Source organism: Lepidothrix coronata, unplaced genomic scaffold (genome assembly GCF_001604755.1).
Source record: "Lepidothrix coronata isolate B3197 unplaced genomic scaffold, Lepidothrix_coronata-1.0 Scaffold84, whole genome shotgun sequence".
NCBI lineage: Eukaryota > Metazoa > Chordata > Aves > Passeriformes > Pipridae > Lepidothrix > Lepidothrix coronata.
In genome coordinates this window covers 1,554,333-1,625,203 of record NW_016690264.1, presented here as the reverse complement: position 1 = coordinate 1,625,203, position 70,871 = coordinate 1,554,333, and the positions used below count along the sequence as shown (strand labels likewise).

The following is a 70,871-nucleotide window of genomic DNA, read 5'->3' as shown; positions in this document are numbered from 1 at the left end:
CCTCTGGGAGCCAGAACAGCAGCTCTGGGGCGAAAAACGGCAGGATACATTCTCTGATGCTTGCTCTGTGTCTTCTCTAGGTCTGGTGATGATTGGTGTGATCATCGGAGCAAGGAAAGTTGGGATCAATCCAGACAATGTTGCCACACCCATAGCAGCAAGCCTTGGAGACTTGATAACCCTTTCCCTGCTGGCAGGAATCAGCAGTACACTCTTCAAATACATAGGTACAGTGTTTAGCAGGGAATTGCAGCTCAGCAAGGAAGGGACAAATCCTTGTGAAATTACTGCAGGGCGCTTCCCTGTTTCTGGCATGGTTCAGAATGGAGGCTGTTGTGCCACTGGGGTAGAAAGGTGACCAAAGAGGCTTTTTCCAGAGTTTCTATTAGTAACAAACTGGAAGGCGGATCTCTAAGAAACACAACTGGGATCTGTCAAAGAAATGACCAACAGATACTGTGCAGCTTTGGAACAGAAGGTTGGCATATGTGACACTGACTCTGTTCCTGGATCTGTCACTAGCCAAGCATAACTATTTTCTGTGTGTGGGTAATAGCAGGTCCTTCCTCGCAAAGCAATTTCAGGGGTTTAGCATTTGTAAAATATTCTTGTACCTTCTTACATGGGGAGTCAAGGACGAACAAGACATCAAATTGGAGGAAGGCAGACTGCAGTGTTTCGTGTTTGCAGGACTCTAAGTAGGACTTATGGCTATGGTGTTAAGCTGTGCTGCTGATTGGCAAAGGCTTGGGCATCTGTTGATTCTGAAAAGCCCAAAACATCTTGCTACTTGGTGATATATGCCTGACTGTTGCTTTTAAAGTGTTAGGCTATTTACCATGAGCCTAACCTAGAACAGAAATGGGAAAATAAAAAGATCAGCAAACTCAAAACCATTTGACACTCAAACTGTTGCTTCAGACTGAGCAGAAGCAGCAAGGCAGCTGTTCTCAGTTTGCATAACTGGTTCCATATGTAAGCGCAAGCGAGGGAGGGAAGGAGCACACACTGAAGGGAGAGGCCTATGAATTGCTTCTGTCCAATCCTCCTTGAGCTTCAGAGTGCATTTTTTTTAACAGGATTTTTCCATGATGCCATCGCACCTTCCTCTGTAAAGCTAGGTTGTCTTTCAGTCAATACACCTCAGATAATATCTCCTAGGGAGCACAGGGCAGAAGAACATAATAACCTTCATGGCTGTGAGCAAAGGGAATTTGTGGAGTTTTCAGAGTAGTTTAAATACCCTCTTGAGATTGAAAATACTCATCATACGAACACCAAGTCATTGGGAGCATGAAGTGATGCAGGTAGGAGGAAGGCATTGCTGATGGTGGCTGAATAAATTAATTTCCTTCCCCACTGTATAGGAAGGTATGGTCATGCTGTGAAAACTTCTGGGTCCTACCAAAATGTATCCTTCAAAAATACTGATGAGACTGTATTTTTGGAGTACTATGTGGCACCTGATGCAGCACTATTCCCTTTTGCAAAATACCCTTTTGCCAGTGAAGATTTTAATTTTTTTTTTTAAATTGACTCTGATCCTTCTCAGTCCTGCATAATGGAGGTACAAACTGTGCCAGAGGGTTTCAGCTTGTTTATGGGCTGTGTGTGAGGGAATGTGGCAGAACTGGAATGTGGAGACTGAAGGCCATTCATCCCACCGGGAGTCTCTCTGTGGGCTTTGATAAGGTTTGATAGACTCCAGTGCTCTGTGTCTGCATTATTTAAGAAGGAATTAATTGCTCAAAACATCAAGGGGTGTGGGTAGGAGACCCAGAATAGCAGCTAAGTTTGTCATACAGCCCATCTGCCCTGAATGACTCCAGGGGGTTAAGTGCACTGACACAACAGTGTTTACAGCTGTTTACACCCCAGAAGTGGTTGCATTTCAGCGCCAGCTAAAGCCACTCATAAAGAGTGCACCTCCTTGTGTAAGAGCCCTTGATTCATGGAAGATGTCATCACATCAGTGCTATCTCATCCAGGTAGCCCAAGGCCCTGGCAAAGACATTTTAAAAAATGCAGGCTTTGAATTTGCTTTATCTCCCAGATTACCTGCAAAGTCGGCATTACATCCCGCTGCCTTTGGCCCCAGCACAGAGACCAGATGGAGAGCTCTGTTGATGAAGCAGTTTTGTATCGAAAGGGTTGGCATCAGCCCCATTGCTTGAAGGTGTTTCTCGTGCTTCTAAGTCATATTTATTTTCTTTTCGTGCTGCACATTTGCTTGTTTTTTGATTCCTTTGCTTCTAAAAATCACTTCAATTTTATGCCTCTGCTGAATGGAAAAAGGACCTAATGGAAACACATGTAAGCTAGCACAAAAGAAACCCCAGATCTTAAGTGGCTTGTACGTGCAAGAGAACATTTGTTCCTATAGAGCAGACCAGCTGTTCAGCAATTCTGCTGGCTTGCCACCTAAAGTACCTCTTACGTCTTGTTTTAGGTGAAGGTGTGAGGTGTCTGCCCTAAGTGTGATACAGAAGTTTCCCCCTTGCCCTGCTGTTTGATCTGTACCCTGGAGCCAGAAATTTTGTAACTTTTTATCTTTCTTAGTTGGAGATGGAATTGGAGACTTGTTCATCTTCAAATATAACTTGCTTTGAATCCTGCTGATTTTCAAACAGCATCCTCTAGTAGTGAATTTCAGGGATTTAGAATGGATTTCTGTGGTGGAATGAGGTGGTTTTGTGGGGAACATCATGGTTCATGTGATTTTTCTGCTAACATAACTCGGTTGGAGCAAGAGTCCCACTGCCTTTCTTCCCATCTTTGTGCAATTTGATTTTGGCTACCTGTGAAGCTATGGGCGTTTAATTCAAGATTTCTTTTCCCTGCCAGATGTGAAATACCTTTCTCCTCTGATCTGTGCTGTCTTCATTGTCATGATCCCTCTTTGGGTTGCTATTGCCAAGCAAAGCCCTTCTCTTGCTGAAGTCCTGAAATCTGGATGGCAGCCGGTTATTGTTGCAATGAGCATCAGCAGGTAAACCAAGGAGCAGCTCCCAAGCCCACACATGTATTCACACTGCAGAGAGACCCTGTGCTCACTTAGAAGGCCATCAAAAGTGAAACTGGAAGAGAGAGCAGAAGGATATTTGTCCAGAGCTTCTGAGCCACTGGTGGCCCTCCCACAGGCTATAAGATAGCATATAAGGAGCCTCCAAATCACTGGAAAAAGCAAATAATTTTAAGTCTCACACATCCAGGCACCATGTGGGTGAAAGCCAGAAAACAGAAAACAGAGGTGATGACCATCACAAATTGTCAGGCTTCAACTTCATTTTTATCCAGCTGTAAAAAGAAAAGACTGGTTAACGCAGAGCCAGGTAGTTCATTCCTCCTGTGCTGCATGTTTCAGATCCAACTGAGATCCAGGAGAGAATTTTTAAAAACTTCTGAAGCCGGTGTAGAAGTGTGAAAAACCTTTGGGGTAGGGTGATAAAGCTTCCCTAACTACTACCAGTTTTGCTTATGGGTGGGACAGGATGTCTCTGTGAACTCATTATGCCATTAACAAAAACTGTAAGGTTACCTGTTGGTGGAGACTGAGCTGTAAAAGGGGTACATGGGCAAATAAGTCCAGCCCTGGCAATGGGGAAGATGCAGTAACCCATCTCAGTGTGCTACTTTCACAGCACAGGAATTGATCCACACTCACTGCCTGTCCTTTTTTTAACAGCATTGGTGGGCTCATCCTGGACAAAACTGTAACTGACCCAAACTTTGAAGGCATGGCAGTTTTCACACCTGTGATTAATGGTAGGTTGGGCATGGAGGGATTCTCTGCTTTTATTTATACCTCCTCCTCCTCCCCAAGGGTTGTGGTATCCACTGTTGCCCCTACACAGAGGTCAGAGTTCAAAGTCCCTCCTCCTATCATGAGTGGAAGCAAAGCTACTGGTCCCCGTTACATCCCTGCTTACTCATGTCTTGAAGCATCTCTGGAGCAAAACAGCAGGTAGGGCTGGAAAATACTGGCAGAGCTGTGGGAAAGGTTAACAGCATCTGGTAGTTGTCTCTGAGAGCTACATTGACACTGTTCATAACATCAAACCTATTAGGATGTCACAATAAATCCATTTTCCCTTGTCAGTCTCCCTCCACTTAGTAATTTGAGCTGTGAAATCATCCCCTATACAGGTTGTTGAAAAAGATCAATATGTTAAGATTAGATATGTGTATGTATATAAAAGATTATATATATGGATTGCATATATATATATGCAATTTTTATATATATATATCTCAGGGATTTTTATATATATATATCTCAACACCTTTTGTGTGTATATTTATATTTATTGGAATCCTCACAATACTTTTATACACACACATATCATTACAAACTGCTGGGGATCCTGGTATCACTGAGGATCCACTGGTTTATTTTTCTGCTGTTATAATGTTCCTGTAGGACAGGCCCATTCCAAGGGAAACCCAGGTTCCTAGGGTAGGCTTGGCCTCATGCCACTCTCAAAGCATGTGTCCTCTTGCAGTGTCAGAGGGTGTCACCCAGCTGTCACCTTACTGGATCTGCGTAAAGACAGCCACCTCACTGACAAACCCTTTCCAGCAAGGTTACTCAAAAAATCTGATTGGGAGAGTATGTCAACAGCAGTTTAGTTGAACAGTGATTGACCCAGACATCGTCCTGTGGGAGCAGGTGACCTGTTTGGCAGAGCTGGTGGCAGAGTTGCTCAGTGCTCTCTGTCTTTGCACAAGTAGCTCTTCACTTCACCTGTGCAGGGGAGTGCAAAGCGTGGCAGTGCAGGGTTCAGAAAGTTTCCATCTTCAGCTACAGTGACATAGTCTTAGTATTTGCCTTTTGATTCCCATCTGGAAAATCTCATATTTAATGATGGAGAACTTTCTTCTTCAAGGAAGGGAAAACATGAGAAGCCTGCAGCATCTGGCTCCCTTTTATCTTTTCTGTGGCATTTCTACCCTGAAAATACTCAGAGTGGTGGAAGTTTACTCTGTAGATCATTATTCCTCTATTTTCTACTTGAAAATGTATCTGCTTTTTCATGTTTTCTGGAATTAATCAGTCTGTAAGGAATTAATTTCCTTTTAATTAGCTAGCATATTTGGGCTCTAATTCGTTCTCCTGATTTCTTCTCATTTGACAAAGTCAGATGCCTTAATAGAGACATATAATCACTCTCTGTGATGTTTGTTGTCTTTTAAACAATAATGGTTCTCCGGATGAGTAAATCCAAGAAGTGGCCATGAGCAGCATCTGCCACTGCCTGCACTGCTTTCCCCAGGTGTTTTTAACAGGTTGTGTCAAACCAGGTGCAACTACATCATCTCCAGAGGCCGTGTGGCATTTACACCCAGTGCTGGGGAGCAAGGGAAAAGGTTTTCAATACAGCAGTCAAAAGGAGACGATAACTGGAAGCTTCCTGATTTTTAGAAGCTGTTCCTGCAAAGCGAATAGCCCAGCATCACCTTGACGTGTGGGATCAGACTTCCTCTTTTTCTCACTGCTGCTCTCTGTGAGCTTGTGAGTGCAGATCGACTCATCTTGGGCTAGGTTTTAGGCTGATGTTTCCTGCTGTGCTGAAGGTGTTTTACAGGTTTTCTGTGTTTTGCCCTCATAGGTGTTGGAGGGAATCTGGTCGCCATCCAGGCCAGCCGAATTTCTACATTCCTGCACTTCTGGAGCATGCCTGGAGTTTTGCCGTACAAGATGAGGCAGAATTGGCCCAACCCATGCACCACATTCTTCTCATCAGGTAGACCCTGAACCCTAGGTGTCCATGTCTCAAGGCCTGTCACCACAGATAGCTCCTTTACCAAGCCTGGTTGGAAAAGGTCTAGGTGGGTTTCAAAGGCAGAACTTCCCCCTTACAGGGAAAACTCAGATCAGAGAAGAAACATCTTTGTAGTGGGCAGTGTGAAAAACAGGCTTGTTCACTGCTCACTGGCATGGAAAGAAAGTAGCCTTCAGGGAGCACTAAAGAAAATAATTGAAAAAGAATCTTAGATTCGATCTAATAGAAAGTCATTTTAACCATGGCCAGCCTAGAGCCATAACCCGTGGATAGAAGGGTGAATAGACCATAATCTTGCTGAAAATCAGCAATTTCTCCATCTTCAGCATTGGATATACTTAAGCATCAGCAAAATTCGATTTGGGTCTGTTGTCTTTATAGATTGCAGATTTCTCTTGATTTTCCCTGCTGGGTTAGGAATCAGTGCTAGATCAAACTATAATCTGGGAAAATGTGTTGCAGCAAGAGCAGAAGTTGTGGGAGGCAGAGAGCAGCTGAGAGGAGTGTCTGCGAGAATTGGAGCGGATCAGCATGGAGCTCACAGTCCCTGACACATAGTTTCAGTGCTAGACAAAGCTGCTGGGCTGATCCTGCAGATGCTCCTGATTGCTGTGTGATCTAGAAAAGGCATTAGCAATGTTGCTGGTGGGAGGGAACAGCCCCAAGTCTATGCAATAAATATGGGTCCTGTCTTCCTCCTACCCTCTGCAGCTGCTGTTACCCCCCTTTCTGTCTCTGTCCTCTGCAGAGGTGAATTCCAAGTCAGCCCGGGTCCTGTTCCTTCTGGTTATCCCAGGGCACCTCGTGTTCCTCTACACCATCCATCTGCTGCAAGGAGGCCACACGTCTCTGTCCTTCACCTTCGTGATGTTCTATCTGACTGCTGCTTTGCTGCAGGTAAACCCCAAACTCTCAACAAAAAGGAAACTCTCAGATAGCAAGAAAAAAAGCCTTCTCCAGGCTAAACAGGAGTCACGGTAAAACATCCAACAGCAGCCACCCTTTTCTGTCATTTCAGGTGTCCTTCTACCAAGCATCATGTACCTTCTGTGGGTCCAGTAATACTTCACCCAAGTTGTGAGGGTCTAGTTTCCCATATGAGCATGACTGCAGTTTAGGGTGAGTGAGGGATCAGATGCGAGATGAGGAACAAGTTCTTGTCCTCCACTGAGCTGCAGTAAGTGTGCAGGGACACATTTAGCAAGGAAGTACCTTGTTTTAAAATGTTCACTCCTTGAACTCCCTAAGCTCCAAGTATTTCTAGGCTGCCACTTGTCATTCCAGGAAGAGGCAAGTGAGAAGCAGTGAACTCCAGCCAGCAGGTTTCCTCGCTCATTTTGGAAACCAGTGTCACATACTATGGGAATCCATCGGGGCGGGGCCATGTAGGTCAAAAGTGAAGGGAAAACCCAGGCCTGAGCAGTTCATCTTTGAAAATAAAAGTTCTGGATAGGCAACGGGCAGTTCATTCAATTTGTTGTGCCTGTTCTCTTTTGCTGTTTATCCTGCCCTGTAAATTTTGTCATCTCACCCAGAAATGCATGTGGCTGTTGTCTGAACTCACAGAGGCTCTAACTTCACTTGCCCTTTTAAATCAGTGATTCATTAATTTGCAGGGTGAGGTGGCTGACTCTCACTTTGCCTTACAAGCAGCTAAGTGTCTTCGGGTGAATTCCTTCTGTGTGCAAACAATCAGTTTCTCTCGACCTTTGCACAACCCTAAGCCCAGCAGCACAGCCACAGTTGTAAAGGAAAATATTTATTCTTCTCTTTATGCATCGAGGTAACTCCTCAACTAAAGCCAAGCATGAAAATACACAGAATAAATGACAGCGTAAAGAGCAGCATCCCAGCAACACCACTGACCCTGAAAGATTCCCACGGAGGCCAGTGGAGGAGAATGCATTCAGCCTGTTTCTTTTTCCCCCTCTGTTATACTTTATAAAGAAAGACAGAAAGAAAGATGAGAGGGGAAGTTTAGGTCAGCTGGAGGAAGCCCAAAGAGAAAGATCAGAAGCCTAGAAAACATGACCTCAGAGGAATAATTGAATGGACAGGGGTTAACTAGTCCAAAGAAGAGAGGCTTGAGAAAAATATGGTTAATATCCTTTAAACTACCAAATTTTTGGAGGGAGGGGCAGAATAACATTTACTATGTGGTCACTAGGGAGGAAACATGAAATCACAGATTTCAAATGGAAAAAGGCAGATTTATGTTAGACCTTGGGAAAAACAGAAACAGAAAAAAAAAAGCCATGGGACTGATTGCTTAGAGTGTGGCATCTCCAGCTCTGAGGGTTGTTTAGCATAGGTTAAGCAAATTTTCCATCAGGTGCATTTGATCCTGAATTGAGGCAAAGGAATGATCTGTGTAAAACTCTTGAGTTTCCAGCCAGCTTTAGTTTCTGTGATTCTGTTATTTAATTTGCTTCCCCCACCTCTCCTCCTCCCTTTCCCTCAACCAATTTTCACCTTTAGAAATGCCACCTCCGGCTTTGGTTCCTGATGTGCTGTGGTCTCCCATGGAGGGACCACAGATGTGGAGAGCAAACTCCCTCTCTCCCTTCTTAATTCAATTAACAAGACAGCCTTTAATCTTTAACCGAAGCATTTTTCTTCCATCTGTTTATCAGAACTGAGAATGAAATAGGTATTAAAAGAAATCACAACAAAGATTTTTAAACTATTGAGGTGAAAAAAAAAGAGAAATTATTTTATTCTTTTAGCATGTCAGTGCTGCTTGGGATAACTTTGATGTAAAAACTGCCTCAAACTCCAGTTGTCCACTGAGACTTTTAGGAAAAACAAAGTACATGTGATCTGAATTTCTAATGGAAAAAAGAAGTTATCCTTTGGGGTTGTCTGCATATTCAGAGCAGCCCTGTATCTGGTGGAATGAACGGGAGCAGTACAATTCAAGGCATGGGAAGTAGGAACTGTACCTTTGGGAGAAGCTTTTGGTGTAGCCAGACTCGTATTTTAAGCAGGAGATGCTGGTGAGCAGTTCAGGTGGGGTTCTCCACACTTGTGGCTGGCAGCACAGGGCAGTGGCATCAAAGGTGGTGCCAGGCAATGCAATGCCAAAGAGTAGGAACCAGATACATCCATCCCAGTGCAGCTCCATCCTGCAGGGAAACAGCGTTTTTCTGGGGATGGTGAGAGCTCTCAGTGATTCCTGTTAGCTCTGGTGCCTTGGCCATGACCATGTCACTTTGGCTGTGAGCTGAAGGAAATTGGATGTTGCCTTCTTGCTGCCTCACAGCAGGGCCTTTCTTGCCTCTACCCAGGTGGGAATCCTGCTCTACGTGGCTGACCTAATTGTGCGTCTGATGTGGAGGAAGGCTCTGGATCCGGATAATTTCTCCATCCCCTACCTCACTGCCCTGGGGGATCTCCTGGGCACTGGATTCCTGGCCATCTGTTTCCGCCTGGTTTGGCTCATCCACGGCGCAGACATGAACCTGGGGAACTGAGAGACCACGCGCAGATCCGCATCCCTCGTGCGATACGGTGCTTTCCTCTGGGACAACAGGGTACTTGGCGATGACTGCTGGGTCACCCAGCTGGATTGGGCCTCCCCTGCCACCCTGACACCTCCTCTCCCCATCGTGCCTTACAGCTGGGCTCGCCCGCCCCGAGGAATCAGCACCCACAGACTTGCACCCTGGCAAGTGAGCGAGCCGGTTTTAAGAAGCGCCCGCTGCTCACACCTGTACCCGGCAAACAAGGGGCTAAGGAGTGTTTGGGCCATTGGTAATGAATGAGCATTTTGGTCGGTGGTTTCAGTCCACCTACACGGCCCTGAGGCTGCTCCAAAGCCTGCCGAGGTCACTGCACCTGATCCTCCAAGTGGATGTTGCAGCCTCTCCATTGGTAACTCTGACTTTCCCTCAAGGGAAATTCTTTATTCACCCCCCCTTTCCTCCTGCTGAATCCCTGGAGGAGGAGAGCATCTAGGTCTTTAAACTTGTCTCCTCTCCATCGCTCAGACAGACGCTCAGGATCTGAGGCAGTGAGCTGCTGGCTCCCGCCCAGCAGGAGGTTATGTAGGGATACCACCTACGTGCCCTGGCAGCATCACTGGTGTCTGACCGACAAGCTGGTTTGATTGCATTTTGGGGGTAGGAAGGTTTGTTTTTACGGTTTATGAAATACCCAGTAGTTAAAATGTTTATAGAAACACACATATAAATAAAGTGGGTAAAAAAAAAAAAGAAATGCTGTGGATTTGGGAATTGTTTTTTTCTTTCTATGACTCTGCCTATTTCTAGTTCTAACTTGTCAGGTAGAACTTCTTGCTTCCTTCTCATCCATTCAGGTTGGACAATGCAATTTTAATAGAGCTTCTGGAAAATCAGTGTTTCCTAACCAAGAGCAGCCTTTTGCTGGCCACGTTTCAGGTTAGAATTAAAGCACATTCCCTCTCCCACAACTGCCATCCACTCATTAACAATTGCTCTGGGATGAGTCTTGAATCTGTGTAAGGCTTGTGTTGGGTTGGGTGATGACTGGGCGTGAGGATGTGGCCAGTGACTCCTTCAGTCCTCACTCCAGGGTGGCTCTGGTGCTGTCAGGGACACGTCAGGGAGGGGTTGTGGGGCTGAAAACATCCAATTCTCACTGCAATTGAAGAAGCAATAGGGTCATCTGGATAATAAGATGCTGAAGAGTCAGGAGTCAAGGACATGGATCAAACCTTTGAAAAATGTCACTAGGCCTCAACTTGAAGAATAATCTGCCACCTTCTTGTTGGAGAAGGGAAATGGGAGATCAAGTCCCCCAGCCTGCTGGCAGACAGGGGCCTTGTTCAAGGACCTGCTAGCTCTAAAACACTTAAATCTGAGCTGTGTTGGGTGACTGCTGGTGTTGGGCGTTTCTTTGCTCCCAGTTCCGCTCTGGTTTCCCAGAGCTGCTGCAAAGCTGAGGCCCCTGCACGGCATCAACACATGGCTGAAGGTCCCTGAGAGCAGAAGCTGCTCAGCTCTGGGCTGCCAGGTGTGGGGAAAAGCACTCCTTAAAAAAATACTAAGCTGTTGCCTCCCCCTTCCTCAAGCTTCCTCTTCCATTTTTTTTGTTTTGAAGGATAAATTGCCCCCTGCTGGCTTCACGATGGGGAGCTCTCAGCATTCGAGGCACACACTCCCCCAGCTCGGGCCTCGCTGCTTTATCTCCCGCTGCAGCCTGAGTGCTGTCGGCTCTGCTCGGCTGCACCATCAGCCCCGAGCACCCACGTGTGATAATTGCAGCCCAGCGGCTGAGGGGGCTTGCGGGGAAAGCAAAGCGACCGTCTGATTGCCAGCCCCAGTTTGACGGTGCTGTGTTAGGGGATGTGTACGTATATATTTTAATAACTTGAGCTTAGTGCTTTGTTTTATAAACCTTTACTAGCTCCTCCAATTTGGCACTGGCTTGAGCAGTCCTGGAAAATAACTCCTCCTGCCTCACCACCATCACTCCTTCTCCTTGCTGCGTGTCCCCCACTGCCTTGGAGAGGTCTTCTCTGGAGCTTGGTGCTTTTGCTGCTCATATGGACCAGGTAAGGCTGGTTCTAAAGACAAGCTGATGAAGACACCCCAGACCTCTACAGGATCCTGAACATGTGAAACTTTTTCTGCTTTCCTCATAATAGCACAGATTTGCCCTTGCTTCCTCCAATCCTGCAAAAGCCCTGACTGGAGCCTGTGGCTCGAGCAGACTACAAGGGACCCCAGTCACACTCCAACATCAATTCCCACTGCCCAACACACAACTGCTTCTCTATGTGCTTGCAGCAAAAGCCCTGGTACTGGTACATCCCTTTATCAGGGATTTCTGGGAAGAACTCAGCTTAATCTGGTTGTCACTGTTGACAGAGGACAGGGATGGGTACACATAATGGATGCCATCCGTGTCCTACTTGTGGGACTTGGCTGGGCCAGGGTGACCTATGCTGCAGCTTGCCCATGCTGGGCTTGGGGGGTTCCCACCTTGCAGGAGGCACTGGGGCTTGGAGCTGATGTGGGGAGATTAGAGGGCACAGTAAGATGTGCTGTTCTCCAGGGTACCCCTTGGTGGGCAGCCAAGCTTCAGCCTCGTGCTTGTGCACACAGTGCAGGGAGTGCACTTAAGACTCAAAATTGCTTCCAGCCTCAAGCAAAATGATATAACCAAAGGAAATGGTTTCAATAAAAGGGGATTTTTTTTTTCCTTTTTTTAAGGGCAGCAAGAGGCTAGTTATCTGGCTGTTCAGACTGTTTACTCTTTCTCTTTCCTCCTTTTTTTTCCCTGTGCAAATGAGAAAGGGCCTTTGCTAACGAAGGTTATATGTAACCCTGGATCAGCATTCCTGTAACTCCATCTGAATCTGCTCATCTAAGAAAGTACCCCCAGCCCCTCCAGTGACTGGTCAGCACTGCTCCCCCTCTCTGACACCGGCTGCCCTGGCTATCCCAGCGGGGCCAGAAGTCCCTGAGTTATCCAGGCATCCTCCTCCTTCCCTCCCCTTAAAAGCAGAAATTTGGTGCTTAAATGCCTGCAGGATCCTCAGCTTTTAAGAGCTTTCAGTACATCACAGAAGGCCCTACCTGGTTTTATGCTCCCTGTGGTGTGTTGGAGTGATTTTGTTGGGGAGGAGATTTGGGGAGGGGGTTGCTTTCCCTCCTTTTCCTCCACAAAATTCACAGTTTCAGAGCAAACCTATGTGGGTAGCAGAGCCCAGACAGGGTGTGGACATTTCATAGTGATTTCTGTCTTTAATCTAACCCAGCAGGGAAGTCATTGCCAGCGGTGGGCCTGGCTTCTCTGCTGCTGTGTCTGTGTCATTACTGTGCTCGGCTTCTCACTGGGATGCAGCCACCCCATCAGAGTCACCAGCACCTCTGTTTGAGCCAACAGTGACTTTTATTTGTATTTAATCCTTGTAACTTGCAAGTAAGCAACATCCTTAAAAAAGGAGGCGGTGAGAGAAGAGAGCTTCTTTCTTGCTGCTCTTTAGTCCTTGTCTGCTGACCTGCCTATCTGGGCTCATTGCTGGTCCTGGACTGAGAGACCCATGAAATGCTGTGAGACGCTAGTGGAAGGCTTATCTTGTTGTAACCTTTAGGGGGAATAGAGGAAAATGTGGAGTGTTGGCAGAAGAATGAGATCAGCTGTTTTTGAGCCCTGTGCAGCCATCAGTCAACTGATCCAGTCTGTAGCAGGGGGGAGTGAAAAAATACAATTTTTTTTTTGTTTAAACTCCCTTGATTTTATTTCCCACTGTATTAGCAGTGCCATTACATTCACTCCTGCCATCAGTCATTAGTTGTCTCCCAGTAAACTCGGGTTGATGTAAGTGTTGTGGGTCAGGGGCTGAGGAATGGCACTGGAGTTTGGGAGGGAGTGGGTGTCTGCCATGCACTACCACAGTGCCAGTGTGTTGGGGCCTCAGGGAGATCCAAGCTGAATTGGGAAGGAAGGTCAGTAAAGGGTTCCCCCATTCCTGGGTGCAGAGCAGTTTCACTTTGCAGGCAAAGAAGGGACTGTCACCATTTGTAGAGACAGATGAGAACAGGGGTTTGTTTTCAGGGACAGTCAAAGCATTTATATTTCTCCCCTCCCCAGCTTCCAGTCACTGCCTCCATCCTAATACAGTAATTTTCCAGAAACTCTGAGATGCAGCATCCTTACCAGGGACAAGTGAAGTGCCAGCCAGCAAACACAAGCAAGTCTGAAAAGCCTCCTTCAAGCGAGACGCCGCTTCCAAGACATACTTGAAAACACAATTTTTTTTTCCCTTTCAATGGAAGTCTATTTAAACCTTCAGCTGGTAAACAACCCAATCTGTGGTGCACAGCAAGCTCTGGAAGGAAACCTCCTGATTACTGAAGCTCTATTTTGTTACACTGGAAGGGGAAACTCAACAGCTTCACATGGGCCACAAGGGATAGGCCAGCGGCTCCATAGCATGGAATACCCACAGCACAGGCAAAGTGCCCTCCATGCTCCTAATTCTGGTGCAAGTAGAGCTGTCAGAGGAAAGGGCAGACTTTCCATCAACTGCTAAGCAATGTTGGATTGTGGCAAAGTTCAACACTGCAGGAAGGGAAAGTACTCTCTTTTTTATGCTAGGGGGCATCACTGTATTTATATAATAAATATGATGCTGTACACATATGTATATGTAGACCAAATGCCAAATGCCTATTAAGTATTATAACCATATACAAATATAATAATATATAATATGTAAATATAATAATAAATGCTCTTTAATTATTCTTGTAATACATATTTATACATATATTCATATTAAATACAATGCATGTATTATCACCTATAAATATTTCAAGTATTTGCAATAATTCTATTACACATTATAGTATAATCATTATTTACCTTGCCTAGGTGTGCACACATAAACATGCCAAAGTGAGGCTGTTCTTGTTTCTTTTGTGTCCCTGGTGCTCTGAGAGCTCCCCAGTAGCTTCCAAGCCAAACTCCAGGACCAACCTGAGTAATTCGGAGTTGTTTGTCCCCAAGCTTTCCAGTGTTTCTGAGGCCAGGATGGAAACTCCCATGGTACCAGCTGCCTTTCTGAGGGTGGAGGGATATTACTACCAGGGTCCTCACTTCAGCAAGGTCAGGACTGGCACTTACCCCCAGGCATGCCCATGCTGTACTTGCCCCATCTTGGCTCTGTGACACAGGCACTCTGTGACTCAGAAGTCTCAATGCTACTTCATATGGCAATGACCATGCTTTGCTGCTTAAATTATTTATTTCTAATAGGCAGCTGATGAGGGGGATTAGGAAGGGAGGGTTTAAATAGAGTTTGCAAGGTTATTCCTTCCCCGAGGCTGAGCCCTGTGTGGTCATGGTGTTTAACTTGGATTTTTCTGTTAATCTTTGTGCTTCCTTTGCAAAGCTGGGGTGACCCTGGCAGTGCTGTCATGGCAGCTTTCCCTTCGCCAGCACAGTCCTCCTGCCCAAACCCATCACTGCCAATGTAAGAACTCCAGCTTGGGCAGAAAACAGCACTGCCCAGTCAGCGTGATGCAGTGCCTAAACCCCACAGCAGATGAGCTGCCTCATTATGGGATAGGTGTCTAGTGGCAGCCACACCCATTCTATGATCTCTGCTCCTTTCAGTGCTTTAGCAGCCACTAGCATCCTTGCCTGGCTTTCTGAGGGACAAATCCCTCCTTGTCCACAGCCCAGATGCTCCTAGCCAGGCCCCAGATGTGGCAGGTTGGTGGAGAGTAACCCCTGGGCTCCAGCCCCACAGGGAAGGTTTATTTCCCTGCAGAAATACTAAGCTGTTTTTTTTTCTTGGCAGTGTAAGGCTTGTATTTAAGGGCACTGAAAGAAGTCCATGTACAGATAGAAATGCCCCTGCTGCCCTTGGGGTTAACCCTTTGCTCCTTCTCCAGGTGGCAGCAGTTGAGCTCATTCCTGGTGGGATGGTTGGGTCTGTCTTCACCTCGCTGCTCTTGAGGCTGCCTGAGAAGAGTCTTCACCTCCACTCATCATCAAACCTTGGCAAAAGCACAGCACAGTACAAGGTGTGTAGTCCCACAGGCCAGTTGAACCAAAGCTCCATTGCCACTAAGACAGACACATCCCACAGGACTGCATGTTGGTCATGTTTGAGATCCCAGCAGTGCTTTTGTGCCCTTCATCACCAGACCACTCTCTTCCTTCCAGGAACACTCCTCTGCTCCATGTTCCTGGAGGGCAGACCCCATGTATTCCCTTGTATTCCATGCCCTTGTGGCACATCAGGCACTGCCACATTCCCACTTCCAAGTAGAGGAGTAAACGAAATCCAATTACACTTCAGAGGTGACCGAGGGTTCCTTGGTATTTTCTCCTCTAAAAAGAAAAAGGAACGCAATGAAACAGTTAAAAACGCCACAAGCAATCAGGATCCCTCAGATAAATCATTCCCAGCACACTTACACCGCCTGTAGTTGGGATCATCGGTCACACGGGGTCCTCCTAGCTCCGTCCTGCTCCCGTCCTCCAGCGCTTTCAGTGGGACTGGGGAGGGGTCGGGCCGTGCCTGCCGGGAGGGCCGCAGCATCCCGTCCCCGCAGCATCCCGACCCCGGTCCCGGAGCGTCCAGTCCCGGCTGTTCGGCTTTGGCACGGCCGGAGCGTTTCCAGGCCCGGAAAGCTCCAACCCGGGCTGAAAGTGTTCACAAACACAAAGTGGCTCTTTTTTTTTTTTTTTTTTTCTGTTTGCACGGGCAGGTTTTGCTCTGGAAAGCGAGACGCAGGCAGGGAAGAAGCCAAGGGTATGACCTAAAAGGGTTGGACTGTGGACGTTGTTTGTTGGGTTTTTACAGAAAAAGCCCAGAAGTGGCTATTTCCAAAGGTCCTACATGACCCAGAAGACGCCTTGTTAAGGGGTATTGCCTTCAGCAGCCTGTGGCTGGGGCTGGAGGGCTGAAGTCGCTCCATACACGTGTGGCTGGGCTGTTGTTTGGGTCAATGGGTCAGGACTGATGGGATTGCCAGGAACGGGATGCCAGGAACAGGCTGCCGATCAAACAGTCGTTCATGGCTGGGACCATCTCCCCATCGCCACCATTGCAGGAAAGACTAGAAACTGGCTAAAGAACAAAGCCCAGAGCTTGCCCTTCCCTCACTTTCACACCAAAGAGAGCCCAAAGGGGCTCCCAGACAGCCAGATGTTGCCTAAACACTCACAGAGAGCAGGGAGCAAGCCTATCTATCCTTGCCACTCATTGTGCCATCAGCTCTTTAGAGGTACCTGCAGGGAACAGTATTTAGGAAAAGGAAAAAAAAAAAAAAAGAAATCCATCCAAAAATCTGTCCCTTTGTGACTCTGCATCTGACCCCACATTATGATTCATGACCAAAAGGAATGAAAAGATCTTGTGGAGACTTGAACAATTACTCTTCCAAGCAGAGGCAGTGCTAAGCAGGGAACACGAGACTCCTGAGAAAGCAGGAGGAATGCTCTCCAAGCCTGAATGCTGCCGATGAAATTTGTTGCATCATATAATCTGTTTTTGTGCTTTGTGTTTCAGCTAGGCAGGGAGATACTAAGACAGCATGAGAAAGGCCATTTCTGCGAGATCTCTAGTCCAGATTGGGAGAATCAGTCAGACTGCCAGGATCACCAGCAGTTTCATTTGCTTTTCTTTTTCATTGCTTTGCTAAACCCAATCTCCAAATGCAGCAAGCAAGGAGGGAGTGTCAGCATGTAGGTGCCAATCAGAGGCAGAGAGGAAAAAGGTTAAGATATAACAGCTGAAAGTTGTTAGATGGAAACATTGTTTTTGAAAGAGCCTGAGAGCACTATAATTTTATAAAACCTCCCATTGTATTGCACTAATAAGTCAAGTGTTTGCAGTTGAGCCAGCAGACACACTCTACAGCATCTCTAACCAGTGTATTTATTTACAAAGGCAGTCACCAAGCCAAAGCCAAACAGAAAAGAGGGAAGACTGAAATACGGTTTTAAAGAAATACAGCTCCTTGGACTGGTTTTAATTTAAAATCCTAGGGCTAGGTTTGTCATTTTCTTTTGTGTTTCACCCCATCCTCCCCTTTTTTAATTCAAGGAATGATTGTCCAAAGGCAGCCAGGCAAAGGGTTGTTTCCCTCTAGGTGTCTCTCTCCACGTTTTTATCCTCAATTTTTTTTCAAATACAGACACACAGACACGCACACGTACACACAGACAGACACAAACGTACAGAGACACTTTTCCGCTTTTGGAGTCAGGAGAAAGCACTGTGGACCTGCTGCAAACATGTCCTCTCACTCTCTTTGGTGTATTTTGTATTCAAACTGAGAGCATACGGAGAGGAACAAAAAAGCCCTCCAGGTATTGTCAGGGAGAAATGTGTGGTCAGAGTGACACATCTCTGCCTTCTCCAGCAATGGGGGATGGTGGGAGAAGTGGGACAAGGATGGAGGAGAACAAGGGAAAAAGAAAAGGTGGAAGCAATTTTCAACAAAAGGAAAAAGTTACATTAAATTATTGCTTTATTTCTGGTTCTATGCAAGTCTCTGACACACTCCACCCTGACCCCCAAGACACCATGTCTGCCCCTGAACAGCCCAGAAAGGAGGAGAAAGACCTGAAGGGATCCTGCCCAAAAAAGGAGCCTTCCCAAGACTTGGATCTACAGAGGAGTCCCTTAGTTAAAAGAAAGTCCCCAACCAAGGCAAGCCCTCCTACCCAGCAGTTTCCAATCCCACCACCATTCCCTGTAGATATTGAAGGGTGGGAGGGATAGGAAAGGAAAAACTCCAGCCTCAGTGTTTTGAGAGGTGTCCTCCCTCCAGACCATGCATGAATAAGGCATCAGGATGTGGAGCAGACCCTAGTGAGAGGGCACAAGGAAGAAGTCAACCAAGAGATGAGCACAAGGTGGGAGGAGAGGAATTGCGGCAAGATGAGAGTTATCCAGCTCTCCCTCACCTCTCCCCACCAGCCCCTGTCTCATCGGATGCGGAGGTATGAGGGGATGGAGTAATTGAAGAGCAAGTAGTCCATTTTGTATAAATTAAAAAGTCTCCTTTGGTAGAAGGGGTTAATGTCCTGGAAGAACTGGGCCGTCATGTCATCCGTGGTCCTGGTGGTCTTGGATGAAGCTGGGAATTTGACGGTCGTGTCGGCCCCAATCAGCTGGAGGATGTAGTTGGCATCTTCAGCCAAGGTCTCATACTTGCCCACCACGTCGTAGTGGATGATGCAGGGGTGGCAGAGCGAGTGCACCCGCTCCCAGTGCTCGTTGAAGGGCCCCTCCTTCTGCGTCCGTGGATCCAGCAGGTAGTAGACGAACTCCTCAAAGCGCACGTCGTCCCCGCGCTCCAGGGCCTTGTCACTGGGCTTCTGCCGGTGCCGCCGGATGATCTTGGTCCCGTAGTGCTTGTGGAAGGCCTGGTTGTAGCTGAGGGTGAACTTGTTGCGGTAGGCTGAGACCAGGCGCTCAAAGGGCTCCCGCACGAAGATGAACTTGAGGTAGCTGCGCAGGCGGTAGTTGATCTCGGAAACGCTGTACTCGGAGAGGGTGCGCAGGTTGGATGGGACATGGGCCTCGTGGGCGGGGATTTCCAGTGGGTCCTTGTACTTGCCTTGCCCTGTCAGGACCATCATCACCCGTTTCCAGTTAGTGCAGGCCACTTTGGGCACGTAGCAGTAGAGCAGCCCATGCGTGTCATCCACCACCAAATGCCGCAAGTCATCCCGCTGCAGGAGGCGCCGCTTGCGGGTGTAACGGTTGCAGACGTTGCTCAACGTCTCCCGTCTCTGATGGTGAATCGCCTGCAGTGTCGACTGCTCAAACTGGGGAGAAAAAAAACAACAGAGATGGTCACCAGTTCGCCCAAGATAACTGTAGGCTACACACAAGACTTGGCCCACAATTGTCTCCATTCCTTCCCCTTTCCTGGGTTTGGTAGTCACTCATGCAGGATTTTTGGGGACAGCATTGACTTTGAACACAATTTGATTTGGTGCTTTTAATCCTTGGACAGGCTGGGGGCAAAAGGGAGGACAAAATAGGATGAAGAGCTGGGTAAAGATACAAGTCAAAGGGGGTGAGGGAAGAACAGGTAGTGCAGAGAGGGTCAATAAGGGAGTATCTTTTAAAAGCATCCCTGCACGCACTGACCTAATGTGTTCTCCCTTACACCAGCCTGGGGGACATGCACGGCCCCAGGGGCAGACACTGCAGCCTGTTTGCTGGCACAGGGCCCCTCCTGCTGCTATGGGGCATTTCTGCATTGCACTGACACCTACACCCATGGGCTTGCTGTGAACGCCCCACCCAAGAGTGGCACACATGTTCAGGTATGCATGACGGAAAAGGCATGGACGTGCTGCCAAGGAAAGGCAGAGAGAATTGGTCTTTAACGCTGACAGTCCAAGCCTGGGGAGTAGGTGGGGAGCTGGAGGTGAGGTGGGGTGGTAAGAGGAGGAGCAAGGGGTTGCTGCAGAGGGTGGTGGGACCCTCTCTGACGGCTTTGGGTTCCTTCTACTGAGGGACTTTTTCTACACAGGCCATTCCAATGCCTCAGCTCTGGTCACAGTTTCCTTTATCACAGGGATGAGGAATTAAGACATGGTCATTTAACCCTTTTGACTCTTGCATCAAGGCCTGGTAGCTGCTGCACTGGCTTCTGAGGAGCCCAGAACCCCCTAACCACTGCCCAACTGAAACCCTCCCTTCAGATTTGGGGATGTGACCTTTCCTGTCATGGTTTTCATCAGAAATCCCAAAATGTCATTAAAATATCTAGGGAAGGAAAATCATTACCAGGAAGTGAGAAGAGGAAGGTCCTCTCTTCCTCCTACCCACTCACTCCCTGTTTTGCTCACAGGGCTTGGGAGGTTTTGTGTTCATCATTGCTGGGAACAGCCTTGTCTGGGTGATGACCACTAACAGCTCCACCACACGCCGGCCGACCCGGGATGGCTCTGACCCCGCAGGGCTCTTGCTCTGATGCTGTGTAATTACTGCCATGTCGCAAAACAACGGGGGGTTCCTCTTTGGGGTTGTGAAGACAGTCCTGTCAGTGTCCCAGGGTGCCACTGCAAACAGCTCTGCCACCCACAGAGACGTGGCAACCTCCAAATGAGGGCAAGGGCAGGCTGTGTCCTTGGTCCCTACATCCTTGCTGCTGACAGCTGTCACTGCATAGGCACACCCTTTGCTAAGATTCAGGTGCACTCTCACTGCTCCCTGAGGGACTGTAAGTTGGTTTGGGAGAGCCTGGGAGAGGCAGGGTTTGTAAAGCTCCTTAAAGAAGTTGGGATACTGAGACAAACTGCCCAGCCTGTGGATGATCCAGCGGACTTGTCTCCTTCAGAGAGGCACTAACACCTGGGCTAAAAGCTCCTCCTGCAAGGGATGAACCACACTCAGACCCTTTCGGATCTCATTTCCACAAAAGAACATTGTCTGGGTCACCTTAGCGACTACTTTCTCCAGGAACATGCATGTGCAGTAACCTGAGACAGGGGTAGGAGAAAGCATCCCATCCCTGCTCCTTCCAATAGGGGGATGATAAGGGAAAATGCTCAGATGGAGGAAACGCAGGTGAACAGATGCTAACTGCCACCAAAATATGACTCTGACATTGTTAGCTACTTGGCTATGAAGAAAATACAGCACCTAGGGAGGTGATAACCATAGCTGAAGAGGCATTCTCATGGTACAACGTCTTGTGACACAGCCAAACCTTTCAATAGAAATTTGTTTTGTTTGGAGCCTCCCTGTAGCCTTTTAAAATTGGAAACTCTTTTTGCAAGGGCTTAAAAAAAAAAAAAAGAGGCATTTTAACAATGTGATTTTTTTTTCAGGTGTTTTTCCCTGCACTTGCATAATTCAAAGCTATTGGACCAGAGAGACAGACAGACAGACACTGTCTGCAGGCATGGTAACAAATAAATGTGACTACTTTTCAACAGCCGCCCACTGGAATAACTGCACGTCTTGCAGTTATTTCAGAGCAAAATTGTTCCCTTCATTTCCTTCTCTTTAAAAGCCAGGGAAATTAAGCATGACTTTTAAGGAAATAACACCATGACATTCCAGCAGCATTAAGGTTTGCCGGCAGTGTGGTCGAGGAAGTCCATATTTGCCATTTTTCAGAGAGCAAACGTACTTCGGCTGCTTATAGGCATAAAAGCATCAACCTAGACAGTAACACAAAGCATCACATCTGGAGAGGAGATCCAGCTCCACCTGCATGGGGCAGTGCTGATGGGCAGTGGGGAGGCAGCAGGGATGGCAGCCCACTGCAGGGACCACCAGCATCGCCCTATGCCCTGCAGGAGATGACAGCCCCACGGACATGGGGAGATGAAGGGCACATTTGGTGGCTGGGGCATGTGGCAAGGCCCAGCCTGTTGCACCAGTTGGAGGGCGGTTTCCTGTAGGACTTTCTGCAGGGAAGCTGTGGGCGAGGATCCCTCTGCAAAGACAAGTGTGGCTGCAGGAGGGGAAAACTGCCCACCCAGAGGGGAAACACAGCAGAAGGAAACAAACACCTTTTGCAGTTTCAACCACAAACCCCACTGTGAAGGGTAAGCAGGACACCTTCCCTGATTCCGGCTGGATTGCAAGTGCTCCCTGTTTCAAGCAGCGATCATGGCTTGTCCTGTTGCAGACCCTTGCACAGAGAGAGACCCACTAATCCCTGGAGGGGATGATCTCTGCCCAGGCTGCCAATTTTTCAGGAGATGTAGACAGCACAACTGAGGGTGACAAACAGGCCTGAGACGTCCCAGGATTGTAAATCCCTCATGACTGAGTACATAAAAATATATATATAAAAATATTTAGATATCCATATACGTATGTGTGTGTGTATATATGAAGCACCCAACACAGAAACATCTATCACTTATTAGCTCAGAAACAGCAGTAACAATGCTCTTTCCCTGCTATGACAGCCCAGAATTGGCTTTGAATTCCTCAGACGGTGAAATCTCCCAGGTTTGCCCACCTATGGCTCAGCCCACTGGTAATGAAATCATTTGCCCGGGTACCGGCAAGGGCCATAAGTGGTTTGTATCAACAGTTACTCCCCAAAGCATTGTGGTCTTGTCTTTTGGACACAGCCAGAGGTTCAGGTGTGAGGACCTTGGGGGTAGTTGACAATGGCACAGTGTCCTGCACACCAGAGGGGTGAAAGAAAGGGTCAGTGCCTGGCACTCCACTCCATCTTCACCTCATCATCTCCATCTCCCCTTCCTCTTACCTGGTAACTCTCATACAGGGCCTGGAGTGGGCTGCGACCGGCCTTCCCCTGCCAAGTGGATCTCATAGCTCCGTCTTCTGAGGCTGGAAAAGGAGTGAGAAAAATCAGAAGGGTTGGAAGAGCCTGCTTCCCTCACCTTGTCTGGAGATGCTCAAGCTGGAATAAGGCAACATCTCCTGAGAAGAGACAAATAAATCCACCTGGTTCTGAAAGTGATGTTCAAGCAATTCTTGTCCCTCTCTCTTACATTTTAACAAAATCTGCAGCTAGGATTAAAAAGATCCAGACTTAATCTTTAACAAATAAAAGACCATAAATAAAGATTACATCTTGTTACAATTTCAAGAGCAACTGGGAACAGTTTGATCCATATGCATTTGGGAAATGCCACTGTGTGCAGGTTGCATTGTTGAGGGAATGACCTAGGAGGAGACAGGACCTCGGTCAGCATTGCCACAGCCCTGTGAGGGACGAGATGGCATCTGTGCTTGGCAGAGGAAAGGGTAGATCCAACACCAGCTGAGCCTCCCCAGGCTCAGAGTTTGCACTTCCGGGCTCAGAGACGTGGACAGAAATAGAGAAATTGGTCAGGTGCTTTGTCTGACTAGTAAATCAATTTAAGTTCATTTTTGCTATTTATTTTTTTTCTTCCCTTCTAAACCAGCACCATCTCTTCTGGTGTTTGAAGCTGAAGACAGCCACCCAAGCAGTCGTTGCCCCTTCCCTGCTCTGCAGATTGGTTGGTTTCATTTCAGAGGTTGATTTGCAGCAGCACCAAACCTAAGGCTGGATCTGGCCAGGTATGAATGTGGCACTGGACACTCAGTTGGTGACAGCTGCTCAAGCTCTCGTGCTCATAAATTACGCAGGGATGCAACCACCTTCCAGGCTATGAAGCATCTGCTTCAGCTGCCATTCCTTGGCCCTAGAGACCAAGCACAGCACAGCATGAACAGAACCATGTGGCCTGGATATCCCAAACCTAATACAGGGAGCCAGCCATGGCAGGAGCACAGGTTCTCGCTTGCAGTAATACCTTCAAGCAGCTGTCCCATAACTCACTCTGCTTCATGTCTCTGACCCTCCCTGTTGGCAGAGGATGTCACAAGAGTTTTAACATGAGGGTTGTGCAGGCCTAGACTTGGCTTCCACATAAGAAATCACACTCATGAGTTTTAAAAAGAAAAAGATGTTATTTCTGAAGGGGATGATAGGAACCATTGTTCAGGAGATTGTGGCCTGGGAGGCTCTTCCAGTCCTCCAAATTTCTGGGAAAAGCATGTGACACAAGCCATTTCTAGCAACATGAAGGTTTCTAATAGAGGGTTTTTGCCTGACAGTTTGAGGCTCTGGATCTTTTTGTTCACTGACCATCCCCAAACAAAACCAAATTTGTTATACAAGCCCCAGATGGCATCTGTATAACCAAAATAACCAGTAGGAAAAATCCAGATCCCATCTCCATTTTCATGTGCTTGTATTTTGCTTAAATGAAAACTGCTCCAAAGTACGAAGTAACCAGAATCTAAGCTAAAGATTATTCATTCCTGGAGCTGCAATTAGGAGGAAGTGACTGCCTGATCTCACAAGATTTCATCAGCAGTGCCTGAATGCTTGTGCGTCCGTGGGAAATGACACTTCCTGCAGGACTGGACTGATCAAGATGTGACTCAACAAGAAGTTACAGTTTCTTCCTCAATCTCCTGTATCAGTTACCCCACAGGAGGGTGAAATGGCATCTATGCTAATGAGAGATAAGCAGAAAATCCAACGTACAGTGCTGGGCTGAGATGCTTGTCCCAGAGGGGCCTCTTTTCACATTTCCAGGCTCAGCCCTCTGCAAATGACAGGGAATGAGATCAGCCCTGAAAACTCAACTTGTTGCAGCTCAAATCTGCAAGCAGAGACCATTAAACTTGAGTCTCTTTCCTATCTGGGCCTGATAAACTCCTGTTCAATGTAGGAGAGTGACCCCACTGTGGGCTGTCTGCAGCGCCCTGCACCACAGCAGACACTGGTCCTGTATTTAGTAAAAACAATGCAGAGGTGTTTGTTTTCAAGATTAACACGTGCATCAACCAGAACCTTTCTCCCTAGGACAGAAGCAAACCCTGGGTGGTTCAGGCTGACTTAAAGCTGCTAGAATGCAAATAGCTTGTGCTGGTGCTGTGCAAGGGGGGGCGGAGACGTCCCAGGGAAAGGCTTCACTGTCTGGTGCAGCATCAGGTCATGGCCCTGGAGGAACACTGGCTCGGCAGGAGGCTGTTTGGGCTGAACAAAAGGCAAATCCGAAGTAGAGTGGGGAGGGAGCAGAGGTTGGGCAGGTCACATCCATGCTCTGACCTTTCAGTCCTCTTTTCTTCAGAGGAACCAGCCTGGCCAGCGGCTGCTGCACCTTGTAGGACTCTTGCCAATAGCCCCAGCAGAAATGTTCCAAAATCTATTTCCTCCAGCCTTTCCCCAGCACAAGAACTGTTAGAGAACAAGGCGTCTTCTCTGGTTAGCAGCAACCCCCCTGGGATCCCTGCTATGCTCTTGCTGCACAGGGTTCCAGAACAAAAGGGAAAGAGGGGGAAAAAAAAAGGAAAAATCCCCTGTCAGGCTGCTCCCGTGCAGCTGGAGGAGACCTGGAGTGCTGAGCTGGCGGGGGGAAGACGCCGGCACTCCACACTCACTGCATCCTGACATGCACTCCAAAGCGATGACACCATCCCTGCCAGGGCACTCCCAAACCCTTCAGAGTGCCTGGCCCAGTGGCAGGATTTTACAAGGCTCCACTGCAGAAAGTCTCCCCCCTCAGAAACTGTCTGCTCTCACTACACACAGTGTCCCAAGGAGAAAAGCAAACAGGATCCTGGCTGGGCCACAATGATGACTTTTGAAGCCAGTGTTAAGCCCCATGGCATAAGGGGAGATGCAGCTGCAGCCCAGCACAGCTCCATGAGGCACCGGTGCATGGGAGGGCAGCAGCTGGTATGCATGTGTGTCCCATGGGACCAGAGTCCGTTCTCTGCAGGGCTGGATCAGAGTGGCTGCAGCGTGTGAGTGAACAGAGAAAAGCCCAGGCTGCCTGTGCCCAAAGCATGCCAAAAACATGTGGGATGACCCGGCAGAGCTACACTGGCCATCACAGTGGTAAGCAGGCCAGGGCTGCTGTGATCTCTTGAGCCAGTAGCAGGCTGTAGATGGTGATTTAGCAGAGTCTAGCCCCACTAAGATCAAGCTTTGTCATCTAACACAGATCTGCCCCATGACCCCAAGATGTGGTCATCTCTTATTCACCATCTTTCAGCCCTGACCCTGTAACATCACTGCTCATGCACTCCTCTGCCAGTCCTCCCCCATCATCAGACCCTGGGTCCTCATCATGCAGCTTTATGAACACAGCTCAGGCCCAAGCTGAACACAAACCCCCACTTCCTCAGCTGCCTCATCCCAACCACCTTATCACTCAAAAAAAATCCCACAGCTTGTTCCCATTCTGGGCTTTCTCCCTATTTTGGGACTCTAGTTTGGGAAGGCCAAGGAATACTGAAATAAATGACAGTGTTGAGGAGGGAGTATCATCCGAGTAAATCAATGGTTTGTGCTGCATTTTGGCACCATGGTCCTGAGTACAGCAGGATATTCCATCATGGAGGAGCTGCCAAGATCTTCACATCCTGGCTTTTCTCCTGACTTTACAGCTTGTTACTGAGGTTCCCAGATTCCACCACATGCAGTGGTAATGCTTGGAAATTTAGCATTGCCACAATTGCATCTGAAAGCAGCGACGTTGCTTAGCCAAGGCATATCAACTTTCTCAAGGGGAAAAAATATCAACCCTTGGCAGCTGCTGGATCACTATTTGGGTAAGAAGTATCAAAACAGTGTATATCTGTGATGCAAATCCAAAATGTTTTTCACTGAGACGGGCAGAAGGAAGTATCACATTTGTCCTTTGCATCTCCAAAGTGTGAGACAAGGGAATAGCAGTGATGCAGAGCAAGAGAGCAAAACTCCCATGCTAAGAGACCCTGACCAGAAATCACTGAACGAGATGAGCCTGAAAGGGAGCTCAGGCACATTTTTGAGTCTCCTGTGCAACACATGCTTTCAGACTTTCCCTTGGAGCTCAAAAAGGCATCACGCACCCTCCTTCCTTTCCCCCTGCAGCCCAGACTTTAGTGCCGTGCCATCACAACTGAAGTTATTATCTTGCAGCGTGACATCAATGCAGCAGCAGGATCTGAGGTTTCAATGACTTGCCAGCTCTCACTGGAAAAGGGAACAGATTTTAAAGCTGTGACTATTTAGGTGTACTAGCTGATTACAAAGACAGCCAGACATGTGTGAGGTGAGGGAAAGACTGGATCATGCCCATTCCAGACCTCTGGAAGCACCAGTGAAAGAATTTGCTGTTTTGGCTGCAGAGACCCTTAAGAAAGGAGGGAGGTTCTTTCTCTGCAACCACAACAGCAAATCCAGTGCCTGAGTTGAAAAGTTTGGCCAGGAGACAGGATTCAGGCAGCAACGAGCCTGCTAGGCTGACATCAGCATTACTCAGGCTTTAGAAAACAGTCTGAAGGAAAGAAAACAAATAGAAGATGTGGGTGCAACTGAAAAATAAATAAACGTGGCACTTACCAAGCACAGCTCATACCCAGGCAACCTCGCCTGTGAATAAAATAAGCCATTTCTGTAGATCAAGCCTATGTGTCAGATCTTCACCCAGATAAACACAGTACATGAGATAAGACACACCACAGGAAACAAGTACTTCAGTGGAAGATGAAGTTTAAAAGGAGAACTGTAAAGGACATGAGCAACTAGAAAGCAGGTGGCACTTAAATGAGAAATACTGCACAGAGGGCAGATTTCTAGTAAAATATCTCCCAGATCGGCTTTGGGATTAATACTTTGGGAAGGACTTGACATAAAAATAGAAAGATACTGATGACAGACAAAGCATAGAGAAAGGTTGCCATGGCAGGGAGAGACTGAAACACCAACAGGGAAAGTTCGTCCTGGACCAGGGGAGTGGAAATTTAACAGGATTTAATTTCACAATGTTGGAATTCAGCTGTGTCTTCTACTTTGCTGCTGGAAGTGGCAGGAGGTCCCAGATGCATTAGTTCTGGGCTATCAGCTGCCAGTGTGACAGTCATAAAAAAAAGGCAAATGAAGTCCTGAAACATATCAGGTGAGGTATTTGCCATAGCAGCAAAAAAAGCATGAATACTATTATCCATAGCATTGGTGACCCTCACCTGCTGTGCACTGCCAGCTCTGCTCTCCTGGGACAAAGGCAGATCCAAAGCTGCTGAAAAGGTGCCAGGTGATCCCAGGACTTGCTGCCCCATGGGAGGCTGCAAGGGCTGGATGTGTATATGAGCTGAGCTGGGACATGATTATACCCTGGGAACAGGCCAGCAGAGAGTAATGGGAGGTGTTTCACACGCAGGACATCTTCATGCCCACTTACGCAAGTGCCAGATAGGAAAAGGTTTGGAAAACTCAGATCAGAGGTCCCAGTGGCCGAGACAAAACAAGGAGGCATCCCAACTCATTTTGGGCTGGAGGATGAAGATTTCAGGCATTTTCCAGGCTGGACCCCAGGGCCATGAGGAGCCAAAAACTCCACTTGTGGTCTCCAATACAAAACACTGGAGAGGGTTAAAACCTGGAGGAGATTCAGTGGTGTCCAGCCAAGGGAAGTGAAGAGACAGCACATGTGCTTACACATGAGCAGGCACCCCAGAGGCCCTGAGGAGCTAATCCTGACCCCACCGCTGCCTCCTGCTGCTGTCTCACAGCCCCAGCTTCACTTCCTGTTGTGTCTGTGCAAAATCTAAAAAACCAGAAAAAATAATTGTGGTGCCTGAAATGATCAGTGTTAATTACAGCCTGCGACTGCCAACGGGTGAGTGGGATAGGTGCCTCTTTGTTCTGTAGGAAGACTCAGTTCTCAGGGCAGACCCTCTTGGAAGGGGATGTTCTCTCTCAGACCAAAAAAACGCTCCAAACTCAGAGGAGGTGCTGTTATTGATGAATTCTGAACGGAACATAGGAAAAGATATTGGTGATAGGAACTGTCTGCCTAGAACACATGGCATGTGTGCAGCTGAACTGCATTCATGGGAGAAGGAAGAGTTCACAGTGGGAAACAAATTACTATATTACCCCTTTCTATCAGAAAGGGAAACAACACCCAGAGGTCTATGAAGTAAAGGATTTAGCACTTGCTTTAAGTCAGTCACTAGAAGAGCCAGAAATTAGGACCTGAATCTCTTTGTGGGCATGGCAATGAGCTTCTCCAGACCTTGCTGACTCCTCTCCAGCACCTGTCTCAGGCGATGAGTGAGTGCTTCAGCCACAGCAGTGATGGCTCACTCATCCCTGACTGCAGAAACTCAGCTTTGCTTCATGAAGAGTCTCCTCACTATTAAAATAATGCACCCAAGAGACACAGAGAAGGATCCTGCCATCTAATTTATGAGAGGATATTGTGACTGTTAGTCGAAGCCAACCCAAGTTGCAGCCACTGGCTGCTGAATCTGTCCAATTTTCGATTTTAACATCCAAGCAGAACAAAAAAAAAAAAAAAAGAGAAGGAAAAAGAAAACAGAGCTTGGCAGCAGCAGTGATAGATCCAGACAGTTCCTTCAGTCTGAGCTCAGTTTTCCCTCCTGCTTTGATAGCAAAGCCTGGGACATGCAGCTGGACACAACAACTGGATGAGGATGGTCCAGGGCACGGCAGCCAAGAAATCCCACATGGAACCACAGTCCTGGGCAGTGGCCAATGGTCCACGTGAAAAGTCCTGCTTGGAAAGAATCGGAGCTATTGGGTCAAACAGCGCCATCTCAAGAAAGCAGTTTAATTCTAGGAAGGTCTGGCTTTTATGCTTGGGCTCCTAATGGTGGAGAACATATTTCCTTAATTTCTACCTAAGCACAAGGTCTGATTGTTGTTGTTTGTTGGTTTTGTTGTTGTTGGTTTTTTTATTAAAGATAGCTACTTTTTAAAACAAGGGTGATGGGGGAATCCAAACACCAAGATTCCACAGAGAGCTCCAGATACACTGGCTTAATGCTGGGGAAAGCAGTGACCTCTCTTTGTGTAAAAGACAACCAAATAAGTGACTATTTGGTTTCTCACATGCTGCACTTGGCTGTGAAGAACTGTGGTAATTTTGTCATTCACAGAGCTAAGGGAGAACCTCCGAGAATTAAAACCAAAGCTCATTCCTATTTTAATTCTCACTCAGAGGTTTCAATTTGGAAATGAAAATTTTTGGCTCCAAAATCAAATCAAATTTTTGGCTTCAAAGAGGCAATCAAGTCTCCTTAGATTCTCGTGACTGCTGATTCTTACTGCATTTAGAAAGTCAAGGATATAGACAAAAGAGGCTGAATTAAAATGCTTAAGAAAGGAAAAGAAATCTAACAGAGCCACATGATTGATTTGCTTAAATGCATCCTTCAGCTTTGTGAATTCAGACACAAACACCTCCACCAGAGAGCTGCAAGTGTAAGGAGGTGTAAGTGCAAAGGCTCATCCAGGTGTTTGCACCCAGAATGTTCAGAGGTAGTGGGCAGCATCCATGCCCCATTCTGGCAGGCAAATTGGCAGCAGAGCACAAACACAAGTAAGAATTTTGGGGAGAGAGAACATGTTATGGGGAACAGCAATATTCAGAGAAGCACAAGCAATGGCAAGAAGGAACCAGCCCTGTAGAGAACAACCAGAAGAGATGTTTTCTGGTCTTTTCCTCCTGCCTCTCCCAAGCAAAGTACTGCTGCCCAAGAAGAGGAAAGCTCAGATATCAACCTGTGACAGCTTCCACCTTGCACAGCTTCCACATGGCAGTGAACAGATCCCATTGGAGCAATCGCTGTGCTTGACCTCTTTTGTTCATCCTGGGGTTGTGTCAGCAAGTGGTGAGCAGGAGGAGTGATGGAGGGGAGCTGGCATCAAATCACAAACTACGTAACTCTAACATTTACAATACAAACATTCATTTCTTTTTCCAGACCAACATTCTCTGCAACTCAGGAAATGCCCCTGTGGCCCTTCCCACCTTTGCTCCTCTTGTCATGGTGTTTTTCTCTCCAGTTATGGCTTGTTCAGTGTGTTCTGCCTCATGACAATGTCCTCTTGCAGAAGCTCAGCACAAGCACAAACACACCTGTTCCCATCAGCAAGTGAGCAGTGAGTGGCTCTCCTGTGCAGGTTATGTGGACACAGGTAACAGGTTGCCACCTAACACAGCCCTGTGCGGTGTGGTCACAGGCAGACCCACTGCTGGCTGCCTCCAGTATTTTCCTGGCTGATGAACAAGCCAGCAATGTATAATCCAGGCTATTCCTGACAGCCCGCCCTCGGCTCTGCAGGCCAAGCCTCAGTGAGGGCTGGCTGCTCTGCATGACTCTCTGCTGAGGCAGAGGCGGCACAGAGTCTGTTGGAGATGTCTGTCTCAGCTCACTTGTTAAGGAAACGGAATAATTCTCCATTCTCCCTCAAACCTCTCCCCTGCCAGCTCCTCCTGTTGCCTTACAGCAGACTGACAACCTGGAGCATCCTGGGGAGCAGCAGGGACCTTCGCCTCACTTGCTCCAGAATGTTTTCAGACATTAGAGCAGAGCAAGGGGCAGGACACCGCTGAGCTGACTAGCTATGAATAGCTGAAAGAACTGCACAGGAGCCCATGCATTCACACCAGGACCCAGTTAAGGCCCTGATCCTGTACAACTCTCCCTGGAGGAACGGGCAGTGGGAGCTCCAGGACCTACAAGGTCTGTAGCTGGTTATACCCCTGCAAGTGTCCTGGAGCAGGTCCTTCCCAGACAACCTGGCCAGGGTAATGTAGCTTATCAGAAGGGCAGGACTGTCACATTTGGGATTCTGCTTCCTTGAGCAGATCAGCAGGTAGACACATCCCTGTGCCCTGCAAAACTATCCATCACATGATTTAGTGGCATTCCTCCATGTCACCAGCTGAGCCACAACCCTCAGGCACTGGCATGGCACCAGGAAGCTCAGCTGTCCCTCTGAAATCACTAGATAAGTGTCTTTCACCAGCACTGCCTCCAAACTCTCAGGATAAGAAACTGCCTCAGGTAGGTCGTGTTTGGGTCATACAACTCTATTTTCAAGCATAGCCACCACCTCGATGTTGTTGGCCTGATTATAACCCATGGCAAAGTCCCATCTCCAGCCAGATGTCACCTCTCACAAGGACAGCCCCTAGAAGCACAAACAACCAAAATATGTCTGTTCTCACAGGGTTGGGGAGCAAAACATACATATAAGCCTGAAGCTCATCTGCTTGTCCATCAGAGGGCTTAACGAAGGGTATTCAATTTCTCTTACCACTACAAGACTGCTGCTACGAGTTTGTATAAGGCACTTCCCAAATGGCACCCACATGACAGAATGGGCTGGAAAACACAGATCTGATCACTTTGGGGCTGAGCAACAGATCACTGGATGTTTTGGTTCAGGTAGTCCAGCACACTCTTGTTTAAAGGCCCTGCTGAATCAGCCAAATGGAGGATTGTGCCCAGAGAGACCCTGGTACTATCAGCCCAGCCTGAGGGGACTGCTCCCCGTGGAAAGGCAGAAGGCCCCCTTTGGTGATTCACATGGTCCTGATTTAACGATGTTTCATTCAGCAGAAATTAAACCGAGTGACTTGAACTTGGCTGGATCAGACAGAATCGAGTCCCAGCAGCATGAGGATGCTTGAAAGCTTAGCTCAGGCTTTTTTCCCAGCGCTGCACATTTTCTCCCATCCACCCCTAGACCTTTTGAAACAGCCAAATCAAGTAATTAACCCCCCGTTCCCTGCCTCCCCTCACCTCCCAGCACTTAGAAACTGTGGAGAACTAAACAGAGATGTGCTGGGAGGAGGTTACCCACAAAGCTAAGGGAAAAACCACAAGCAAAGCAGCTCGGGGCAAACCTGAGTGGGGCAAGACAGGACGTGCACATGAGGAGGTTTACACAGAGAACCAGCCCACGTACAACAGGCACAATGAGCTGCAGCAGGGAAAGACAAATCATCTCTCCCATCAGCTTGGATGGGTGAACCTGCACATGTTTGCATATGGAAGAAGGTGGTTTCGCAGCACCACAGGCACTTGGGGTCACTTAGAAGTGATGTTTAACCACCATAATAAAGTACTATCTCAGGGCAAGGTGAGGGAGGGTTGTAGAAGAGTGATGAAGGCTGCACAATGGTCCATCATCTTCCTCTTCTCCAGTACCTGGCTAAAACATATCTCATTGCTGGGGAGCCAATGGAGGGGTCCTACCAGCCTCTATCATGCAGACCTTCCTTCCCTGAAAATCTCTCCCTTTTCCCCAAATGACTCTTGTTTTTCTGGGAAGCTACTTAAGGCCAACTCCAAGCAGCCACAGATGGCTCCAGAAGGGTGACAGGGCACCCCACCCCCTGAACCTATTTTCACCCCACGTCTCTGCTGACAAAGCACCCCCAATAACTCCTTCCCAGCCATGTTCCTCAGAAGAGGTTCCATGGGCAGTGAGGTGACACAGCTCACTTCCGAGGAGGCACAGCTGTACAAACCTCTTAGCCAAGAAGCAAAGGGGGATTTTCCAAACTCTTTCCATCAAATGCATATGCTAAATAGCTACCATCCCCTGGGACAAACCCTTCTGCAGCATTTTCTGCCCCAAGCCACACAGTTCCTACACACACAGAGATGTGGAGGTATTTGGGATCCCCAGAGCTCACCATTACAAGATGTGCATGGGCAAGATGTCCAAGATTACTTCTTCTGGGAAGCAGGTGAAAGGAGGTGTCATGGCCTAAAAATAATACCTGTGTTTTCAGCAATCACCCCCTTGCAGCTTCTTCAGAGTCTCAGGGCTGTGTGGCACAACTGGGTGGTAATGGCAGCCAGGCTCCCTGGCACTGATGACATTCTTCCTCTAGCCAAGAAACACACTCCAAAAGGGGACAATGAGTCACTGTTTTACATGGGATAACTCGACGGACTGCACTGCCTTTAACAGGAAAAGTCATTCACTCCTCCAGGGATGTGCCCTGCTGGCTGGAAGGCAGCAGTCCATGGGCAAGAGAGGCACAAGGGGAGCGCTGCCTCCAGGAAATGTCAATGCAGGGTGTGGATGAAGGTCCTAAGCTATTCTCTATGGAAAGTCATGGATGGGAAGAGCCACGCAGAGGGGTGAGTACATGTCCTGCTCTAGTTCCAGCCAGACAGGGAACAGTCAGGCCTGCCAGAAGCAGCAGTGGCTGTGGTGAATATCTGGGGGTGGAAACACATGGCCCCAGGGAACTGAAGCAGGACCAAAAATCCAAGCACTCCTGCCTCCACCTGTGCATAAGATCCCTGACATCTGTGCACAGTAATCCACTGCCTGCATCCCTGTACCTGGGGCTCATGGGGCTGGAGTGCTTCTGGCATGCTGCATAGGGGAATGGAGAAGCAGCAGAGCTGTATCACTGCTCTGTCTGATATTGGGGCACTTATCCCACTCACACAGTGCAAATTACTCGCAGCACAGAGGCCTCACACAGAAATCTGAGGGTAGACAGGTGTATGAAGAGCCCAGGAGCCCCGGGCATATTAAATGCTCTCACACGGTTTCCAGCCCAAAAAAGGCAGATGGATGTTCCCTGCTTCCTTGATGTGGGGTTGCAGCGTCCCTTGTTCACGACTGTCACCTACCCATAACCATTTCTATGCTCAATGGCTCACACCAGATGCAATAAAACTGCAGATGGCAGACATGAGGCACTGGCCTCCAGCATAAAGTGCCACTGGCACCAAGTGCCACCAGACTTCAGGTTTCTCCATCTGGATCCAGCTCAACATAACCACATTGACTTTCATTGGAAAATGCCTCAGCCCAGCCTCTCAAGTGCTGTGGCAACCTTTCTAGGGCAGGCAATGCCCGTGTGCCAAGAACAGCGACAGACGCCTCCTGACCAGCTGGTGTGACAGGCAGTAGCCTCACAGCTGACCTGACCTCCTTCCCAGACACGGTCTGGCACTGTCCTCCTTGTCACCAACTTTTCAGTATCTCCTCTTCTAGCTTGAACATGTCCTGACCAAGATCCTTGCCAAGAATCACATCCGAAGTGAGCCTTGTGACAGGTTACACATGAGGCTGGCATTGCCCCTACTACAGAAACGTGACAATCAGACCTATTTCACATCACCACTCCCTCCTCCCCTGAAAGGATCCAGAAAACATTTCTTCAAGGGGCAACTTCTCCATTCTCACCCCTCAGGGTCTGCCGTGCCTTTGGCAAGTTCATGGCTGGAAACAGGACGCTGGGTGAGATCAATCCCTGCTGCACCACAGCCTGCGTGTCCTATTCAGCACCACATGGGATGTGGGATGGGAGGGAGGCAGCAGTCCAATGTTCAGAGTTCTTTGGATATTTCTCCAAACCACTGAAAAAGAGGGATCTCTGCTGAAAGTGCTCAGAAGAAACATAGCACGCATTGCTGACAATATAATCTCCACTGTGCACTTCTATTAATGCTCTTACAGGTTTAGCAGGAACTGGAAGGCATGGAGCTGACTTTTCACCATCCGAGGCATGCAAACACTCCCAGATGAGCAAAACCAGTGTGACCCTGCATCCCCCACCAGTGCCCTTCAGAGGGGCACTTCCCAGCAGGCTGCTGGAGCACTTGCCTGGCAAAAGAGACAATGGAGTCATTCGTGTGTGTTTTGCTCCACGTGCCTGGCCAACAAACCCATCCCACAGAGCTTCATATTTGCAGTGCACACTCAGCATTCTGCAGTTTACAGGGGCTGAGAGACAATTCAGAGCTGATGATTTGCAGCCAACTCTGCTTCCATCTGCTGTACACCACGGCTCAGACAGCAGTCACAGAGGTGGCTGCGAAGTTTGAGGGGGTGTCCTCAGATGTATGTTTTTTTAAGCTGCTACAAAAAGAACATTAAACTCCTGACATGAGATGGGGTCTGAACATCCTGCACAAGTTTAGATTTCTACTGCATGTCACACACACTGGGCAGAAAAATAATTATCTTTCTAACTTTATTTTTTTGCCTTTTTTTTTTCCCCTTAACATGAGGCTGCTCAGCCTTTAACTGCCTGGAAGAGATTTCTGAAACCTGAAATGCCTGGTCTGTCCATGCTTCAGCCAGATGACTACTGTTTAGGGAGTGCTGGCTGTACGCAAGCCAATGCAGGGACTAGCAGCCGCTGGTTCAAGAAGTGACTGTGATTCAGAGATCTGGCTTCTGGACATGATTTAAAATCACTTGAGCATTACTCTTGATGTTCAAGATCCTGGGAGGTTTACTTAGGAAGAAGTTATTGCCATTTCCATTAGGAAGATATTAAAATTACATAAGGAAACTCCTTGTTTTCTATAAAGCCTCAGTAAAGCTCTTTCCTCTCTTGACTCCCACTTTCTCACACAGCTTACTTTGCCTTTACATTTCTAAAGATAATTTTTCTTCATTTTTCGTCAATGATACCTCTTGTACCATCACAGTGTCACCAGCCATACCCAGGCACGGGGACTGGCACAGCTGGCCCTTGGCTGTGTGGCTCCCTCCTCCACAGAGGTGGGGATGGCTCAGGCTCTGTTTTCCAAGGAAGGGCTTCTTATTCCCATTTAGTCAACTTGAGTCAAGGATCAGCCAGGGAAACTCTAATCAAGTGATGGAAAATGGTGACAGTTATAGTATTAGCTCGCAATAAATCATGCAGAAAGGGAAAGAAAGAATCCAGCTGCTTCCAGGAAGCTGCCAAATACCCCAGCATCGTCTGTGGGGATCATATTAGGAACAGAGCCAACAGCAGCTGGTCTGGACACTCCATCCCATTCAGTGGTTCTTCCTAAACCCTCATGTCTTCTTGGCAGCAGGAGGCTCTAGTCACCTGCTATCAGCCTGAGGCAGATGCCAGGAAGGTTTAATAAAAGGATCACAGGCATTAGAGGTGGAGGGATGTATTTTGCTGGGGTAATGTCCCTAGCTCTCTGCTGTCACAGGACTGCAATTAAGATCTTTATAGGAAACCAAAAATTAATAATATCCAGCAAGAATATGGCCTCTGTGAGCAAATAAAGTACCTGTGCATAAGTACTATACAATCTTCTGTTTCCAAATGGTTAACTCCTCACATAAGCCAAGCTAGAAGCTTTCCAAGAGCAATTTCTCTTCCCCATTATGCCTGTCGCTCTCCTGGCCCCAGTTGGCTGCTTGCATTTATAATGCAAGCCTGGGCTGCCAGCAGTTCCATTCCTTGTCAATAAACTCCTCCTCTGCAGCCTGCTACCCACAGGAACTGCAGAAGAAGGGCTTGCATTGGCAGTGCCAAGGCAGGGGTCCTTGCTGGGGTGCACAGGGGCTGATTTTCCATGGGCAAGGCTGCACCAGAGACCCAACTCTCCCTGCACACACACACGAGGTGGTTGTGTCCATACCCCCTCAGGCTCTCATCACTGGGCAGGTTCAGGCAATCCACAGATGCTCACACAGCACCATGGACCTACCAAGCCAAGAGACCATCTGCACCAGCCTGCTGCCTTCTGCTCGGCTGCTGAGGCCACGGCAGGCCAGGGTGCAGGGGACCAGGCTGGACTTGCTTAAAACCTGCCCGCAGTCGGGTCTGGTCTGGGCAGATGCTGTTTGTGCCCTCTGCACACAGGCTACCTGCACACATACAACAAAAAGAAGTCTTGCTGAGTAGGTTTCAAGCCATCTTGTCAGCGCTGTGCATCTGGGATTGATGAAAGCCTCAACAAGCAGATCTTGGAAAAAATGCACACTCAGCAAACTCTTCCCAACACAGCACCTTGCACACAGCCATCCCTCCCTGGCTTTGACTTCATGGCTCTCACCTCTCTGCTCCGTGCAGAGGCAGCTGAGGGTCTATGTCCTGCCTTTCTAAATGAGAGCAGGTGAGACTCATTGTCACAAGATACAGAGCAAGAGGCTTTACAATGTGTCGAAGAGATGCATGAGCTTGCAGAGGAGGACAGCAGCTAATTACAGCCCAATGGAGATTAGGGAGAACCACCTCCAGCACATAAAGTCCCAACACACAGCCCCTTCTGCCTGCTTCTGCTGTATTTAGCCATTGCCTGAGGTCACCAAAGAGCCCTTCTCCCCAGCCAGCATGTTCAACAGAGGTGACAAACATCTCCAGTGTCATCAAAGCACTGAGACACAACAGATTCAACACCACTGGCAGCAGCTCATCAGAGTGGCTGTTGGATTTAATTCCCTATTGCCAGTCCAGCCCTGAGAGCAGCTGTTAACAGCAGGTGTTCTGAAGACATCTTTCCTTTTTACAGGGAACGAGCAAGCTCTGATGGAGACCTCAGGAAGAAGAGAACTATGAGGCTTGCAGCTACACCGCCCAGCAGCATCGGTAGGTGCAAAACTCCATGAGTGTCAAGTCAGCCTTGTTTCAGTCTCACAGTGCCTGTGTCTGCTGATCCCATCAAGCTACAGGGAAATCAATCTCCCTGATACTGCCAGAAGTAAACTTGGAAAAGACCCAGCTGTGAATATGCTACCCCTGCACCCTTGCCAAAAGGAAGGGCCTGGCTCTGTGCAGGGCTGAACTTGCTGCCTCTTCCTGCCATGGGGAAATCTGGCTGTGCAGAGATGCTCCCTGTGGCCAGACAAGGTAGGCAGAGCTACACACTTGTACAAATGGGGATGGGGAGTTGCTGAGAAGCTTCTAACTTCCAGTTAGTTGCTGATTTCCCAGGTCCCTGCCTTGAGGAAAGCCCTCTGGAACAGGGCAGCCAGCCCCAGAGACACCCACGCTCAGTGGCTCCAAACAAACATCACCTTTGAACATCATGTCAATATTACCTACCTTCCTGCAAGGTCAGTGAAGCAACATCTGGCCAGAGAGCAGGCTTGGATTGGCTTCCACATCAACAGTGAGGCTGCAAATTCACAGGGAGAGAGAGCACTTCAAGGAACGCCTCAAACCTGCTGCTGCTGCTCCCTCCCTGGAAGAGCTGGGAAAGCAGCCAGGAGATGGAGGGCTATAAATCAAGTGGCATTTACATGGAGAAGGAAAAGCTGTGAGCACTGTTGTGACCGGAGGCCAGGACTCATGGCCTTGGTGTCCCTCCATACGACAGGTGACAAAGCTGATGGGAAGGGACCCATGGGCCATGACATGCCCTGTGCACTGATGTGAATATCCAAAACATTCAGTGGCACATCTCCACACACAAGTACCATGGGTAGAGATGCCAGCACCTGCCCATCTGCCATGCTCAGGCTAGAGGTTTGCTGATCTGTCACTCAAGCCACTGCAGAGACAGCAACACCTTCAGAGGCTCTTCTGGGGAGAAAGCAGCTTCAAGTCCCATTGGATAATGCTCTGAGGGAGTCTATGAAAATTAGGTCCAATTATGAAAAAGCTGGATCTCACCAGAATCAGGTATTTCTTCACCACAGCAGGTCTCGGCCCCCATGCTCAGCACAGTTTGTGTACAGGGCCACATAACAGACTCATCTGAGCACGACACCAGGCACAGATCTGGGGCAGTGTGGTTTGCAGCATCTCCCAGCTGCAGAAACAGCTTCACAATGTGACACACCGTCAGGCAGAGCAGGGAACACTGAATGCCTTTGTCATGCACTGCCCCAGTGTATCACGGATCATTGATAAGTTGGAGAGAGAGCCAGACATGCTCACAGAAAGGGAGGCAAACAGCCAGGCTGGGCTCTCTACAGGGCTGGGAATGGCTGGTGCTTGGAGAGCTCACCTATAGGTGAGGAAGCTCTCGCTGCTGTGCAGGGAAGGACCTGAGAAAGCAGGGGACAGCACGTGCAACTGGGACAGAAAAAGTCACACCCTCAAAACCAGGGTCTCGACCATTTTCAATGCAGAATGGTGATTTCCATCTTGACACAGAGCTGCCAAAGGATGTGGGTTATGTGGTCAGGCCTTCCTGCATCGGTAGACAGTGATAAGACACCTCAGCTGCAGATGTAGCTGCCAAACCTGAGGGTGACAGAGCTGCTGCAGTCCTAACCAGCGAGGAGAAACCCTGCTTTCTTCTCCCAGGAAAGACCAACTCCCAGCTCTTCCCAGCCAAATTCCCATCAGTCTGCCTGCCCATAAATTTACAACTGTTTATCTAATCAAAGCTCATCCAGATATTAAGAGCTCAGGGGCACTATGAGGAAAACAGGAGGAGGCAGGGCAGCCAGCCTGTTTCTCCAACAGGCTGCAGGAATTCACCATTGGCTGGTTCAAGGCTGGGCAACTCCGTGCCCTGAAGCTAAACGTGTTCAGTGCCATGCCAGCAAGCTGAAGGGAAAAGATTTGTGCAAGGATCTCTGAGGAAAGGATCACCAGACCTAGAAACAAAATTCAGGCAGATCTTTGCCTCTGAGACTTCAAAATGTGGGAGCAGGAAAAGGTTACAAGGCAGGGACCTTCAGAAAGCAAATTGACCCCAGGCATCTCAGTAAGGGCTGCTGCAAAGGGTCTGGGAAAAGATGAAACCTGCTCAATAGCATTCAAAAGAAATGCTAGTGGAGAACTCTGCTTCCCTCCCACTTCCCCTCTCCCTGTCCACCAGCAGACAGCATAAAGATGTTCCCACATCCACAGGTCCTGCCAGGCTGGCAGGTCAGCAGGACAGCACCAGCTCTTGCTCTTCACCAGCTTTTCATACTAGAAGTCCATACTTTAGGCAGCTGCCCAGGTCAAGTCACAGCAATGCCTGGGGCTGATGCTGAGACCAATTTGCCAACTGCAGGGGAGTGTGTGTGCACGGGGCAGGGCGTGTGTTTGCTTTTTGCAATCACTGTCCAGTCTGCGGGGCTCAGACTGAAAGCACACTCAGGGCACTACTGTACTCTGACAGATTCAGCCCAGTGAGAGGGGAGTAGAGATTTGAGGGCTGTTAAATTGTGTGGTGACAGTTGAGGATGTTAGCCACTGCAGGTTCCTCTGGCTACTGGGTCTCCTTGGCTTGCTCACCTCCTTGCAGAGGAGAATTGGCACTGCTGGAACCAACCGTGCTGCCTCCTACAACGTCTGTAAACGTCCCATTGCCTGGCTGGTGCTGCTGCAGGCCCCTCTTGCAGACCAGCCAGCACACCACATCTCCTGACAGCATGAGCCTTGCAGTGGCAGTGTTGGGTATTGTTTCTGCACAGGATCCAAGTCATACAGAGCCATTTCTCAAACTGTGTCCTTTGGCTCCCCTTCCCTTCCCTGCTCTCATGCACACTGCATGCACCCTCAGAGCATCATGCTCTCCTTCCAACACAATAAAAGAAGCATCATCTCTGCTCCTCAGCCCATTAAAACTATAAGAGAAACAAAATCAAACCACATGTCCTAGTGCTACCTCCTACAATGGGTGACCTCCTGTGAAGGACATGGTGGAAGAGTTTATCCAAGCAGTGGCCACGCAGCTCCTGGGGATACAGAGCAACTCTTTGCCCATGTAGGGCTTTGACGTAGACTGAAATTTTGGCTTCCCAGTGGAAGCCACAGACGACTGGGAAACAGAGAACAGAGCAAGTGTAGACTGCAGAAGAGACATTTGGGGGTTGAACCCTATGTATCAGAGCTCTGTAAGTGACTTTACTGGGTAATTTACTGGAATGACATGGAGTGCAGACCTGCAACAGAGAAAAACTGAGATAGCCAGAAGAAAGCAAAACAGCCAGACATGAATCAAGGATCCCAGCATCTGGAGATGAGTATGAGGGATGGGGGACAACCTCATAGAGCAGCAGTACATGTAAGGTGCATTTAGCAATACCTCCCACCATCCAGCCCTACTGGAAGGATTTTACTGCCAAGGGGGCAGTTGTACCTGAAGAAAGGAAAAATTAAAAGATCCATGTGAATCAGTGGAGAAACTGCAGAGGGCTTGTGGTTGAATATAGATCTGTCCCATAGCTGCAGATCCAGACAGGAAACAGAGGCAGGGTGTCCCAGTTTACAACACCACAAGCTCTGCAGGTACAGGTAAATGTATGGGAGAGAACAGACTGGTCTGAACTGGGCAGCATAGGCTGTGAGTATGGGGTTCAACTCTCCACTGACACCAGTCACTCCCTTCCATCCAAGAATAATCTTACTGGGGGAAAAAAGTACCCCCAGCTCTTAGGGTAGCTCCATTTGCCCCTGTTTTCAGCATCAGTGCAAGCTGTGCCATGCAGGCAAGACCAAGGCACGGCAATGTTAAACCCAGGCCTTTCAGGCCACTGGAGCTACTTGGTGAGATGTTTTCCCCTTCTCAGACTGCAAATAGTCCCTAACTGCTTTTTAACAAGGAAAGTTTTGGGCTTTTGCCCAGCTGCGCCTCAAAGCCTCAATGTGAAACATCTCCTCTTGGCCCCACAGAGGTATTTGGGGAGTTAAGATCTTCTTTGGGTACTCAGCTCCAAGGGGGAGTTCTGGGAATTAAGTACCTAATGCCTTTGTAGTTTCTTGGCTTCTGATACGGAGTCCTGGGAAAGACAGCTGTGTTTGCACTGGAATTAAGATGGAGGGTTTGTCATGCTCTCCATTAAGATGCTTGCAGGAAGCAAGAACCAAGAAAGAAAACCCGGCATGTAACAAACCTCAGCAGCCCCAGGAGTGCCCTGGTCACTGCATGAGCACTCCCAGCCTCAGGCCTGACTGACCATCACCGCCACCAACACAGGCAAAAGTCCTACTGTTGATATTTTTGTGGAGTTCTTATTGTAGTATAAATAGTAGTGTTGGAGTTTTGTGAGTAGGGACAAAACACAGGTGCAATGTGCTGCCAGAGAGAAACAGCCAGGCTGGGATGCCAGAGGTTTGTGGGACCAGCAGAGGCTGGATCCAACTGGCAGAGCCACTGAGACACGAATCTCTCCTGCAGGGACAGAGTTAACTCCAGGCGTGCTAAGTCCACTCCTTCCCCCTCCAAAACCTCTCTCACGTATCAGAGATTCTCAGGAAACTGTAGAAAGCCAAGAAGGACTAGAGAAAGCATTCCTCATGAAAAGCCTGGCCCTCGGGAGCAGATGGGCTTCATTATTGCCCTGTTCTCAGCATCGGACTGGGCAGATTTTTCTATCATGATGGGTCACAGCTACAGTATTTCATGTCTTCTTCAAACATAGCACATCTGAGGGCTTCTAGCCTGTGTTGCCTGATGTCTTGGCTGACAAACATTGCTGTACTGTGAGCACTGGCTTCTCAAAGGGCAGCAGCTGCATCCTGGGCATTGCAGCACTGTGACTGGGAATCTGAGCTGGGCAAAACTACCCCACGACAAAACCAAATAAAATAAAAGAAAAATCCACACCATCTAAGGGTGTCTTAGATTTGTCATCCCTGACTGTGCTTGCACCCTTAGCCAGGGTGAAGGCAGCATAGACCTCCTTATCTGGAAGGCTGAGGACATGTGTCAGCCAGCTGGAAGCATGACCCAGTCTCAGAGAGGGTTTGCTGGCCGAACCTCGCTCACGTCCCAAGGCAGCATCTGAATTTCAGCCTGAAAACACCTTTAAACAATGGGGAGGAGCTGAGGACTAAAACAGGCTCTTTCCTGTTCTGAAAAAAACCTCCCTGCTTTTTGCAAGGGTCTGCTAATATTTAAGTGTGTATTTATCTCCATTCAGGCCAGGTCTAGGTGCATTTGTAGGTTCAGGGACTAGGGCTCTGCAGGACCTCAGTCAAATCACTTATCAACTCTATAATCTCTATCAGTCTATAATCTCTACAATAATTTGTATACCCCTGAAGGGACAAATCTTTAGGCACAAGGATGGAGCTGACTGAGATTTCACAAGAGCAACCACAGATTTGGATGCATAGCTCAGAAAACTTGAAAGACAAGATTTGGAAAAATGAGAAGTGAGAGTTTCACCAGGACCTGCTGGTGCTGAGAGATGTTAGACTGGGCAACTGAAATCACTGGAAAATTGGCAGAATGGTGGCAGCAAGTGTCTTCCATTACTCACTTTGGCACATCAGAGGGCTAAGAAGGTCACAATGATGAGACAGTTTCCTGAGGCCTGTGATACCTGCTACATGTGTTGGTGTGGCTTCTGGCATTGCTGCTCCTCCTCCTGTAACATCTCAATCCTTCTTTCTTGAGCTGGTGAAGTGGCATCTCCACTCCAGGTGAGGCTGGAGAAGGCTTTGCTCTATCAGTGGCCAGAGGAGGTCAACTGACTGATGCAGGGGCAGATAAGGATGAAGAGAGGGATCTTACTGCTTTCTCACTCTGAAACCTTTCTGGACCTGTATCACAACCTTGGCACTACTACAGTCTGGTATCTCTTGTTGTGAAAGAGTCACACCAAAGGCTGAGTATGTCTCACCTGCAAAGCCCCATGAAGTTCAACAGCTCGTGCTGACAGCAGGTTGTCAAACAACATGGGGACTGCAGAAGCCAACATTAAACGAGTGCTGCTAAAAAGACCTGAGAAACAACAGCTGGATGCTGCAGATGGGCAGAACCTGAGCAGAAATAAAGGAGTACTTTGAGATTGAGGGCTTTTCTTTCTTTCTTATTGGAGAAAACCTTCCAGCTCTCTCTGGAAGTCAGTACAATTTCCCTACTCATAGTTTCCCCAAAGACCTACCATTGGGGTGGCCCCACAGCAGTGGTCTGCAGAAACCTCAGATGCAGATGAACGCAGGGCTTTAGCACCTGCCACTTACCTCCCTCTACCTCCTTCAGCTGTTCCCCCTTCCCTCTACCCCACAGAGTCATCCCAGCTCCCCCACTGTCTCTAAAATCTGTGTGGTGCCCCTGAGAACAGCAGCAATCAAAACTCTGATATAGACAGGGATCGGCAGCCTCCAGTATCTCCTTCTGTGCCAGCCTAGATGTGCTGCCTCCGGAGTGAAATGGAACAGCATTCTGGGAGCCCCATTGCTTATTCTCAGCTCTGTGCAGATAGTGTACAGTGTGCAGAAGTCAGCACAGCTAATGGTGCACTATTCTTGAAGGAAACAGCAGATCAGCTCAGAAGACAGATGACAATCATGCCAACGCAAGGCGGGATCTCCTGAATTGCTGTGGGGTGACACCAAAACAGCCAAGGCCTCCTGATGGCCCTCATCATTCCCTGAATCAAGCTGAGATGTCATGAGGTTTACCCAGGAGCTGAGCATACCTGTCCATAACACCAGCTCAGATGCAGGAAGGCTGGAGATGCTGCAAGGTGACTGCTCCAGCCAAACCCTGGAACTACACACTGTGGCAGTGTTTGGAAACTCCTGTGGCCTGTGTGCTCTTCAACACCTTCCTGCAATGCAGACATCCTGCTCTTGGCCATGTGTCTGTGAGCCTGGAGTGAGACAGCCAAAGGTCAACAGGACAGACAGGTCATCACCGACTTGAACCGAGCAAGAAACAGTCCACAGGCACAGCTGCACCCCAGGGCCAGGAGAGACCTGGGACTACAGCCCCTGTGCCAGCTCACTGGTACAGCCACTGGCAAGGAAAGTCAACAAAAAACAATCAGCTCCACAAAGCCAGGGCACACTCAAGCACACAAGCCCACACATGGCTGGTCTCCCTGTGGAGCACCAAGACTTGTCCCACCTCTCCTGAGTGCCAGCGAGGCTGGCAAACACACCGAGCCCATTTCTGCCTCCAGGAGGTACAACGTGGAATTCTGCCACTGAACTTCACTGAATTCTGCCACTGACTTCTGCCACAAATTCAGCCCAGCACCAAAATAACCAACTCAGCAGCATTTAGGAGCAGAGTTATTTCAGCACAGCCTGGCGTGTGGGTGTTCCTGAGGCAGAACAAGAAAGTCTTATTTCAGCACAGCTATGGAGCTCAGTGCAAACCACTCCGGTGCACAACTGCCAGGATGGAGTTATAAGTGGGCAATGCAAATGGAAGAGTTAATTCCTGCTCCCCACGCTGAGTGAGCCATTAGCACTACCAAACTTAAAGGTTTCTGGTTACATTATCTTTCTTCCCATATTGTATTCCTTGTCCTGATCATAGGATGGTTCGGTCTCTACGTGCTGTTAGCAAGGATTAATTCAGCATATTACATGTAATGGGCTGTGGGTGGCCCAGGAAAGCAACCTGCTCAATCCTGCTAATGATGGAGAAAGGATCTGACTGCTCCTGGGGGAAACTCATAGCATTGTTGCTTTTTTCTAGCATATTTCTTCATTATTATATAGAAACCAAATGACACCAGACAACTAGAACTCCAAATAACCTCAAGGCAACCATCACTTTAAAGATGACACTTTTGTTTGCAAATTGTTTACCTATTATTGTGACTTGTAACTTCTAAAATTCAAATAATTGGCCTCAGTTTGCTTTCCTTTGGGATAAAAAAAAATGAAGCAACCTTTAGCTTGCTTCTTTCCTCTATATGGTAATGACCTTTCCTCTGCTAGTGTGAGTTTTTCACTGAACTGAAGAGGAAAGGAAAAACTGTAAACTGAGAAGTAATAAGGGAAAGAAATGGCACAAAAATGGAGGCTGGACCCAGGGAGAAAACTATGTGGCTAGAAAATAAGCAGATTTTAGAGAACATGAATATCACTTTAACTCACCCCTTTGGTGAACCTTAAGGGGCAAATCTGCAGATAGTGTTCACTACCCTCACAAATGGGCTCCCACTGAGTGATAAACATTACTTGGTTCCAGCAGCTGGGGATCCCTACCCCACCCCAGACATATCACCATCTACAGAAGGTTCAAAAGTCACACTTGCCCCATATGAAGGAACAGATTTGCAGGTAGTTGCAATTCCTAAAGTCTCAGCTGTCCAGCACTTCTCAAGGGAGCGCTCCAGACCCAAAATCCCTCAAACCCCTTTTGAGATGCCATCACCATTACTGTCACCTGGTTTTCTCTGACCTTTCACAGACTTTCACAGAATATGCTGAGTTGGAAGGGACCCACAAGGATCATCAAGTCCAACCCTTCACCCTGCACAGGACCATCCCCAAGATTCACACCATGTGCCTGAGAGCATCATCCAAACACTACTTGAACTCTGTCAGGCTTGGTTGCTGTGACCACTGCCCTGGGGAGCCTGTTCCAGTGCCCAACCACCCTCTGGGTGAAGAACCTTTTTCTAATATCCAACCTAAGCCTCCCTTGACACAACTTCAGGCCATTCCCTCAGGTCCTGTCACTGGTCACCACAGAGAAGAGATCAGTGTCTGCCCCTCCTCTTCCCCTCATGAGGAAGTTGTAACTACAGTGAGGTCTCCCCTCAGTCTCCTCATATGCTTCCCCTCAAGGCCCTTCACCATGTTCATTACCCTCCTTTGGACACTCTCTAATAGCTTAATATCTTCCTTACATTGTGGTGCACAAAACTGCCACAATGTTGAAGGTGAGGCTGCCCCAGTGCACAGCAGAGCAGGACAATCCCCTCCCTCGCCCGGCTGGCAATGCTTTGCCTGATGCCCCCCAGGACACGTTTGGCCCTCCTGGTTGCCAGGGCACTGCTGACTCATGTTCAACTTGCCTCACAGGAACTCTGTGAAACAGTGTTGAGATCAGGCAAAGGATTAAAATCAACTCAGCACAGAAAGTTCTGCTGACTTAGGCCTTCTGCAGAAGTCTCTTTTTGAAAAACAGTCCTGAAAAGAGCCACATTTTTTCCAGTCAGATGCTAGAAAGAGTATCCAGCGTAAAACACAATCATCTCTCCATTAGGAGCCTTGAAGATTAAAGCTGATTCAGCGCTGCACATTTTACTGAGCAGTCCCAATACAAAATTAGGATGCATAAATTATTTCTTTTAAAAAATGTTACTAAAGAATACAATACTGATTGTAGTCTTCTGAGATTTCTGAATTCATTTGACAAACTTCACATGCTCATCTAGAAATAACAAATGCTTGCTGAAACCCAACTCCTTTTCAATCTTACTCAGCCAACATGTTATGCCTTTTTTATTTTTAGGGAAAAAAACACATTAAAGTGATGGAGCAGCCCCTATAAGAGGAAAATCGCATTTCATTTAGTCCACGCTGATAAAATTCCATTAACGTTTCAGTCAAATCAGTCTTCTGAATTTTAAGATGTAACTTTAAAGGCCCCATTGATGGATTGCTGCTGTACTCAGGAAACATTAGTACATTGTTAAAACGGCAGGAATTACCCAACAACGTCTCTTAGGAAAGAGGAGCTAATTTCCCCAAAAGAGCAGAAATCGGGCAGGGAAATAAATTACCCCTCCAGTACAAAACTGTTTATATTTTAGTTCTGAATTGTTTCCCAATGTGGAAGAAATTTTTAAGAGCGGACGCGAGAGAAGTCCCTTGAGCCATTCAAACCGATTCCCCAGGAATTTTAGTGACCGCGGGTGTAAGTGGGCACTTTCGGGACAGAGGAGCTCCCTTTTCCCGTCCCAACCCCGTCCCAGCCTCGGCAGGGCTACACGAGGCTGAGCAGTTTCATGCCCCGCAGGGGCACCGAACTGGACATCCACCCGAAAGAAGGCGGCTTTAGAAATGACACTCGAGTTTCGCTGCGGAACAGCATCGCCGGGACGGTACCGCCGGTCACGCACTACGGGCGAGCGCAGCGGCGAAGTTCAGTGGTCTCAGCCGAGGGATGTGCAACCCCCGGCGAGTTCACCCGAACTTCAACCCGCCTGTCCCGGCGGACCGGCCCGCTCTCGCCGACACCCGAGGTGTTCCAGGAGCAAGGCGCTGCCCGCCGTGCGGGGCTCCCCGGCCCCGCTCCGCCCGCACCCTCCCCTGCCCCCGCCACCGCTCCTGCCGGGAGTCCTGCCAAGAGCGCGGCGCCCCCGGACCCACCTGGGCTGAGGCTGCTCTGGAAGTAGAAGAGGACGACCAGGAACGAGCCGAAGCCGGCGGCCAGCACCAGCCGCAGCACCAGGCTCCGCCGCCGCATCCTCGGCCACAGCCGGGCGGCGCAGCGCCCGCGGCCAGGGCCCGCCGAGCCCCGCCGAGCCCCGCCGAGCCCCGCCGCCCCGGGCGCCGCTCCCGCCCCGCCCCGCTCCGCGCCCGGGGCCCCGGTACGCTCCCGCCGCCGGCAGGAAGTGACACGGGGCGGCTCAGCCGCGGGAAGGGGAACTTCGCCCCCCGAGTGCCCCGCTGGGCTCGCCCCGTCCAGCCCCGCCGCGGGGGCGGGGGCCGGGGGTGCGGGGCTGGGGGGGGTTTCCTCGCCCGGTGCCGCGTCCGCTCCCTGCCAGCGCTCGGGAGTGCGCACTTCCCTGCCGAGCTCCCGTCACGGCTTTAAAACTCCCCGAGGGGAAGGGAAGAGTCGCTGATGTGCTGGCAGGCTCGGGAGTTTCCTGGTGACTTTTCTCAGCACGGTCAGTGCTTCGTAAGCATGGCAAAGTTTCGTGGCCTTAAAACACACCTCTTCTTCTTCTTCATTTTTAATATTTTTTTTGGCTACCCTCGGCCCTGCAGAGTTTTACTGAAAGCAATAATGGTTCTGACTAATTCTACCTGAAGCAATAAATTTCTATAGAAGGAGGACAAAATTGTCTACTGCTCTCGGCATGTTTTTGGAAAGCAGAAACACAAAGTTCTCTTACTGCATCCCCTATCCCCCAGGCTCTGTAATCACAGGCAGAAACAGCCCTGAGCTTATGTTGCCCCAGTTTTGAAATAGCAATGCTCTTCACCCAGCTCTGTAAAACACTCAAGATCTACTCAAAGGCCACCTGCCAAATTAGAGAGCCAGGCTGAGAGCTGGATTCCCACTGACAACACTCATTCCTGCTTCTCTTCAGCCCCCAAACACTTAACTTTAAGAAAAAGAGGACAGCTCAGGGAGGAGCCCCCAGGAATGATAAAGAAAGCCTGGGTTCATGCACATGCTGGGCTTCATTCTCCCCTCATTTAGGGCAGAGTAAACCAGGAGGAGAAATTCATTGCAGTGAAGGAGGCTGAAATGAAGTAAAAACACGCACAACATCTTGCAGGCCAAGTTGACCTATGACCATGGAATTACAGAGATCTTTAAAGTCCCTGTTGGATGGTCTAGAGAGAGGCAATAAAAATGAGACCACAACTGAGACTGTAACATCCCTCCTTGCAAGAGCACACCAGTGTGTGCAGTAACCAAGCTGGAAAGATAACCTCAGCAGCAGTGCCTCTGCCTGTTTGATATGTGCAGGGAGGGACTGTGACCCCTGCCACAGGCAAGTGAGACAGATAGTGCTAGGGGAGAGCTGCTGGCTGGGAAGGACTCTGCAGTTGCAGCTTGCTCTCTGTTGCAAGGGGTGCAGTAATTTTGACCCCTTGGTGAGTTGCAAAGATTTGGGCTCTGCCTCACCTGTAAAGATGGGCTGAGAAACCCCAGGGCCAAAGAGACTGCCTAAATCCAAGTGGGGAGGAGAGACTGGTGAGTGTGAACAAATTTGGTAACTGCTTACAGGTGTTACCCTTGTAACAGCACTATGAAATGAAAACTCCCTTTATTTTTGTTTCTGAAGAAGCTTCCGGTAACCTCAGAGGGGAATAAAGACTTATGGGTTTTGTCAGTATTAGAAGAGACCAGAGTGGTTCTAAGGGTGTCCTCAAAGCATGTCTGGGGCTGCTGTCCTTGGGGACAGAGTGAGGTTCAGAGCCTGAAGGCGTATCCAGCCTGTGCAGCGGGAATCTCCTCCCAGTAGCTTTTCAGGAGGTGGATGTTGTACTCAAGACTGTTGGTGAATTTTTCATTATCTGTATCTCACAGTACTGAAACACCAGGAAACCTAGCCCAAGGCTCTTAGGGGAGCTAATGAAAATAATCATCCCTTTGGCCCAGCCTCCCTGGGTTCACCAGGGGAAATAAAAACCATAGAATTGACCAACCTCCACCCATAGTTGGAAATTCGCTTTAAAGAAAATACAGTAAAACGTCCCAGTTGAAACTCAGACACTGACCTGTTGAGTCCTGCTGCCTGCTGTCTGTATTTCATCCCCGGGGGCAGGGCCGGGGCCATCTGTGTTCACATCAGATATGTGAGGCTGGTCCTCCAGCAGTCCGAGGTGAACGTGCTGCTCAGATCTGCAGGGCTAGAAGGGGAAGCACGCCATGAGGATTTCATGGGATTCCTATGTGGACTCAGCTGCAAATGCACCCTTTTTAGAAGGACAAACACATTTTCCAACAAATCCCTTTTAGAAGGACAAACACATTTGCAAGGGGGAAGAGGTGCCTTATGGTAAGGACTGACTGGTGGCAGTGGCACCAGCTGCTGGGAGGTCAGGCCTTTGTTGTTGCCTATTTCTGTGTGTCTGATAAAGCTCCCTGGTCACACATGCTGCTGCCTCATACCATCCCCCTCCCTCTGCAGCCCCACCATACAGAAAAGAAAGAGCAACTCTAGCCCATTAAGACAGACAACAGTGGCTGGCCCTTACCTGAGAAGAAAGGTGATCCCAGATGTGTAGAAGGGCAGAAGATTAAGGTCTCAGAGTCTCAAATTATTATCCCAAGCTATCTCTAAAGGAATCATCAGATTCAGTCTGCAGTGGAGAGGCTCCTCTCTCCCTCCCCGGCACCACTGGTGGCTGGAGAACAACAGATGCACAAAGCACACATGAAAATACAACTTCTCGGCAGCACACGTGAAATGGCAAGCACTGATCCCGGGTCTGTTAATCTGCCACTTTACCAGGTTAATTAGAAGAATTGAGAAATTAGTACTTGCTATGGAATGGCAATGGCTCCTTCCCTGACAGGCTGTGAACTCCCCATGGAAGGGCCACCCTGCTCCAGATCTGCACTGCCTCACACCATGCAGTTCAGACCACGGCTGGAGCTACTTATGACTGCAAAGGCAACACTGATAACCAAAAGTAACGGTCAAAAAGTACTAGTAACATGGTGCAGAAGAAAATTACTTGTTACTGCTGAGGCCTGAACTGCAGCTGACTTGTAGGTGAAGAGGGAATGCAGTTTGCCTGCAGAAAGATGCTGTGCCTTTGATACAGTGCGTGTTTGATTCCCTCCCTGCTCATTAGTAGTGCTCGTTATTGTCTTCTCAGCAGGTTTCTCCCACATGCCTTGCTTTTTCCCAGGACCTTGGTGCCACTGAGCGAGATTAACCCCAAGCTTTGGTCCGATGACCATGTTGAATAGAAATTAAGCAGCGTCCAGCTTCAGCTGAAAACCGAGGAATCTATTGAACTCCTCCCCGAGTTCTGGTTGACCAGCAATGGTGAAAAAAGAGCCTTTCTAGGGGATATTTTAATTTTGCACCCAGTTATTTAATTCTGGAGCCTGGATGCCACAGAAGCAGTTTACCCTGGCCTCATGCCGGTGAGACTCCCATCTGCTGGTGGCCCAGCACCGGTGCACTGACTGCTGCCACAGCCCCGGGGTTCACCAAGGGAGAAAAGGCTTGGGCAGGGACGTAGGGAATGACACTGATGCAGTACAGGCTTCTCTCCGACACCAGCAGCTGGGGAGCTGCTCCCAGAGATGACTTTGGGTGTTTCCTAAGAACTGTGTTAGACATCGTCCTACCTCTGGGATTTCCATGGTCCCCAGTGTATCTTGATACTCAAGGCTTTGTTTTATATTTTATGGCATCACTGTAATGTGCTGGCTGAGAGGGACCTTGCAAAGCCCCAACCCATTCCCTGCTTGAGTAGATGTATGTGCAGCTGGTTCTGGAAAATTCCCTGTGAGGGACACCTAAGATCTTGCCAAGCAATCCCTTCCAGATCTACAAACCCGTAAGAAATTTTCCTACCACCTTATCTGGAACATCCTTGTCAAAACTGGGACCCATGACATTTTGCTCTGAAAGACAAGCTGGGTGCCGGGTTCTGTCACATTTTTTTATTAACCAGGAAAGGTCACTGCTGCTGATAGCACTGAGGTGGAATACTTGCTTTCTCAAGCGGTGCATTGATTTCCTATAATTTCCTGTAGTCCTTTGCACCTGCAAAATGCAACTTTTCAAATATTATTTCATAAAAACATGAGTGTTTATGCTCACTTTGCACTGACACCTAACAGCTATAGTTAACAGCAGCAGAGAATCACGCTGGGGTGGACCTTTTTACCATTAAGTGCTGGAGTAAATATTTCCAAGGTCAGTATATAAAAGAAACAGGTTGGATAAAAGGTAGAAATAACATTAAATACCTCTGGAGAAGTAAATGGAAAATTAATAATAACATATAATAAAACAAGATGCTTGGTAGACTTTTAAAGTCTATGGCCAGATTTTGACACTTGTTCATACAAAGTAACATTGTTGCCTTGAGAAATCTCCCTTCGGTTTAGGGGTACAGGGCAGAGAAAAAGCAGCCAAAGGCATTTCACACCCTGGGGAATCCCACTGATTTGTAGGTTTGACAGTGTATGTTGCCTAAAGTTAAGCAGGTTCATATGCCTTGTCAGACAAAAAAAATACTAAGGGTTAGAATAGTGCAAATAGCATCTGATCCAGAGTAGTCAATATTGTAACCTGGCTAATTCCATAGCTTGCCAACCTTGGTATTCCCACTTCCCACTCTCCTCCTCTTGAAAAAAACCCACCCTAATGACTTCCCAGGAATCCTTTTGCAATTATCCCCTGATATCCTTGAAAATTTCCCTAGAGCCAAGAAACTAAAACCTGGGCTGTCTCTTCTCGTTTTGAAATGCTGGCCTCTGTCAAAATAGATTTCAAGGGATCATTCCTTTAACTTTCTTGCTACCACAATTTAAAAATAAAATAAAATAAAAAATAAAGCAGCAGCTGTTTTCTTTTAAAAGCACCAGTGGTGATGGGAGCAAACCAAATTACAGGCTCTGAGGACTATTCTCTGCCTGCATCTGCTGGAAATTCCATTGGCAAGATGGAAACTCCCATCAACCTTTTTATTCAGTGGTGGCAACTAGGGACTTTGTTGCCTTTTGTACCAGGCATTTATATTTCATTGGTTTATATACTGTTCCCAGCTGGGAGCTCGTTTTCTGCTGATGTCTGATTTAGATGCTCGCATGAGGAAGGGATGTGATTTACAGGTACACACTGGAAAGCCAATTGACCTTGATCTGAGCACAGCGTTGGGAGCTGCAGTTACTTCGGCAGCAAGAGCAGCAAACCTGTCAAGCCTCCCGCTAGGAGCAGGGTCGGTGTTTGCTTCCTGCTCTGCTGTTTCTTGCACGCTCACAGCAGAAAGCCACTGCCTTTGTCCCTGCTGCCCAAAGCAACTGGTCGGCTCTGCCTGCCATCCCTGTAAGAGCTTCTCAGCACAACTCAGAGGGGGGAGATGGAGGGAAGCAATTTTCCTGCTGTGTTACACAGATCTCCTGCGAGCAAGGCTTTGCACAGAGCAGGGACTTGTACGCTCAGTGCTCGTTTTTACAGTCTGATTATGGTGGCTGGGAAAGAAGACTTAGAGCACTTCAAGCACAAATAGGTCTTGAAGGAAAAACATGCATTTCAAGTCTACTCTGGAAGTGGGAATTTTTCCCTCTCCTTCCTTAAGCTGTTGCCTCTTCCAAGGAAGAACTGTATCTGTAATATCATGAGGGCTCTGAAAGGAAGGATAAAGACTGTTGAAACAGGACCCATAGGATTTTACCTGGCTCACAAACACCTAACTCAGAACAGGTACATTGTCAGACTTTTCACAGGACCTAAATTACCTTCTCTTGCAGATTTCTCAGTATTAGGGGCCACTGAATATTTAATATTTATTAAAAATATTTTCTGTCTTAGTCTTACCTTATGCTGCAAATCCCAATAAATAACACCAAATCCTGTTGTGGGAAAAAAAAAATACAAATACTCCTATAGTTATATACCCAAATCCCTCTGGGCAGGATGGACACTCAAGGGCCCAAGCCTGTAATATTTGAACTGATGGAAAAGCCTGACTGCATCCTATGTCTTGCTGCATCACCTCACAGTGCAACACAGCAGTACTTAAATCCCTGGGGGACTAAGAGAGCTGCCCTACTGCCTGAGTTTGGGATTAAAAAACAAGCACAACTCGTCTTCCTCAAAGAAAAGGGACCCTTCTCATGATGGCCAGATCCACGCCAGGACTCGTTGGGGATGTGGTGCTTACCCTGGTAGGAATGACTGGGTTCAGACTGGTGAATAGAGATACTACATGTGTGCCAGCATGTTTTGACTGGTCAATCTGGTGGCTCTACCACTGGAGAGCATCCATGCAGACAACAGCCAGGCAACCTGTCTTCTAGGAGCTGCTGCTGGCTTATGGGAGAGCAGAGCATGCACACAAATCTATTTGTCCCGAGTATTGTAGCATAGCAAACAAGATACTGGTGGTATTGAAGCCAAGTAACGGGCAGGAGAGGGACTGCCAGATTTTATTACACAGACATACATCTTCTAAACCCAGTAAGAGCCACATGAGCACCTCCCCAAGCTTACACTATGCCATCAGTCTAATATCACAGTGCCTTCCAACTGTGCACCAGAAGTGACTAACAACTGTCCAAAGTTTTGAAACTCCTCCATAAACTGAAACTCTTCCAAACCAGGAAAAACATTTTGTTTTCCTACCATCTACATCTGGAGGGAACACAGCTGGGAGCCTGCATTACTGGGTAGTCCTAAACCTCACAGTAACTCATCATGACCTTCTCAGGGTGTTTGGAAGTTCAGTGCTTGCAACCCTGTTAAGTTTCTGTCTGCATTCAGGTCCTATTGGACCTCCCCAGCAGAGGCAGGTGAGATGGGCACAACATCTGCACCACACGCTGGTTTTGCTACCGCGGTTCCAGCATGTCAGAACAAGAAATTCTCTCCTTGGAGCCCAGGCAGAGTTTGTATTCAAAAGATTCCCAAACTGGGGAAACTGGGGCTTGGAGATGCCATTGGGGTACCTCCCCATATTCCAGGACAGTTTGAGCACTCCGCTCTTTAAAGCGTTGGGCTGAAGCTGGAGATAAGGAAGCAGGAGGCAGTGCTTGCCCATGCAGGCATAGTGCCTTTGCTGATGGATTTGCAAGCCGAGGATTCTTAGTTTGAAGCCTGTAATGAAAAGGCCAGATCTTTGGCTGCTATAAGCATTTGCTCAGAGATTGTATTCATTTTTATCCCAGTCGAGGAACCACATTCAGGAAGTCTAATACATATGTTTGATAGAAATAAATTTGTTAACAGTGTGCTTTTGTATCTTCACAGAAGGTATAAACCAGATTATTCTAAGATGGGCTTTATTTGCTTGGAAGCTTGTGACTCAATAACAGAGACAAGCCTGGTATCTTAGGAGCAGAGTAGGTAGTAAAGTCTACTCAGGAATCTCTCTAAAAAGAATTGTTTCCTGGACTTCTGTCTATTTACATTGACTTGTTCATGACCAGAATCCCAGGACCAAATAATCTGGTCTTGTCATCTTCTACATTCATCCAGGCAGGAGCTAAGATATAGCACAAGAGAGACCCTGGTTTTAGTACCTCATCTGCAAAGTCCCCTTTCTTAACATAGCAGCATCAAACATGAGATTGTGATCTGAGGTATTTCATTCTCCAACTCTCCAGGTTTGAGCAAAGGCAAGTTTGTCCCTGAGAGTGGGATGAGAGGCTGTACTATGGGGATAAGTGCTTGTGGCCAAGCAGAGCATCTTCTCAGCCTGGAGGGGCATTACATGCTGGAGAGAGCTCTCTTCCCTGCATGTTCGTGCTGCTGTGATGCACACAGCCATCTGAAGTGGCTCCAAATGCAAAAGGAAGGGAAAAAACCCTACTCTGTAAATGAGAACATAAATTGCCAGCAGTGGTTAGAGCAGTACTGTAAAAGTCTCTTAAATGAGAGAATGAACATGCTGAGAAATTTCTTTCTCCTTAAAACCTTGTGTTGTAGTCAGGGACAGAAGTCCCATTTGTTCCTGTCCCTCTCGCCTCAGAGAAACTTGGGAAGGTCTGTCCCTTCTCCCCTCAGCACCCCATGTCCTGACAGCATAACCAGATCATCCAGAAATAGTGACATTGCTGAAACTTTCTACAGTGATGCAGCCTGGCCCTGGGGAAAGAGGAAAATGAAAAAAGACAACTGTATAAAATGACATTTTCAAAGAAAACATGTGGCTTAGGTACTGCCCTCATTGACCATGTCTAGATGAGTTTTTGGGTTCCTAAATCTCTTTAGAACTGCTGAAACATTGCCTTGTGATTAAAACAGAGTTTCTTGTTTACTGAAGGAGGTATGATTAAAATAATCATCACCATCTAAATACCATTTGTGAGACTGTACCCTGCACATACTGCCACAAAGTCAAACCCAGGTTTGTTACTGCAATTTTAGGCATAAAGAAGTAATTGCATACGCCTGGACATGACAGGGCTGGTCAAACCCAATTCAAAGAGCTTCTATTTCATGAAAACCCCGGCTGAAAAGGCATATAAATATTCTTAGTCCAGCACTCGTTCATGACACTCTGTGTTTTCGCTATTCTAGGAAGCCTGAGATACTATCTTTATTTAGACTAAAAATAATAAAAGCTTTTCTCCAATCCTCTGAGTGCCCTAATTTAATTATATCTGCATTAGGAAACTCCAGCACTGCTAAACTCAGACAGCCACTGTCCCATAATGTCTAGGAGGCGTATCAAGGAGGTGTGGTGTCTTCCTCCACCAGAAACTCTATCCAGAGATGTCTTTTGCAAAAAGTTTGGTCCTGGAAAGGTACCAAATCAGCTTAGTATGGAGTGGAGAAAGCTCATTCCAAATCTCTGAGCCACTGCAGAGAAAGCCAAGACAGCTGGCTTCTCTCTTTCATAAAGAAATCTTTCAAACAAGGACTTCACTCCAGTGCCCAAGATAGACAGAAGGGAACAGGGCATTGGATTTGCAGCTGAAACTCTTATTACTGCCACAATTAGTTAGGGAAAACCAGCCCAAGTAGCCCTGCAGTCAGGAGCCCAAACCACTTAGATCAAAGGTTTGCAGGTAATGCCTTAGACTCTTCTTGCAGATGTTGGCCCTGGAGTGATGATTCATGAGTTTCTGCATCATATGCTCCCAGGAACTTTAACCTGTGAGTCCCAATCTTAGTTTTCAAATGTTCTTAGTTGCAGCCCAGTGAGAATATGGCTGTCCCCTACTATGGGTGATCCTGGAGGGGGTACCAACATGACCTACAAGGTGACCTTCACTTTAGGCACAAATAGTCTGGCTGGTTGAGTTACCGGTGCTCTGCGCTGCTCAGGGCATGGCCAGACTTCCTCTCAGAGCACTTGGCTTGTAAGGCTTGTACTGCTGAAAATGTTCAAGAACAGCCTGACTGCTACCAAACCTATATATTGATGGCAGCTGACTCGTGTACTTTATAAGAGGTTGTTGTATTTCCAGCTGTTTACAATGAGACAGGCTCTACTCTTTTCCACAGAGGTATTTCATTCTCCAACTCCACAAATCCACAGAAACACCCATGAACCTGACCTTCTCTGAAGTTTACCATCAGGAAGGGAGGGAGAGAAAAAACTAATTCGTTTCTACAGATGTTTTCAGCAATAGTGTGATTTCAGCAAAGCCAGAGAGAATTCCAATGCCTCTCTCAGCAGAGGAAGAAAGCACAGTCATATGCCTTGCCCAAACCCTCTTTCCAATGAACAGTGGAGCCAGTGTCACTGGAAAAAAAATTAAAATGAAGCAAGCAGGGTCTTGTTTTTTTTTTTTTTGGCTGTTATTTCTGTGGTTACAGCTAAAAGCAGCAGTAACAGGTTACAGCAGAAACTGAATATGCTACTGTGCAGAGGTTCAATTCAGTGGACTGGGCAGCCTTAAATTGCTTTTTAAACTTCATAAATGAAACAAAACACGATTATCTCTTTCGGTGGGGGCATGTTCAGAAAACACCAGCTGGACACAGTACAAGATAGCTCAGGCATATGTTGTGAAGTTTAAAACCTGAAGCAATTAGAACTGCACTGAAGCTTACTCTGTTTTACTTCCATTTGGCATCCTGGAGCTAATGGAGCGGAGGAGCTTGAACAAAGTGCTACAGTCAGCCTCTCTGTGGCTTATGCCCTGAAATGCCCCTGGCCAACAATATCGTACTGCAGTCCTCCAGTCTTTCAGAGGGATCTCCCAGATGTGGCATGGGGGACTAAAGCCACCCCCAGCCTCCTGGTTTTAACAAAGAAAGACTAGGAATACCTAATAATTAGTGAGGAAATAAAAAACTGCTGCTCAAATTGCAGGGGTGGCAGAAAAGAACATGCTCTGAATGAAATATAAATCCGTGCTGTACTGCAACATGGCTCTCTTCCAAGCTTGCATGGAGTGTGCAGGCTGAAGCTCCCTGTTCAGAGCTCCCCTTTGCACCATGAAGCTGGTGAGAGCTGGGGCTGCTGCTGTGCCTCAGCTTTCTGCTAAAGGGGGGTCAAATCCCTCTGGGCTGAAAGCACTGAGTTCATGTCACTTTTTAATGATGTCCACAGACCATGTGGAAAAGCTTCATGCTGCCCAGCAAAGCAGATGAAACTGAGCTGTAAGACAATCAGTGAGAGGGGATCATGGTTATACATTATCTAGAAATATGGCTGGCCCAGCATATAAACTCTGGCTCCATGCAAGGAAAAGATTTAGGAATTGGGGAGAAAATGTAATAAAGGTCTGTTATTCTGACAGTTAATTCTCATCCACACTGCAGTGCAGTATATATGGCTTTACTGTAGTCCTGTACCTTTTATTCCCAGTCCTCTGTGTGTGTGTGTCTAAGCAGCTGTGTGGTGTTTAACTGTCTGCCAGGTTAAACCATGACTATTGTCCTCTCCTATTCTGCTCCCTTAGCTGTATTTTCTCTGCTAGTTGTTTTGTAGCCAGCCAAACTATTCCTGCAGAGTCCAGCAGAGATTCATGGTGCTAAACCAGCCAAGTATGCAGTCAAGACAAATGCTGGCTTTCCAGAGCCTCCTCTGAAGATATCTAAAGCTTGACAAAGTGGGCATGACTCCATGGGTCTCGTGAGCTACTGCCTGACTACACAGGAATTTATAGTTATGAGGTTGCTACAACTTTAGCTGAAGAAGAGACACGCTTAACTAGTTTTCCAATGAAATCTTAATTGGACTATGCAGAAGCCAAGAAAAGAAAACCATTTTCAGCTGGAGTCTCTCAAATGTATTCTGCAATCAGTCAGGACAGAAGAGAGAAACCTAATCCTAAGTCACAGTCTTTGTGACCAAGGTTAGGAATGGCAGTGAATGACACAAAGCAAAATCTTCTCATCTTGAATGCAGCGTCTCAAACACCTGTCCTGCATTCAGAGAAGTTTCATGTTGATGTTTGTGAGTGTGACAATGAAACTTGAAAAATTGCTATGAGGAAACTGTAAAGGAAAAGGTATCAATCAACAGCAGCATGAAACCACTTCATGTTCTTCCTTAATGTGTTAAATAATGGCTGAATAGAATAAAAATATGTAACAGCTGAATGAAATAATAGACTGTACAGAAACAAATGGCAGTGCTAAAATTAGCAGCTTTTCATGCATGGAGAAGTAATGCTAGTTCTGTATGGACTTAGCCATCACAATTTTCCATCCAGTCCAGCTTTTCAAACAATTAATCTCATGGAAGCCAGAGCAAGAAATCCTGCTGGGGAACCAAATGTTTTAAAAACAGTACTTTGATGAAAGATCCAAGAGCAGTGAAAGCAAATACACCTGACTTTCTGGGCTGCAGTCAGCAAAAGCCCCCATTAGTTGCAGTGACAGATGTGAGTATCTCTGTTCTCCTGAACCAAGTCTCTCTTGCCAACTTTAAATCACATTAAGTGATATTCAGTAAATATCATATTAACTAAGTAGGGGAGAAAAAAAGTTTTCTTTCACTAGTTTCAGATATTTGGTTTTCTCCTTATCGAAAAAAGCCTTCCACCCACCTGCCCTCAAGAATATTGGCTGTAAAATCAATCATCAGTCTGAAGAAACTCATCTAGCACAAGCATGTCCCAGGACATTGGTGTCCATACCCTCTCCGGATACGGGTGCCATTTCTAACAGTACAGGACTTGGTACCAGATCAGCATCTGAATAACCCCAGTTCCCAGGATGCCAACAAACACCTGAACAGAGGCAGGTGCCAGAATGGTTCTCTGAGACAAGAGTGAACTTGTCCAGGGAAGATACTGGGAAAGCAGGAAAGGCAATGTCATCTCCCAATTATGGTGGCTGGTTCCAGAGGGGTTGTAACAACTGAGTAACATTCAGAATGTCCAGACTCATACAATCAACTAAAATCAGCCCATTTGATGACTTCAGAGGGGGCAAAAAGGTACATCCTGGGGCAGATTTTCAAGGATCAGCTTTGCCACACAGAGGGGAAATGGATGTGAAACCCCCAGTGTATTCAGTTAAGAGAGGTAGAAAGGGGACACAGCAAACTATTCAGCTTGGATGGTGGAATTGAGGACAGAAGCAGGGAAAGCAAGTTATGCAGGAGACAGACTGTAACAGGAGGCAATGAAATGGGCTGTGATTTTACCATTTGTTTCATACAGGCTCTCAGGGCAGCCCTGCCTGACACCAGAAAGCACATCCAAGGCACAACAAGCTTCAAGTTCAACATATGTGGGTGGTAGAATTTCTTTCACAAAAGGGATAAAAACCTCCACCATAACCCAGAAAGTAGCAAGAACAACATTCAATAATACATCTCCTTAATCTTGGTCAAAGAACAGCTGAAACATTTTCCTAGAATCTAAAGCAAATTAATCAGCATGAAGCAGACACTCTGTTTACAAAGTTTCAACCCAAATAGTTGCAATTTGGCAAACCTATAAGCAGCTGAAATGAATTATTGGTTCTGGAATTGCTGGTCCATTTTAGCAATAGGTGGTATACCTGCATCACTTGCCATATGCACAAAATCCAGTATTGTGATGACAAAGACAGAAATGAAGGCTGATGATGTTAATCACTAAAACCTAAAGCATTGAAAGGAAATCAGGGAAAGCAGGTTTTTCCTTGGAGTTAAGAGGTGGTGATTTCACCCTCTCTTGCAGGGGAAACACTGGTTGCTGAATTTAAATTTTCACAGATCAAAAAAAAAAAAGCCCTCCAGGTGGTTTCTAATCCATACAGTTAACCAAGTCTGTGAATTTTGAGACCCCCTCAGATAGGCAGCATCTTATTTTTGGAGCCTTTTTGAAAAGCCTAATAAAAATTAAATGAGCAGCATTTTTATTATCCATTCCAACACAGGGGCCAGGAGTGGAAACAACAGGGGACACCATTGGGTCAGTAGGCAGGTGCTGTGTCTTCTCTGCATTAGAAGCTCAAGGATGAAAGGGTAGGTATAATTTGTTTATGATGTATACAGAGCTGTGTAGGGGACTGAGTTTGGAGAAGGAGGTGATGGTGAGCATTGGTGTGCAGGCGGAGCACACAGTGAATGCACCAGCCTAAAACTTGGATTGACAGTTACATAAAAAGAGATCAGTATGATGACAGCATCCTGGGTTTTGAATTTAAATTCTTCAACTAGGTTCTAGGGGAGTATTATAGCTATTACCTAAGCAAGGCAGCTGAATTGTCAAAGTAATTTGAAACAAAAAGAACCCCAAAAACTCACTGAGATGGATGTTTGCTGGGTGATACCCTTTGGGATCAGACTTTATTAAAGCATATCAGAAAGATGTGCAAAAGAAAGTCCTCCCAACTATCTTGTCAAGCAGTCCCCAAAGCCACACCCAGTGACAAGCTCTGTTCCCAGTTTGCCATATTGCACGAGTCCTGAGTAAAACCCATGGGAATCAGCTGGGAATGCAGAGCTCTGCTCACACACTCTGCAGAACTTCCTGAAGCTGGCACAGGCAGGAGAAAAGCCCACTGGCCATGAGGTGTCAGCATTTTCCCCCAAAATTTCTGCTTCAGGAAGAGGATGCTCAATTCTTCATGGCAAGCTGCAGCATGGTTTTAGTGATGCCACTATAAAAATACTTGATTCAGAAGAGAATGAGTTGCCAGACTGGTTAATACAATGAGGAACATGACACATTCGTAGCTCTTCATGGCAAAAAGCATGCAGCCAAGTGTACAGTGAATCTTGAAAGCTTTGCAGAAGCCCCATAAATGTTTCTGTGTGCTAATGTGGTGAGAAGTATGCCCTACCAGTAGCCACTGGTAGGCTCTTTAACCAATTATACCTTCACTACCATTTTAAACCACCCGTTTGGCTCTTTTAACAAGGACTTCCAATCCACACTACCCTCTTCCAAACATCAAGGGTATATCTCCAGATCAACTGAACATGGACAAAGTAGAAAGTAAACAGAGCCATTACCTGAAAGGAATGAGACAGACTTCTCCCAGAGGCATGTTCTTACAATTGTCACATCAAGATGAACTGACTTGGCTGTGATGGAAGAACAAGTCAGTGGCAGAGGAAAACAGGTGACTTGATTCCTGGTAGTTTGCTCCAAAAAGTTAATCCTTCCTGATGTCCGCCTAGAGAAGTTTCTCTGACAGACATCCAGGTTTGTTATCCTGGTAGTTTCCCTCTCCCACCTCTGGGAACGCAGGTGGTGAAGAGAGCCATGGGCTTAGTGCTGAGGGTCAGTCTCTGAGGGAGAGCAGGTATCACTTTTTGAGGCTGCTAAGTGTTGTCAGGTGATCCCTGCCTGTCCTGCACCCTGTTAAGGCACCAGCAGCAACATGCTGCAGGAAGACAAATGATTTCAAACATGCTACAAAAAGCCCCTCCATGTTACAATAGAGGATCTCTCCAAAATAATACTGACATGGAAAGCCCCATGCCACAAGCTGGAATGCTGCCATCAAAAGCAGCTGGCTCTTGGCTTGAACACCCAACCCATGTGAGAATCAGGAACCTGGAGGGGTTTTCTGGCTGTTTTGATGACCTTTAACTACTAATCCAGTGTGGGTTTTTTTGTTCCTTTCAAGTGTTTTACTTACACATTCAGAGTGTAAGTTCACTTGCAGTTCACTTCCAGAGTAAAGGGTAAATCTGTCACTTTGCTCCAACTTGCCCTGGGAAAAGTTATATTATCATTGCAGCCAAACATGAGCATGGGGGCATAGCCTGGGTTTTTATCATTTCAGCAAGTTCTCTCTTGTGCACACCCACAAGAGGGGGGACGTTCCTCCGGCGGTCATTAATCCATGGGTTACAGACCTTGTGACTGCCAGCCACATTGGGTGAACTGCCTTGGCTCTTGCAGAGCCCTTCCCATTGGCTTTTGACCGCACTGAACATTTACACAATCTAAGTATTTCTAGTATTTATTTCCCAAAGCTCTCTTGGATCTTTGGAAGTGTGCACTGTCCTCGTTTGGGTCATCTCACTGGTGCTACTGCAGAGGAATTGTTGGCTCCTTGGCAGACACAAAGTATTCAGATCCTCCATTCCAGCTTGAGCAACTCTTTTGGGCAGCCCATAGTTTCTCAAATATATCTGTTATTCAAGCTTGCGTTACACAAAAGCAACCATCTCTTGGGTTGTACTGAACACCCATCCCCTCTGAGTATCATGGACCTGAGGGGGTTTTCTGGCTGTTCTGCTCACCTGCAAAGGAACCTGGAGGGAATGAGGAGTCCTCCTGCAGTACAGTGCATAGATGGGAAAGGATGCAGGACTGCCTGGAGCAGCCAAGCAGGCTGCAGTTGCTCTCCCCACGATGTTTTCGGAAGACAGGATGTTTTGCTCTGAAGGAAAAGGACAGAGAGTTGCAGAGAAATCAAGTATCTGGTTGAACTTACACAGATGCACAGGCTGTGTATGCTACTCTTACATCTTGAGATGTAAGAGTAACACTGATCTCCATGTCTCTGAGGGGAAGGGAAAACATTCAGCCTTCTACTAAATTCTTCTTATTTGTAGATTTATTTTATTTATTGAGGGTCTCTCACAGCTCAGGAATATACAGAAGTGTTCATTTAATTTACTGTCAAGTGCCACACTGTGGTATGTAGTGTTTCATGCACAGGCAGGATTAAAAGGTTTCACTGAACTGAAAAGCTGAGTTGCATTTGATCACCTTCAAAGGGGCCAAACTCAAGAGAATGGGAGGAAAATAATTTTCCATAGGTTGAAAGGAGACGGAAGTTAATGATCCCTCATGGTTAACTTACAGCCCCTTATTCACTGCGGGTGTTAATGTTAAGTCAGCTTCACTGCTGCCAACTTATCTCCTTCAAGACACCTTTAACTACTAATCCAATGTTTTTTGTTCCTCTCAATTTCTTTGACTTACACATTCAGAGTGTAAGTTCATTTCCAGTTCACTTCCAGAGTAAAGGGTAAACCTGTCACTTTGCTCCAATTTGCCCCAGGAAAAGTTATATTATCACTGCAGGCAAACATGAGCATGGGGGCATAGCCCGGGTTTTTATCATTGTGCACACCCACAGTTCAATCCAAACAAGCTCTCACAGGGGTTTACTTCTCCATTGCAGCACACAGGCTGGTCTACTTGGATTGTATTTGGACATTGAAATGAAGTGTGGCTGAGAAACTGGCTCAATTTCAGCAAATGAGGCATTTCTGCCTGGAGAGCTCACCTGCACCATGAGAAATGAAGCATCTTGCAGAGGTGCAGGAGCTTTTTACCTGCAATGGGAACACTCTAACCCCAAATCTACACTTTTCCAAGGATGCCCACTGCAGCAGGCGGCCAACCCCAGTGCAGGTCAAGCCCAGGCTATTCAACTGGAGTGTTTATATCCAAACCTGCTCAGAGTGCTGCTAAGGACAGAGGGAATAATGCCATTTCCAGTCCAAAGGCAGCCTCTATCTGCAGAGAAGTTCTGCTGCTCTTTCAAGAGCAGCCAAGAGCAGAGTGTGCTCTGCAAACCCCCATCCGCCCACAAACAGCAGGAGCCTCTTCCCCCCGACTGCCTGAGTGCATCCGGGGGGACCGAGCCCCCAGCAGCTGTGCTGATGCCACACTGAGCTGCCAGATCTGCTCAGATCCACAAAGGCACCATGTGCTCCCAAAAACATCCCCTGCACGTGCCTGTAATTTTGTCTAAATTCACCTTTGAACCTCGTGGGCTTTGCAGGCTCCCCCTCTCACCCCTCCACAGTGCAGAGCAGACAAACCCCTCTTCACTGCATTTGAGGGAAGGACTAGATAAATAAAAGCTGTAATAGAGAGGAGCACACTTCCCTTGCTGTGCATGGGGAGCATCAGCTGGAAAGAAGCCAAGTGACTAGTGAGCCCTGGAAGAACAAAACAGCAACTGGTTTTTCTGAAGAAATACAAATTGAAGCTGAAAGAGATGTGAATTAAACGAAAATCCAAAGAGGAGCAACACAGCTACTGCAAAGCACCCAGCCCTCAGGAGGAAGAGTGTTTATCCCCACCAGTGCTGGTCTGCTGGGAGCCTCTCCAGCCGCTCCCTCATCAGTGCCACGGACATAGCGAGTTCCCATGAATGTCCTCTGTGACTTGTGCCGGCCCATCGATCGCAGCCAGCTGAGAGGAACCACATCTGAGGATGTAGGGCTGAAATCAGTCAACAGTAAATCATCCATGGGGGGGATGTTCCTCTGGAGGTCATTAATCCATGGGTTACAAAGCCTGTGATTGCCAGACACATTGGGCGGACTGGTCTGGCTCTTATGGAGTGCATCCTGTTGGCTTTTGACCTGATTGTGCATTTATATAACATAAATATTTCTAGAATTTATTTCCCAATGCTCTCTTGGATCTTTGGAAGTGTGCACTGTCCATGTTTGGGTCATCTTCTCGTTGCTGCCGCTGCAGAGGAAGTGTTGGTTCCTTGACAGAAACCAACATGGTAACCCAGATCCTTCATTCCAGCTTGAGCAATCCTTGTGGGCACCCCACACTTTCCCAAGTGTATCCATTACTCCAGCTGACCTTATGCTGTATGCTAGTATTTTGCTTTTTGTCTTTCTCCCCCCTCTCTGTAGTTGTTACAAGCAGTCACTGATGGCCTTTGGGCTGTGATTGACGGTGATTGACAGTGTAAGACTGCAAGACCTTTCTGTTCTAACCCCTGTAAGTGGGGGAATAGTACAGCTTTGAAGTAAAAAAGGTTGTTCGTTTTTTCTTTTTCTTCTCGAGAACATCAAATCTTCTGGATCAGACAGGCCTTGCTCAGGGCAGTGTTCCTAGAAAAAAAGATTGGTTTAGCTTTAACCTCAAACTGCACCCTGAGCGGTAACGGGCCGTGGGTGCAGATGGATATAAATTCCTCCGGCTAAGTTTCGAGCTGTCCAGATGCAGGCAGGCTCCAGGCCAAAATCTGTTGTGCTGCATGAGTGTGGCGCTGAGCCCGGCACGGCGGGTCAGAGCCCTCCGCACTCAATACTTTTTTTTTTTTTCTTTTAATTTGAATCTCTTGCAATTTCACTCACAAACACTTGGCTGCCAAGTGAATTGTGATTTACAGTGAACTACTTGCAACACCATCCATTCAGGGGAAACCCCTCCAAAAAAAAAAAATTTGCAGGGTTGCTTGAAGCACGCGCCACGTGACCCCAGCTGTGGAGGAGGCGGCTCACTCCTTTGTCACCGTGCCTGGGATGCCAGGGATGAACAAGGCAGCTGAGAAACTCCAAACGCTGTGTGAAGCAGGGTCTCATTAAAATAAAATACACCAAGCGCATTGCGTGTATTGATTTGTAATTCTCACCAGTGGTTGCTTTCATAAAGTAATTGCAGATGCTCGCTCTTGTCGCCTGCAAAGAGAGCAGTCAAAATCTTTGTCTTGCTTAACAGCCTCTGCATCAAAGACCTCGGGAGAGGCTTGGACACTTTAAAAGGATCGGCAATTATCTGTGGTGCTGGCTTTGCATTTACTTTCTTTGCATATTCATGCCAGTGATATTTTAGCATGCACATAACAGGAGGAAGCAAAGAGTGACAGTGGGGGATCCAGCTGAAGTGAAGCAGATGTCTTTTAAATTCAGAACACATACAGCACAGTAACACTGAGTGATCGAACACAAACTAGAAGTGAAATCAGAAAAAAAACAGATTTTTATACTTGAAACTGAGCACTGTAGAAAGAACAAAGAGTCTGAGTGGTGCAAAACAAACTTATATTAAAAAATTCTTCACTCTGAGAACCCTACTGCATTGCCAAGGACAGGTAAGGAATTTCAATAAACTTAGTTTTATGTTGACTGTGTCCCTTTAATTATTACTTTTTGGCACAGCACACAGGACACCTCCAGGCCAAAACACAAGTGATGTTGAAAGTACAATGTTCCTTCCCTTTGGGAATGAAAGTTTTCTGACTGTTATATAAACATATTTGGATCTATTTTTTAGAGATTCCTCCCATTAGCAATTATATTATTAGCAGTGAGTCAGAGAGCTTTTTGCTGATGTTTTAAAATACTTAACTTAAGGTCAGAACCTACTAAACTTCACCAAGCAAGCAGACCTGGTGTGAAACAGCCTTATTCTCTCCGGTGGGATTGCTCTAATGAGCAAGGGTTGGCAGCATGTGATCTTAGATTGTGAACTATATAGAGCCACTTCCTTTTAATTGCAAGGCACCAGGCACATCCAGGCAAGAGCAAAACGTAAGGATAAAAGAGCAAGTTAGAGAAACAGGAGATAATTATAAAATGAAAAAGAACCAAGGGTGGAGGGTTTCTCTTTTTCCTGGTTAATCTGGGAAACTTATTCAACTGAGGCAGCAACCAGTGGTCATTAGAGGAGTGCTGTGACACACAGGCAGTAAAAAAAGCTCAAATCCAGGCTTTTACAATAATCACAGACCTGAAGGCAGACATGCAGTTTCTCTCGGAACAGCCTTCTTCTAAAAGCAGACCTGAAATGTAACCCACATGCCTGAGGCTATCTTTGGTGCAGAAGCCCTTCTGGATAAACCAATGTGATGAGTTCCTTGGCAGTGGAGCAGAGTTACTTATAGTTTTGATTTGGCTTTTGCACAGCACAGATGAGGCTGCGGGGAGAGGCCGGCAGGCTGGGGAGGCTCAGCTGCTTTGTTTTGCTGTTACTCACTTAGGATTTTATGAAATTTTGATCCATACAGATTAGACAACTGCCTCCCCTCCCACAGCTTAATTTCACTTGGGTTTCGGAGAAAGCTGAAAAAATGGAAATAAAGCTAAGCTTAAAGCATAGCTTCTGTTTTGGGCATGTGTCCACTGGCTTAAATCACATAAAAGGGTCGGCTTCCCCTAGTTTGGAGAACATTTCAAAATACAGCTCACACTTTTCTCAAAAACCTTTTGATTTCCCAGGCCATTTGAATGGCCACGGGCTGGCTGCTGGTTGTGAGGCAGAACCACACAGGGTTTACACAGTTTTGCTTTTTGCTGGGGTACGTTTCTAGCAGAGCTTTTTCCTGCCAAAACCACAAAGGATGAGGCAAAGAGGAAAAATCTCCAAGGCTGTCAGTGAAACGACTCTTGAATAAGGTGACATAAGCCTCGCTCACAGAAGATTAAGCCTAATCTCTGAAAAGGGACAGCAGAAAGGCTGGTAGGCTTCAAAATGAGCTACAACAGCTGTGTTTTGGTTGGCCAACAACTGCTCCTGCGTTGGCTGCGGCTGGCTCAGCTCATGTGAACAAGTCAGATTATTAAAATACAGCGTTCAGCAATCCCATCCTCGGAGCACTTGACAGTGCTGCCTTCTCCTTTGTCACTGCTTTGGATGTGGTAACAAAGCAAAGCAGAGCGATAATGCCACGTGACAACAGAGTCTGTCCATGGTTCAAAGCAAAAGATACCATTTACTGGCTTAAAGCTTGTCTTTTTGTTTCGAAAGTACCTTCTACGTGGGGAAATGCATGCCCTTCTCTTTGTCTAGTTTAACTGCTGGGTTTAATTGGCCTTATTTTAGAGCATAATAGATAAATCAGCAAGACATGGCAGAATTCAGAATAAATCAAGCTAAAAAGCTTTTCATGACTTACTAGTCACCACAGAAGGAGAGAAACTGCCCATTTTCCACAGTAATAAGCTATGCTACCAACCTGAGGAGTAGTTTAAAATAATTAACAATACCAAAAAAGAAAGGGTGTGTATATGAGTGGTTCAGCAGAGCCACTCCACCCAGTACAATGGGAAAAAATTAACTGGGTGGACCTGCATTCCCGTGGCAGCTCAGAATGTCTTCTCTTTATATTTATGTGCCTGGAGATACACGTTTCTTGCACATGATCACAAGCATTGAGGCAAAATAAGATCTTGAAAAGCAAAGCAAGATAAAACAACATACTCAAGGAAAAAAATGGAAATAATTTGTACAGCAAGATAAAGAGCAACTCACTGTGTTTTCAGGAGTGCTGCTTTCCTCCTTTAAAGTAATTATATCATTTATTAGGCTATGTTTCCTGTATGATATTTAGAGTTATTGTGGGAGGATGTCATAACATCCAGGTTTATTAGATAACTTTGGGAACCTTGCTGTGGGAGACTAAAAGAGAAAAGAATGAAAGAGATAAATTGTCTAAGAAAGATCAAGTGCTCTGTTTGAATGCAAAAGGCACCACACACTTAATGGAAATGGGAAATAACTGTGCAGTGCCCTTTTTCCTGCATATGTAGGATGTCTGGTATTCAGCTCTAACCTGGTATCTAGGACATCTCCCATACTGACAATAATCAGGAAAAAAAGGGATGCAAGTCCTGCCAGTTCCTTCTGGGAAGGAAGGAGATCAAAGGAGAAATGCATGTGCAGAAAGGCTGGGAGATCTGGAACAGGAGAAGACTGGAAGGAACTCGGGGGGGACAAAAAAGCTCATGCTATACACCAAAAAAAGTCCACAGTGCCCTTAAGCTGTTCTTTTCATGGAGGAATTGCTCAAAAGGAGTTTCCTTCCCATTGAAGGATTTCTGTATGACTCTACTCTGGGGCCTGGACATTTGAGGTTGATCAACAACCTGCTGTTGATGGCAGCCTGGGGATCACAGAGCTCTGTGCCACCACTTTGGTACAGGAGCTTGAGGCTAAGGTCAGCCAAAAAAGTTGGCTGGGCTCTGACACAGGTTCAGACAATGTATTGTACCTTATTAGAGTTGTGTTAGTCCAGGTCTGGTCACCATCACCTCCTTTTTGACAATTTTGTTTCCTCAGGAAAGTCTGAGAATGAAAGGCAACATCATTCATTTCACCTTCATGACAAAGATACTGAATTAATACCTATTTAAAAAAAGAAAAGCCAATTGAAGTGTAGTTATTGTTTGGAAAACAAAAAGCATTATATCAGTTGTACAGAAAGAAATATTCAAAGTATTCAATTTTTTTTTTGGAGTCAAATCAACTTGATTTCCTCTCCCTCAATAGGATGTCCCTTTGGTATTTGATGTATTTTCTGTTTTTTGAAATGCCAATTTTGTTGTTATTGTTAGTGAAAAAGATGTTAAGAATCTTCCCAGAGTGCACTCATGAATAAGTGTTGAATTCATTCATTTCCTTAAATCCATCATCTTGGCTGTGTAATGTTACTTGAGGCAACAACAAGGTTGTGTGGGGCTCACTTCAGGTCTCTGCTCAACTGGTACCCCTGTGCAGAGCTGAAA

The 70,871-nt window shown here is 47.3% G+C and overlaps 2 protein-coding genes across 6 annotated transcripts in view; one reads left to right on the top strand and one right to left on the bottom strand.

The window, feature by feature from the left end:
- SLC41A3 (solute carrier family 41 member 3) overlaps nt 1–9,997 on the top strand; it is a 25,999-nt gene extending 16,002 nt beyond the window's left edge. For all 3 annotated transcript variants that reach the window (XM_017820605.1, XM_017820606.1, XM_017820607.1), the window contains 6 exons: nt 81–227; nt 2,845–2,989; nt 3,686–3,765; nt 5,610–5,744; nt 6,532–6,680; nt 9,071–9,997. In XM_017820605.1, coding sequence (XP_017676094.1) covers nt 81–227; nt 2,845–2,989; nt 3,686–3,765; nt 5,610–5,744; nt 6,532–6,680; nt 9,071–9,256 — 842 coding nt within the window. In that variant the 3' untranslated portion in view covers nt 9,257–9,997. The remainder of the gene's footprint in view (nt 1–80; nt 228–2,844; nt 2,990–3,685; nt 3,766–5,609; nt 5,745–6,531; nt 6,681–9,070) is intronic.
- A 7,746-nt stretch (nt 9,998–17,743) lies between these two features.
- CHST13 (carbohydrate sulfotransferase 13) lies at nt 17,744–48,337 on the bottom strand. Of its 3 annotated transcripts, none has more exons than XM_017820609.1 (3): nt 48,252–48,337; nt 22,490–22,572; nt 17,744–19,067 (listed from the first exon to the last, which is right to left on the bottom strand). In XM_017820609.1, the coding sequence occupies exons 2-3, from the start codon at nt 22,553–22,555 to the stop codon at nt 18,222–18,224; spliced, it is 912 nt and encodes a 303-aa protein (XP_017676098.1). In that variant the 5' UTR covers nt 22,556–22,572; nt 48,252–48,337; the 3' UTR covers nt 17,744–18,221. The 3 variants fall into 3 exon arrangements, with proteins under 3 accessions (XP_017676098.1, XP_017676099.1, XP_017676100.1); XM_017820610.1 differs by lacking the exon at nt 48,252–48,337 and adding an exon at nt 38,343–38,362; XM_017820611.1 differs by lacking the exon at nt 48,252–48,337 and adding an exon at nt 26,623–26,642.
- Nucleotides 48,338–70,871: the final 22,534 nt, after the last annotated feature.

What these genes read in the sequence shown, in the direction of transcription:
- CHST13 (XM_017820609.1), bottom strand. Translation starts at nt 22,555, where the DNA reads ATGAGATCCACTTGGCAGGGGAAGGCCGGTCGCAGCCCACTCCAGGCC. An exon ending in CCCTGTATGAGAGTTACCAG is followed by an intron (nt 19,068 to 22,489) that starts GTAAGAGGAAGG and finishes TTTTCTCCCCAG; the next exon opens with TTTGAGCAGTCGACACTGCA.